This window comes from Rattus norvegicus, chromosome 2, assembly GCF_021556685.1.
Source record: "Rattus norvegicus strain SHRSP/BbbUtx chromosome 2, alternate assembly SHRSP_T2T, whole genome shotgun sequence".
NCBI classification, from domain to species: Eukaryota; Metazoa; Chordata; class Mammalia; order Rodentia; family Muridae; genus Rattus; species Rattus norvegicus.
In genome coordinates, this window is record NC_141535.1 from 80,187,501 (window position 1) to 80,255,000 (window position 67,500).

At 48.0% G+C, this 67,500-nt stretch overlaps 1 protein-coding gene and 2 long non-coding RNA genes across 17 annotated transcripts in view; 1 reads left to right on the top strand and 2 right to left on the bottom strand.

The window, feature by feature from the left end:
• Otulinl (OTU deubiquitinase with linear linkage specificity like) overlaps nt 1–10,694 on the bottom strand; it is a 27,921-nt gene extending 17,227 nt beyond the window's left edge. For 14 of the 15 annotated variants that reach the window (XR_015662888.1, XR_015662887.1, XR_015662889.1 and 11 more), the window contains exon 1: nt 10,559–10,682. Coding sequence is in view for 2 of the 15 variants with exons in the window: in XM_087621823.1 (XP_087477949.1) it covers nt 10,559–10,613 (55 nt within the window). In the remaining 13 variants the exon portion in view is untranslated. 15 annotated transcript variants of the gene reach the window in all.
• A 16,434-nt stretch (nt 10,695–27,128) lies between these two features.
• LOC147996137 (uncharacterized) lies at nt 27,129–46,284 on the bottom strand. The gene is made up of 3 exons (XR_015671204.1): nt 46,089–46,284; nt 45,217–45,327; nt 27,129–28,599 (listed from the first exon to the last, which is right to left on the bottom strand). It is a non-coding gene; the product is annotated as an uncharacterized LOC147996137 (long non-coding RNA).
• Nucleotides 46,285–66,714: 20,430 nt separating this feature from the next.
• The window catches only part of LOC147996138 (uncharacterized), a 4,472-nt gene continuing 3,686 nt past the window's right edge, over nt 66,715–67,500 (top strand). The window contains exons 1-2 of the long non-coding RNA XR_015671205.1: nt 66,715–66,938; nt 67,336–67,397. This is a non-coding gene — a long non-coding RNA (uncharacterized LOC147996138). The remainder of the gene's footprint in view (nt 66,939–67,335; nt 67,398–67,500) is intronic.

Sequence of the window (67,500 nt, forward strand, 5' to 3'; positions counted from 1 at the left end):
TGAACTGAAATCACCCATAATGCACCTGGAAATTGCTTCCTGCCTGAGAAGGGAGGATTGTGCGTGTGCTTTAAGGACAGCCTAAGTCAGAACTGTCTCATTTCACTTGGTAAATCTTAAAAGTGACCCGTCCTCTTAAAGATAAGCTTAATTTTCTAATTATGGTAGGGTTCTGGCCGCCCACCAGTATTGAGAATGCAAAGGCTGTAGGTATAGACAGGCTTCCTTCAGAAAGCAAGCAATCGCTGCTTTCCTGTGAAACTGCAGAAGTCAGGGTCAGCTTTATCCAGCCAAGCGGCATGGTCTGAGAGACACAACTGATTTTATAGAATGAGGAGGAAATCACACAGCCTGGATGGCCCTAAAGCAGTCTGTGGATCACGACCCCTTTAAGAGTCAAACGACCCTTTCCAGAGGGCCTCCTATCAGACATCCTGCATATAAGATATTTACATTGCCAGTCATAAAAAGAGCAAAATTACGGTGATGAGGTAACAACAAAAATAAGTTTATGGTTGGGGGTCACCGCAACATGAGGAACTGTATTAAAGGGTCACAGCATTACGAAGGTCCAGAACCACTGCCTTAAACCATGATCTAATGGTTGGCACAGGGTGATGAGGCAGGCAAGGGTGTATTAAAATGAAAGGAAGCGGCAGCATCCCACCATGAACTGCTCGGCCAAGTCTCTGCTACAATCTTCCCAGCACTGTCTGTCATGTAACCAGGGCTAGGCCACCTCAGCTGCGAACACACTCCCTTTTGTAAGCGTCTCCTTCCCCTTTCTGATCATTTTCCTATTGATACGTCTGCCCTTCTTCTATCAGCACGGGTTAGGCTGCTCCTGCAGATAAGCCTCTGTCCCAATCACTAGTCTGCATTGGTTGAGGCTCCCAGGTAACCTCAGATGGAACTCACCTGAGGCAACCTCTGGAGGCAGGAAAGGGGCAGCATAGCACAGGACTGAGGTGGGGCTGGAGAAAGCTTCCCTGGGCTGGGCATATGACCTAAGGTCACTGGATGGGGGAGCTAGGCAAGGCAGGGAAACCACACCCCACTGAAGCCAGGCCTCTGTCTGGCTCTCACTACTCTCTCTCTCTCTCTCTGGCTTCACTCCTTCCTGACAGTAAGGAATCTCGAAGAGTCTCCGGGGTTGCTCAGCTCTGGCCCTCCTCTCTGCAGAACTGAACATCCTATAGAAAGGAAGTCTAGGCCTACTCTCTAAGAGAAATGCCTGGCACTCAGGAAGTGATTTTAGCTAAGGAACAGTGTGAAAGTCCATCCAGCCTCACAACTCAGGCACAGGAATTCTATCTGCCTCTGATCTTCCCTCAACTCTCCAACACTGGTGCCTAACTTTCCAGTCAGTGCATGGGATGGGCTGTCTGCATCATGTGTGCAAGTTCTGTGCCCTCAGAGCCAAGCAGGTCCCACTGCTCATCCCTGTGAGGTCTCGAGTGATTTACTTGCCCGTGTAGGTCCACTCTCGGGCCTTCATAATAGACTGCTATGTTCTAATGCACTCATTTGTGAGAACCGCTACTGAAGTTACACTCTCTCATGGTGGCCATCTCCTCAGTGATCAAAATCACTGGGGTCTGTTGCTAATGGCAACTAATCCTTCTGATTAGCTGTCCTTCCCAAAGGCTGCTGTTTATTCTGGAACTAGTGTGGGCTGACATTTAAAAAAAAATAATTGATAGGTGTACCATCTATTTTGAAACTACTTCATGGCTTGTCTTATTGGGAGGGAATATCTGTCCTGACAGTCGCTGGGTGAGAATTACGGGCCCATAGACAGGGAGTGGAACAGGAAAAGAAGGGCATGTCCTCTATGGAAAAGAAGGGCGTGTCCTCTATGGAACATTCCTAAGCAAAGGCCTCAGGAACAGGTTCAGTAACCAAGAATACTTTTGTACCAGTCAGTGTGACAGCTAAGCATCTCCCTGGAACACCCAACCACACCCTAGGACTTGACTGAGAAGTCAAGACCTGTCCCATGTGGGGCTCAATGTGACCCTACACGCAGACGAGCCATTAGCAGACGAGCCACTGGTCATCTCTTCCACCTTTACCTCTCCTTCACCATGCATTCATCCACGAATATACACCCATGTTCCTGCCCTCCAGAAAGAAGGCTAAGGCTTCAAGGGCCATTTTGTCTATGAGGCAGCACATACTCTGTAGTAGGACCACCTCCGGGGTTTTCCAGAAGCAGACTCTTGAGTCCCTCTGAAGTCAAATCTGTGTCCTGTCAAGATGATCGGGGACTTGCATGCACACGGATGTGTCAGGCCACAGTTAGGAGACAGTGTCAGGTTGGCTTTTCCCTGGGGCTGATTTACTGGGCTGTGCCTGTCCTTCATTTGACATTTCAATGTGATTTTAACAAACTGGCAGTGTTGGGAAACAGAGCACGAGGGCTTCCTCCATCCGTGGCCACTTCGGTCCTCTCAAACATACCAGACACCGGTTAAATGTCAAAGTTACTACGAGGAGAAATAAACCCAGACTAAGAGAAATGCCAGTGCCCGAGAGCTTCAACCATAGCTGAATGCTCTTCTGTTTTGCGCTCCTTCCCTTTGGGCATGCGAGGGGCTCAGTCAGCTTACAAGTAGAATGTTCTCTACAGCAGGAGCTATTCCTAACTGAAAAGGAACTTTTCTGAAATGGGGGGGAGGGATGCACCACTGTTTGTGAAGCCTCTTGGCAGGACACGACTCACCCCAATATTCTTGGGACTCTCCCAGAATTGGTCCTCAGAGTCCCATATCTGAGACATACATGAGTTCCAAGCATGTCAGAATGGCTGGTCCCCAAGGGTCCCTTCAGTCCACCCTGGCTCCCTCTGTCCTGCACAACTCCTACCCCCACCACATCCCTACTCCTACTTTGCTCATGTTCTTCCCTCAGTCTGGGACATTCTTCCATGACCTAGGTCACACTTTCTTCCAGCTCTCAACTCAAATGTCACTTGTCTGGCCCATTCCCAACCCCAGGCTCAGTAAGCCCACTCTCTGCAGGGCACATGATGTCCTTTCCCGGCTCTTGTCAGTTTGTGTTTGTGTCTGATGGCCTCTCTCCCTCCACTGCGAACATCTTAAGGACTAAGAGTGTATGTTCTCTTCCTGCCACCGGCCCAGGAGAGATGGCTAATAAATGCTGGCTGAAAGAGCCCACGCATCTGTCTGTCACCTCAGGATCCCGTACTTTGGTCTCCATGGTACAGACCACCAGCTTGCTCTGAATCTGTTCTCCCTCCCTTCACAGACGGAACACTGAAACTCAACTGGGACCATGGCTTCTCTCTCAGAGAAAAGGCTCATTGCGTCCTCTCCGGATGCTGGTGTAGCTGTACTCAGTGGACTCTGTGTGGGAGAGAATGTTCAACTTTCAAACAGAGTCATCCAGCCAGGCATAGTGGAGAGCACTTGAGAGGCGGAGGCAGGAGGGTCAGGAGTTGAAGGCCACTTTCAGCCACATAAAGAGACTGACATTAGCCTGAATTAAACAAAGACCCATCTCAAAACAGAGAGAGACAGAGAGACAGAGACACCAGAAAGGGCTCCTCAAAAGTGGCCGATTTCTTCTCACTCTTCTTCCTCTCTGGTAAGTGGAAGGGAGATGACTGAAGCTTCACAAAGTGACTATGGGCATGGAAGCCATGCTCCGTGTAGACACACAGTAGAAACAGAAGAAACAAACGGAAAGAAAAGGCCCTGGATTCCAGACACCATGGGACCCAGCCTAGCCCTGGGAGCTCCCTCTGTGCTCCAACAGAGAAAACAAACATACTCCTTCATTTGATACTCTCCTGCCACTCCAGGATAGGGGAATCTGGCCTGGTGGCCCCTTCTAGTTATGAACGCACACACGAAAAGCATGAGGCACCGTATGCCTCTCTTCCTTTAATTAGATGCCCCACCTAAATCCAGAGCAGAAGCGAGAGTATGGAGTGGTCACCTCACCAGCAGGAAGATTTTAACACAGTGGGACGAAGCGGGAACTTGGAGTACGGGCTGAGGGAGCTGAGTGTCCTGGACCTCAGCTTCCTCCCCATGAGGAGGTGTCGGGAGGCCAGTCTGTCACCTGAGGTCCCTTCCTTTCAGTAGGTTTGTGTGTTGTACAGCAGGGACAATCCTGTTGGCGCTCAGGGCACAGGATTTTAAACAGCTGTGAACTGACAGCCAAGCTCAAAACATCATTCAAAGAGAGCCCCACAGCATGGATACCCTGGGTGTGGACACGAGACCCATCCAATCTGGATAAATGTCAGCACAGCCTCGATCCTTGGAGGGGCAAGCACGGTTCTGCAGATCTGACTGACCATCCGTTGTGCTGAATGCATTAGTTCTGGTAAAGAGCCTCGTGCACAGAGAGAGGAGAGAGGGAAAGAAGAACTAAACGAGGGGTTCTGGTGAGGGCAGAGAAGAGGAACTGTCCTCGGTGACGTTTGTCTGGAAGGAGACACTGGGGTGTGAGAACACGAAGAGCAGGGGAGGGTAGGCAACTGTCTGCTATGGCAGACGTCAGCCAAATGCCCACACTTGAGTAAAACACAAAGTGGATGAACGTACCACGGATAAATGATGGTGGGAGAGCCTTTCGGGTGAACTGATGCTTACGTTCACACACAGCAGAACGGATTCCTGTGCCCAAGCTCCCACACAGACTCAGGTCCAAGACTGCACTGTTAAGTCCACTCATTCTATTTCCATGTCATTGTGAGCCTCCCACCCAACCCTCATCTACATTTGCAAACAACAAGCAGAAGGGCAGGGGCACCGAGCTGACACCACAGCCGGCCCGCAGGTGCTGTCTGCTCCTCCTCACTCTGTACCTCGTTTGGAGCTTGTGGCTGATGCAGTCAGCACTGGCTCCATCCACAGTTCTTCCACTTCCTCCTTCCTCCCTGCATCCTGCTCACTGCAGAGCATAACTCATCCAAGTGGCTGGTTCAGGGGCACTGTTTTCCTGTAACTTTACATAGCCTGAAGGCAAGCCGAGGTCTTCCTGTCACAGATCGTAAAAAAAGTTCTCTCAATGTAGCAGGTACTATCCTAAGATAGAGGAATGGGTTCTCTCAGCACCAGGCAGGAAGGGGTTTAGTTCACTTCTGCTAAACTTGGGAGACTAGGTACGAGGAGAGACCTAGCACTGACCTAGATGGCAAACCTAGTAAGCTTTCAACGGCCACCCACAGTCCCATGCCATTCAGAAACAGGCTTGTATACAAGAAGGTTGTCCTTCCTCTACAGAGGGCAATGAGCTCATCTCTGCAGTGATGGGACAGGGGAGGCTAGTTCCCCCCGCTCTTCCCCTCTCCAAGCACATGCGCTCGCACGTGTGTGTGTGTGTGTGTGTGTGTGTGTGTGTGTGTGTGTGTGTGAGAGAGAGAGAGAGAGAGTGTATGTGTGAGAGAGAGTGTGTTTGTGTGTGTGGGTGAAAGAGGCAGAGAGAGAGTGTGTGTGTTGTATGTAAAAGAGAGAGTGTGTGTGTGTGTGAGAGAGAGTGTATGTGTGAGAGAGAGTGTGTTTGTGTGTGTGTGTGAAAGAGGCAGATAGAGAAAGAGTGTGTGTGTTGTATGTAAAAGAGAGAGTGTGTGTGTGTGTGTGAGAGAGAGTGTGTGTGTTTGTGTGTGTGTGTCTGTGAAAGAGGCAGAAAGAGTGTGTGTGTTGTAAAAGAGAGAGAGTGTGTGAGAGAGAGTATATGTGTGTATGTGTGTGTGTGTGTGTGAGAGAGAGAGAGAGAGAGAGAGAGGAGAGAGAAAGCAAGAGAGTGCGAGAGAGAGAGAGAGAGCAAGAGAGAGTGTGTGAGAGTGTGTGGGTGTGAGTGTGTGTGTGTGTGTGAGAGAGAGAGAGAGAGAGGGTGTGTGTGTGAGAGAGAGACTGTGTATTTGAGTGAGAGAGAGTGTGTGTATGTATGTGTGTGTGTGTGTGAAAGAGAGAGAGAGTTCGTGTGTGGTGGGGGGGGGGGTGAGTGCAGGCCATAGGTTGACATCAGGTTCCTTTCTCAATCAAGCTCAGGGACTGGCTAGCCTGCATGCCTAGCAGGCTCCAGGGATCTTCCCACCTGTGCCTCCTCAGACAACACAGAACTGCCCCCAGCTTTTTAATGTGGGTGCATGGCAGCAGTCATCAACTGAGATTTCTTCCAGCTCCCTCAGCCCTTGACTTTCGATGAAACTCCTCTCTGTCCAAGCTTGGAGAGGGGTGTTTCCAGAGAAAATGCTGTGGTTAAAGACAACAACAAAAGACCTACTATGAAATGCATAATTTAGAAACATGTCGGCTATAATATTTTATGTCCTGCACTTCCTGGGATTTTTATTTCCTAGGGATCCTGGCAACAGTAACGACAGATGGTGTTTCTCCATCTCTCAGAGATAAACGTAAATTTTTACCATCTTTTTAATTTAAACACGATGCCACCTGTCTGTTGTTCCTCTGATCAAACTGGAAAGTTGTTTGTTATTTTTTTAAAATAGACTATATCTAGAACAGAGGAGTACTAGAAAAACAAGAACACACACACACACACACACACACACACACAGACACACACACACACAACTTTCCTGCTGATGTGTTAGAAACATCAGTCTTCCATGAAATCAATTGCAGTCAACTAAATGGACACGAGGATTCACTATATAGACCAGGCTGGCCTTGAACTCACAGAGATCCACCTGCCTCTGACTCCCCATGCTAGGATTAAAGGCACGCTATTATGCCAGGCATAGCTTCAATTTTGGAAAACAGATTATCTAAGTACCTGTCCATTCATTAGATGGGTCAAAGGGACAGGGGAGAAAGGAGAGCCTCTGGGTGAACACATTCGTCTGATAACTCCTGAAAGTTGGTGCTCTCAGGAGTTACACGGAAAGAATCATAGAGCTATGAGAAGTTGAGAAGAAAAAAAAAGTTTTATAGTTTCACTTTTCTTGAACACACAGCCTGTAAGTCACCCCAGTCAACACAACGGTATAAAAATGGCAGTCCAGGCTTTTCCCTGAGAACAGTTCCAGTGGCTGGAGAAGCCGTCGCTAGGAACTGAAGGGCCTGCTTAGGTAGATGCCAGGGCTGTTTCAGAAGACGACCAGGCAGATGAATGGTAAGAATCCGCCATAAGTAAAGACCAATGTTTGCCTCCTGGAGCTACATAGAACTGGAAGCCCTCCACACACCCACAATGGCCGCAGAATGAGAGCTGGAAGAATCACACAGAACTCTTCTGCCTCTGCTGCCAGCGTCTCCCTACGTAGCACCTAGAGAACACGAGTAAGTTCCCACCACTAGTGGGAAGAGACAGGCACTATTCTAGATGAGCCAGTCAGGACGCTCAACCCACCTGAGAGCCAGAGAAGTTCTCTCTGGTGAACCAAAGTCTATCAGGTAACCAAAAAGGACAGTTTCCATTAAGAACTACACCCGTAAAGAATCTCTACCTAGATAAAAACATAAGCTTAAAAAAATGCATGCCATTGGCTTATCATCCCATAGAAATAAGAGAAGTCTAAAAGCAAACAAATAGCAAAGCATGTCAACTATAGATCCTCAGTTTAAATGTGTGTGTGTGTGTGTGTGTGTGTGTGTGTGTGTGTGTGGTATATGTGGTGTGTCTGTGTATGTGGTGTGTGTATGTATGTATATGTGTGTGTATGTATTTGTATGTATATGTATGTGTGTGTGGTGTGTGTGTGTGTATGGTATGTGTGTATATGTGTGTTCGGTATGTGTATGTGTAGTGTGTGTGTATATGTGTGTTTGGTATGTGTATGTGGTATGTGTGTGTATGTGTGGTGTGTGTGTATATGTGTGTTTGGTATGTGTATGTGGTGTGTGTGTGTGTGTGTGTGTGTGTGTGTGTGTGTGTGTGTGTGAAATGCAGTCATGTTCCCTCCTAAGTCCTTAAACCATCTTTTTTCAAAGAGGGAAAACACTTCTCTCTCCATTAGAACCAGGACTTGGGACGCCCCCCAGTTAGTTATACTCCTCTGGACAGTTACTAACTGCCTGAGCACCCTGTTTACCAAGCAGCTCCCTGAGGCCAGAGACTTTGCAGGCACAAGTTCCAGTTTAAAAGCCCAGCCCCCATGGTCCCCGTGGAGGTAAAGTGTGCGCCCAGCCTGGGCATCACTCCATTCTCGGTTGATGTGTGTGGTTCACATCTGCCTCTCTCCATGAGCACAGACATGCTCACCTTCTGAGCTCGCCTACCTGCCCACAGACTGCTATGCTCACCATGGACACAGGGTGCCTAGCGTGGGCATGACACACCTGCTCCACACACAAGGTCAGTGACTGGTGAAGGGCTTGGGCATAAGGGGACCCAGGATATTCGGAATGCAGCTTTTAACTGGCAGAATAGTCTAGGTATGGGGTTGGGATCTAGGCTGGACAAGTTCACATTTAAAGCAGTTTTGTAGCCTAGGGATAAACGATATGCGGCTTCGTACCAGAAGGCAGGGATGGTAGTAATTACAGTAGCACTGAGCTCATGGAGCTCACCATGGGCCGTGAACAACCAGAGCAACTCTCTATATAATAAGTGCTCTAAGCCACGACGGAGACTAAAAAATATTGTCTTCATTTTCTATATTTTGGTTTAGCTTTAGAACATATTCCCTAGACAAAAACCTTATCCACAGCCACAACATCAGATAACGGAAAGCAAGGAAAGCAGGGCAGCTTCGGGTGTGGCTGCAATGCCAGACCTCATACTACTCCCCCCCTTCCACACTGGGCACTCTGTCTCTCAATCCCAACCCGGAGGGTCCACCGAGGAGCTGAGTAGCTCCTCAGAACACAGCTCAGGATGTGCACACCTCTATCAGACTTAGGGACAGTGTGGATGACAGCACAGCCATGCCTCAACCTTCCAACAGTTAAGGACCATGAAGCAAGGGAGCTGGAGGTGACTGTAGGGAAAACACAGTCGCCCTCAAACACAGAGGTCTGCCAAAGACAGCCAAAGGCCAGCCGATTTCACAGCACCATCATATCCTCACCATAGGTGATGGTGCATGCCTTCTCGGAGGTTTGGAGCACTGGATGAAACCACCCTCTAGATGGCTCAGCCCTGCCCAGTATTCTGACAGGGTCTGTCTAGTAATGCTGTGCACGGAGGTGTGTCCTGTGACTTTTTTTTCAACACTGGAACACATTTAATAGTTAAAAAGACTACCCCAACCCCTTCTCCACCCCCAACAGCTCTCTGGGGTTTTTTCTGTTTCTCTCTGGTTTCTGACAAGGCTTACTTATTATCTTAAAAGTGAATCTATGTCTCTCTTTTAGCAAAGAGTTAAGAGGTAGATGAAAAGGTGTCTCCATTTCAGCTTGAACAAGCAACTCAAAGACCACTGGGTCTACTTTGTTTTGTTGTTGTTGTTGTTGTTGTTGTTGTTGTTATTGTTGTTATTGTTGTTATTGTTTTGCTGTCTCCTTTTGTTTTGGCAAATAGAACCAGCAAAGACGGTCTTCCATGTTCCTAGGTCCTCAGCAGTAATTTCTGGAAGGGAAATGTTTCCCACAAGCTGATCCTTGAATCTCACTTTGTCCTGCAAATCTACAGCAGACCCTACAGATGGAAACAAACGAAAGGGCCCTCTCTCTCCCTGGGCTCAGAGCACTGACATGCCTTGGGCTTCGTGAGGAGAAAGGCAACTTTCTTGGTGGCGCTAATGTTAAGCCAAAGTAGTCATTCTCTGCAGTCTCCCAAACCAGCTCTTTCCAGCCTTGTCCTTACCTCTGTTTCCAACTTTCTTTTCTCTGCCAAACTCAGGGAAGAAAGGAACGAAATAAAAAATCTTCGACTGGATACACCCAAAGGAAATATTTGGCTAATTCTATAATAACCCGAGGTGCATAAAGGTTAAACAAATGAGTTCATTCTCTAAACTTCTGAGACTAGAGTAATTCAGTCACATACTGCTAGGCTGGGAGAGGCCTTTGGTATTAACTTGTCCAGCACTCATTTCACGAATGGCTGATGTCTCAAGTAGTTGATAACTCCTACCCAGATGCCAGAGCTCTTGTCCTGACTCCTAGAACGGTGTTGCTTCCACTACACTCGACACATTGCTGTGTCAGAAGCTCCTGCTAGGGCCGAGAATAACAATTCAGACACATTCCTGATGCCCAACGACCCTACTTACACACCCAAAGTGAAAACACACTCTGCTCAGATTCACTACTTGAGCTTTCTTTCTTTCCTTCTTTCTTTCTTTTTTTTTTTAAAGTCAAGAGTGTTCTCTGCGGTTTCCAACTCTGGTTGCTGAAAAGGTGTGGGCCACATCCTTTGCAAGGCGCGAACCCCGGTAACTTAGCTTACAACCTAGTTGGTTCTCTCCCCGAGGACACGGGCCGGCCGGCAGGTCCACGCGCCCGGGTGCTCGTGGACAGACCCGCCTCTCTCCGTTTGCCCGAGGCTCAAGTGCAACCCACTCACAGCCACCGGTGAGGTGTAGCCGTCCCCGCGCCACAAGCACCCCTCGCAGCTCTCGCCCTCTCTCGCCGCCACGACACCCTCCGGAGACTGTGCCCATCCCCGCACACACCTGAGGTGGTCCGAGAGCGCTCCCGCTCCCGCGGCGCGCTCCTCGTCGCCTTCATGCGGGCTGCGCACCTTCACCGCGCGCACCCTCTGCTACAGCCCGTTGCCCGGCTCGCTTCCCCGCAGCCGCAGTCCCGAACTCAGCTACCGTGACAGCCGTCTGTGCTCCCGCCCCGAGCGCAGACTGACGCGCTGCGTAGCCACTCAGAAGCTGGGGCGTGGTCTGGGGCGGCCCCTCGGCGCTAGGTTTTGGTGAAGGGAGCCAGGCGCAGGGGCGTGGAGAGCTCGGAAGTCTAGTGGACTGCTGCGGAGGCGGCGGTTTTACCCGGAGGGCTGCTCCTTCATGCTCACCCGGGGCGTTCCATCTTGTTCGGATCGGGAGTCTTCTCCGGAGCTCTGCACCAGAGCCAGTGAACTTGGTGAAGAGGCTGATGGGCCGAGGGACCGATGTCCCTTACCGTGACAGCTTGGTGCTTCGATTTCCTATTCACCACGGGACAAACCCACTCTCTCTGTGCCTGAGAGCGGGAGACTAGAATCCAGGAGCAGCTGAGCTCCAGGACCTGTTCCACTACGTGGAGCAGGGCTTCCTGGTCTTTCTCCGTGGGTCAGCACAACCGGCTAGTGCGTGCTTGGAACTGTTAATGGATGGAACAAAAGCATTCTTGACCAAGAGTGGTTCCATAAAGCAATTTAATTGTAAAACAACAACAACAACAAAACAAAAACACAAAAAACAGCTAACAGGAAAAGTCAACGACCCAACAAGAAAAATACAAGATTTCTTTGCTCCTGATTTCCTAATTTGACGGACCCCCCTTTTTTTTTCCAGGAGGAAGAGGAGGGGGGACGAAGAGGAGGAAGAGAAAGAAGAAGGAGAAGGAGAAGAAGAAAGAAGATTAAAAATATTGATGAGTACTTCCTTTTTTCTCCCGTGTAGAGTTTCCAGACACAGAAAGAGTAGCATGGGTAATATCCTGGCAGACACCGGAAAAATAAGCGCCATAACTGAAGGAAGATGTGGAAACATTTAGCCTGGAATTTCAAGTGAGTTCAATAGCTTTAGGGCAATGTCAACAAGTCATTGAAACATTGCAAGCTTTTCTGGACCTCAGAACAAAGGATCAAAGGATCGTAGACCTTTAGTCATGCCTCTGAAATCCCTGTCAGACCAAGAGCCTGAGACAGCACCAGACAGCGGACATGTGGTCCGCATGTGCATTTTACTCGTTAGTGTCTTTCACGAATCCCTGCGTTTGCTCACGAGACTGGTAGTGTAACCCGGGTTCACTGAGGCCTATCTGGTGCTAGTACAGAATTCAAACTAAGGTCTGACTTCAGTCACTCAAACATTTTTTTCAGCACAAGATTCACAGAAGGCAATATAAATGTCCCCAAGTTTACTGTGTTTAAAAATCTCTTGTCCAATTCAGATATTTAACATTGAGGGGGAGTGGTTTTCTACAGGCAAAAACCATTCCTTTCATGTTTAGGGGCACAGTACTCCCACAAAATTAATGACTGAAGTCTGTTGGGCCTTAATGTAAACAAGGCTATGAGCAGTGACCAGAACAAATGGCCTGTTCTAGAAACTGAAAGAACCGACTCTAATTTCTTGTGGTAATGATAAAATTTACTGGAGTTCCTCAACTACAAAACAAATTAGCCACCCAGTATCCCTCCCCACCTCATACAAAATAATATTTATGAACACTGCTATTTAGACTGGCCTAAAATCCCTTCGGTTAATACACATTTAAGATTTCATGGTTATCTCTAAAGTTCCATTCTGTTCCCCAAGCTGAGTAGGCAGCCTCTTAGGGCAATATATGAAGACCTGAACCTTGAGTCAGACCACCATACTCACCTGGACACCAGCCGTGGGGTTTTCATAAATGAACATGCTTCTTGCCTCGCTCTCCTCACCTGTAAAATGAGGCCCTTACAACTGTTTTCTCTTTCTCATGGGAATTGAATGTGTCCAGCCCTCTTGGAATGATGCTTTGCATAGAACCTCACATTAACATTAGTTAAAATGCACACATAGAGCTGGACTGATTAGCTTTCTGGTCTACCCTTGTGTGATTTACCATGCCTTAACAACAGTGAGATTGGATCCTTTGTTTGTTTTTAAGAAGAGATGGTGCACCCTTTGCAGGACAAACATTGGTCAAGAATCCTTAGTGCTGAGCTCAGAACCCAAGAATTTAGGAATCTGCACGCTGAGGCTGAAGACTAAGCTCAAGCAAAAACTTCACATCCACAGCCCCCACTCAGATCTTCTCACAAATCCAGTCACCAAAATATCCACCTGAGAATGCCCACAAGCAGAGATGCGCCGAGAACTATGCTCTGAGATCCTAACTGTTTCACTAGAGCCGTCAGAGTGAATAGCTAGGACAAGAAGGGGAGGAGGAGGGGGGATGTTGTTGTAAAAATATAAAAAATAAAAAAAGTATGGTTGTCCTTTATCCCGACTAGGTCCGGCACCCCAGTGCCCCAAGATACCTGCTGGATATCTTGCCAGGAGCACACATTCCTATTCTGTGGTGGCCCAGACCAGCTGCCCCAACACTCCATTACACTTAAATCTACACATGAAAGAACACACAACACAATAACCTTCGATCCAATTGATAAGATATAATTGCCCACCTAAACATACAAAGCCCGGTACCATCCATCCCTTAAGAACATTAATAACAACCTGTAAATTCACAGAGCAGAATCTTAACATCACCTGCCATGGCTTCTCCTGCCACAGCTTCTCTTCCTCTCCTTCCTGTCTCTTCCTCCTTTCCATTCCAGTCTCCTCCTCTTCCTTCAAACTTTTCTCCCACCCATCCTTCCTTCTTGTCCAATGACAGGTGTCCTTCTATCCTGTACCTGCCTCACCTGTGACATCATCACCTGTGACAAAGGGAGAAGAGGACAAGAGAGAGAGAGGATGAGAGAACAAACAAGGGATCCTGGACAGTACTTCCCTACAACTTGCTCATTGAAGAGTTTTGTTTTCATGACCATTTGAACTCTGAAAATGGACTGTGAGTGTCCAGGACCATTGAAGATGTGACCTTATTTTCCATTGCTGTTAAACCATGCATTTTACTCATATACGGGCCAGCCCCAGGCTAGAACAGTGTGATTTTTTTTTTCATGAGAGAAGTGAAACCCGTTGTACTTTGTTCCTGTAATCATTACAAATCATTTCTACTCAAAGTTTCCTTGGTAGACTTGTTAGCCGATAAGTGAGACAGGTACCTTTAAGGACCAACTCCTACATGAACACAGTTTCCAAGAGTCCTTTTATTATTAGAACATTATAAGGTAAGCTTCATACACACAAAGGCATTGATGTCCATTTCAGCCTTTCAATCATGTGTGCTTTGGCCTCGAATCAAGCATGTCCCTGAATGTATCTACTACAATTTCTTCTTAAGTTGTGATCTTAAACAGAGCGTGTTCACATAGGTATCCCTAAGTGAGAACATTCAGGCATGCTCCCACTGCTACGTGCTTTCCTTTATGGATATGTAAAGGCTCCTGAAATAAAATATCCCACACTCCCTTTGTTGGAGGAGGGCATGACTTTGGAAATAGCTCCCAGGTGTTCCTGGCTTGTTCCGGGGCTAAGCCATTCTCCACTCTTCTTGGCTGTTTCATCCTGGAAGTCACTAACACGTGAACTCAGGGCATTTGGTTACAGACCGGCTTCTCCTTCAACATCTTCCTTGGATAGGAAATTTGCAAAGGGAGATGCAAGGTTTCTTGTTATGATTTGCATACTGAGAACCCAACGTACAGTGGACTTCTTCAGTATTCAGGGAATGGATTTCCTTCAGTGAACTTGTGAGTACAGGCAATCTCAGGCTTCCAGCCAAGAAACAGTGAAAAGTTCTATCTTAACCTCACTTCCAACTGTCTCAGCCCTAATTGCTGCCTTACAGATGTGGCAAGACAGGCAAACATAGAATATATTATTTTAATGGGCCTCCAGGATGACTCAACAGATAAAGGCATTTGCTACTGGGCCTATGATCTGAGCTCGATCCCTCAGACCCAAGTGGTAGGAGAGAACCTACTCCTTCAAGCTGTCCTCTTCCTTGCACACATAGGCACATGCATGAATACACACAAAATAATCAAATAAATATATTAGAAACCTTTAAAAAGTATCTATTTGACTGCCAGTAGGTACTGGCACTCACTCAATTGCATGCAGAACATTCACATTGCCCAAGTGTGGTGCAAGCCTTCATCCTAACACTAGGAGAGATAGGCAGTGTTAGCATACTGTAGAAGCTCCACCCCACAGTTACCTGGCAACAGCCAGGTATGCCTGACACTATAAAAGGGGCTGCTTGCCCCCTCCTTCCTCTCTTGCTCTCACTCTCTTGCACTTGCACTCTCTCCCCATCATTCCCTTCCCCACCCCTGTCTCCACGTGCTCATGACCAGCCTCTACTCCTCTACTTCTCTCCTCCTCCTCCTCCCCCCCTCTTTGCCTTCCTCCTCTTCTACTGCCCTCTTGACTTCCCTCTCCATGCTCTGAAAAAAACTCTATTCTATGTTCCTTCCGGGGGAAGGGATGTCTCAGCATGGACCCGCAGAGGCATTCCCTTCCTCCACACCTCGCCACACCTCCATAGAGCATATCCCCTCCTCTCTTTATCTTTTTATAAACACATCAGGCAGATTTCTGTGAGTTCAAGACCAGCCTGGTCTACATAGCAAGTTCTAGGATAGCTGAGGCTACAGGGTGAGACCCTTACTCAGAAAATGAAAAACAACATTCACACTGAGATGCATCCATCACCAACCATCTACTTGTAGAATTGTTTTCATCTTCTTGCATGGAAAGCTGGCACCTACTGAGCACAGATTTTCCATTGTCCCACCTTCAGTCCTGGCAGTCACCATTGTATTTCCTGTCCTGATGAGTTTGATAAGGTAGATCCCTCGTGGAAGTGGAATCTTACAGAATCTGTCATTTTGTGACTGGATTCGCCTTTCCAGCATATCTCCTAACATTATCCACATGACGGTATGCCTAAGAGCTTCCTCCTGGGATGGATGAGATTTCATTCTAAGCAAATGCCACAACTTATTCATTCATTATCCATCGACAGACACTCTTTGGCCATTACACAGTATACTGTCGTGAACAGTGGTGGACACGCACCTCTCTGGGTCTGCATTTTCACTCTTCCAGAATGGGATTATCAGAAAATATGACATTTCTACGCAGAAATTCTTGAGAAATCACCATATAGTGTTCCATGGTGAAGCTGGGACTGCCTGCTGGCTTGGAGATTCAGAAGAGCCAGAGGACCTGGAAGCCCTGCTGTAAGAGGTTGCTGTGGGCAGAAAGTACCAGTGGTCCCCACATCCCACTCCACCCGAGTCCTTCAATCTCTTCCAATTCCCTGGGAGGTGCCTGTCAGCAGCGGAGCCTGTGGAGCTTGGGCTCCAACAAAGGATGAAGATTCTCATTGCTGTTTATCCTTTCCTGCACTCATCATCATCATCATCATCATCATCATCATCATCATCATCACCATCATCATCATCACCATCACCATCACCATCATCACCACCACCACTGTTGTTCCAATCATTGTCGTCATCAACATCTTCCTCATTTTCCTCATCATCATCTCTGTACTGAGCTATCCCAGGGCCTTGATTTTAGCAGTCAAATGCTGTGCTTCTGGGCTACAATGGCTCCTTGGATTTATCATTATTTCCTTAATGATAGTCAATATATCAAATGTTAGGTAATGCTTCTTTATGTTTGGGACTGTGGTTTCTCTAATGATATATATATATATACATATACATATATATATATATATATATATCCAAATAATAGAAAGCAGAAGCACAAACAATTTACTGTATAATACCCTAGGTCATCTCGTTAGCGAGAACAGTCCAGAACTTGAACCATGCTTCAAGGCCGCATGGAAAGCATTTCAAAAAATGTAAGTCCATTCCCAGGAACAATCTCCAAAAGCCACATATGATCTGTTTTCCAAGATGATCAGTAACTAGAACACTAGAACACCCAGGAAACTGCCAGTCCAAGATTGGTGATGTGCAGTGTCACAGCTTCAAGATGGACAGATGCTGGGAGCAGGGTGAAGCCAAGATCCAGCAGGGAGAAGCAGAAACAGGAACGCCAAGGCCTGGCCTGTGGAAGCAGAGTCAAGGCATGGCCTTCGGTGGCTGAAAAAGCAGGGGTGTCCTGGAAAAACCGCAAGGCAGGGCTGCTCAATGGGGATGGTCAGCTGCTGTGATGGTGGCCTTTCACCTCTTTCAGCTGGACTCTCCAGCTACCACTCAAGGTGGGGTTTTGAATTTAAAACAAATAGTAATCCTTAACAACACACCAATTGTAAAATGTGTTCTGAATGCTGAAAATCACGAGTCAAGTAAGTTACAACACTGCCGTATTAGCCATGTATACCTTAGCATCCATAAGCCTTGGCTCTTGGAGCAGCTGTTGCTAGGAACAAAAGCTTAAAAAGGCTCTTTTTATGAAATTGGATTTTTTTTGTTCTTCTTCAAATTCTTGGTACCTGTGCTGACTTGGTGTCTCTGAATTTTGATTCTGGTGTTGGCAGCCCCTGGCTCTGGACCTTCCTAGTTGACCCCGCCAGTCCCACCAGTCTCAGATATCCTTAGGGGAGGCATTTAGAACCACTGAAGATGAATGCCTCCTCTCTCTTCCCCACCCCACCCCCTGCCTCAGGTCATCTTACTACCTGGTCACATTTACCTGGACCCCTACTTTCATAGGTACTTGTCCAAACCTTGCTCTAGAGAGCAGGAACAGAGGGTGTGTGTTGCCTTGGGTCTCCTTCGTGGTGTCTGCTGGCCCCTCCCTAAGCATTCTCCACTCCCTGTCTTCCTCACTGCACTCACAGGGGTGCAGATGTGTTCCTTCCCGCCCTCTGCCAACAGGCTCAATTCTCAGATGTTCTGGTCAACAGTGTCACCTCCCAATGGATGACACTTCCTCTTTCATGCCTGGCAGGGACAGCAGGTGTCCGTCCACAAGAAACATGGAAAGGAAAAGAGAGTGTTGCTAAATGCTCTGACAAATGAAACAATTTGGAGAGAGGCAAGATCTAAAGTCTTGAAGAAACTTTATTGGGCTCAAACACTGATCAAACAAAAAGTGTATTTTTTTTTTAATATTGAGTCAAAGAGGAACAAGTGAGTGCAGCTGTTGTGGTTGTCTGCTCCACCCCACCCCAGTTTCCAAGTAAATCCCGAGACAGAAACCAGATTATACTTCTTCTCTGGCCTGCTTACTTGGAGACCCCTTGAGCTGGCAAACCCTATTCATTGTCCTGCTTTGCTGACAGCGCACATTCTGCTTCAGGGTTGATGATTAAGAGAGAGAGGATGCCAAGCAGTGATAGGAGATTGCAGTCTGGAATCTTGTAGTTCGTCTTCCTACAACCAGTTACTTGAATGACAATGGAAAACCATCATCCTTCATGGGCCTTAGATTTTTGACAGATTAGATGGATAGATAGATAGATAGATAGATAGATAGATAGATAGATAGATGATAGATAGATAGATAGGATAAATATGATAGATGATAGATTAGATGGATAGATTAGATACATAGATATAAATCATAGATGGTATATGATAAATAGATTAGATAGATTATAGATGAGAGAGAGAGATGACAGGATAGGATTTCTTAGGCCCTATTTGATCCAACAACTATAATTTCCTCAGACACTTGGTTTAAATACTACTATATTTAAAAGATTAAGCACCAGGCAGCAAAGGAAAATCAGTATCAGAATAAATGACACAGTGCTGTGGGCTGAACACTAGTGTGCCCCGGTCCTAGATTAACAAGTCATCTGCAGTGCAATTGTATTAAGAGGTGAGGCCTTCAGGAGGTGACTCCATCGTGAGGGATCTGAATTTGTGAGTAAGATGTGACCTCATAAAAGAGATGGAAAGGGGTGTTTTAACCCCTTGGCCTGCTCTGTCACGTGAGCACACAGCAGAAGAGGACCATCTGTGAGGCAAAGAGTAAGACTTTACCAGACATGGAATTTTCTGGCACTTTGACCGTGGACTTGCCTCCAGATGTGTGGGCAACTCATTGATATTGTTTATAAATTCCATGTCTACTTGTTCTATTATAATAGCCAAACACACTTAAGACACGCTGGAAAGACTCTTTTATTTGTTTCCTTTGAGGAAGATGCCTCTCTTTCTAGGGTTGTTCTATGTCAGTTAGATGTGCAGTGGGGAGTCCGCGGTGGGGACTTCTGCAGCCTTTAGGCACTAAGAAGAAAGTGTCTCCCTGACAATGAAATGATTGTGGAAAAGCAGATCCAAGACTTAGCCACATCTGAAGCAGTAGTCCTGTTGTGTCTGCAGATACAGAAAGTCCCAAATGCTTCTCCTCCCACGATTCTTTAGTATAAGCCTGTTTATAACATGTTTCCTAAAATTACTACTAAAATGACAGTAGCGTCTGGAGAGTACACTGTTCCTGTAGTTTCCATTGCTGTGACAAATAACTGAAGCCATTCACCTTCACACTGTAAAGGAAAGAGCTGTGTTTGGTTTGTGAGGCTTGGAGGCAGAAAGTTCATAGTGTATGCAGGCTGTGATGGGAGCTTTGTTGCCAAGTGTGTGAGTGTGCGTGTGCGTGTGCGTGTGCGTGTTGTTGACAATGAAGTGCAGGGTGTCACACATGAGTTCTCTCCCACAGTACTTCACAGCCCAAGGTCAGTTTTTTTACAATGACTAATTCGAGGTGCCAGTAAGGATGCGCTCAAGCCCGACCCCACCTCTAGCACATTTCACAGAAAAGGTTACGTACAGAAAAATCTTGAAAGAATAACTCCCCAAATTATCTAGCATGTGTGAGTAAGAAGATTAAAGTTAATTTTTACTTTTCATTGTGCATCTTTGAGTATTTTTCCAAACAGTGTGCAATTATTATAACTGGTCTAATTTTTAATTATTATTTTAGCACAGTGTCTTCTGAGGAACTCGCTGTATCATAGAGAACCCCCCTTTAGTGGTTGGCATTCGAACCAGTAGTAGTTGGGATTTGATGCATTACTGATGGAATGTGTGAGGTAGCCTGCCATTTGTGCTCTCAGTTCTAGAATGACAGTGACAGTGCACTTTTTGTTTTAAAGGACGAGAGAGTCAACGTCTGAGGATTTGCAGGCCACATTCTCTCTGTGTCAACCACTGATCTCTGCTGCTGTGGCACCAACATGAGTGGAGATACTTTCTAAAAGAACATGGTGGGGGCGGGGCGGGGCAAAAAAAAAACAAAACATGGCTGTGTTCCAATAATACTTTATTCAGGGATGCTGAAATTCAAATATAAAACGATCTCACCCCACCCCACTGGAGTGGAACATTTGTAGAAACAACCTTCCTCTGTCTTAGTCACTTTGTATTTCACCTCTTCAAACATTGCAGGTGTTAAACGAGAACTAGCAAAAACAGAGAGTGGATGAACGCGTGAGCCTATGACAGGTCTCCTAGGAACTCCCTTTGGGGAGATGGCAGATCCTTATGTGGTCAAGTGGTAACACATCAAAAGAGTCCTTTGCTTTACTTACTCTGCACCGCCTTCAGCCATTGCTGAGCGCTGTGTCATGTAATCGGAAGCCTTCTGCGCAGCTAAGCCAACCCAGAAGCCTCTCTGATGGATTTCTACTTGTTCAACATTGTGAGCTGTCTTAACAAAAGACATTGCTAAAAGCTGGTGGGTAATGGCTAACAGGGATGGATTGCCTGAGTACATTTGTTATCTTTTTTCCTAACCGAAGAGCAGTTTACAAAGGAAGAATTCAAGTAAAGCAAAAATTACAACAATTTTCTTTTGACAGAGTGGTATTGTTTGTATCTTGAAGCAATGTGTCCAGGCTCATGTGTTTGAATGCTATGTCATGTGTTCTGTCATGTGTGTGTTCGTGTGTTCCAGACACTGTTCTGCAAGGCTGAAAACCCAAGTCCCAAAGGAACTGTAGCTTGGCAGGTGGTGTTGGTCCCTGGGGTGGGCTTTTGAAAGTTCTAACTCCTTCCTGATTCTGGTCTCTATACCTTGGTCGTCTGCAGGATATAACCAACTACTTCACACTCTTGATGACACCAACTGAGTCTTATTGCCACCCTGACCTGTCATGACTGAAATCCTCCAAAACTGTGAGTTGAAATAAATCCTTACCCCCTTAACACTCACCTGTGAGGGCCTTTATTTGTTTCTTTTTGTCTTTGTTTGAGCAACAGGAAAAGTAACCCACACAGGAGGGGAGGAAGGCTGATGCAGAAGGGGCACTGAGAAGAGAGAACAAGCTTCCTCTAAAAGCTCACACTGTGGAGAAAACCGAGAGGAGGGACAAAGAATGACCCTCGTAAGGTTTGCTGGATGTTAATTATATATATTGCATATCTCATTGCTTACCAATCACCTCTTTATTTAATCTTCACAAAGCAGGGAAGATTACAAGCCCATTATACAGATGAAACAGAGGCATGTGGATGAAATGGAGTGTTTGGAAATGGATCATCCAGAGAACATGAGAGAGTTCTGGGATGTTGAAGGTGTGCTAATCCAAGTAAGCATTCAACAATGCCTGATGAATCACAGTAAAAGCTTAACCAGCGGAACTATTGTTTTCCACCACCAACTTTTGAGTTACACATTTATCTTCTTTTATTATTTGGTGAACCATGTCCAAGTCAGACCATCCTTTATAATCAGAGATCTTTAAAATATTTATTTTATTATTTTTAATTATGTGGATATATACACATGAGTGCAGGCACTCTTGGGGGTCAGAGGCATTGGCTCTCGGGAGCTGGAGTTATAGATGGTTGTGAGCCACCCAACATGGGTTCTGGGAACCAAAGTCAGGTCTTCTGGAAGAACAAGCTGCAAGTATGACCATTCCTAGACTTTAACCTGAGAACTTGTTGCCATGGGAGAAACTCAGAATCTTGGTCATCCTGTAAAATCTGATTTTGATCTTGTCATTGAAATGAATGAACACTGAAGTAGGTGACACCAATCAGTTCTAAGGCCTGGCAACTACTTACTAGAAAGAACCCCGATCAGCTCCCAGGGTTCTGCCACTCCATCTTTGGTTGGTTCAGCCCAGCAGCGGACACGTAAGTTAGCCTGTCAGATCCCTCTTGATGCCTTCCTGCATTCCTGTCTTCCCGAGGAAGACGCCAAGCACAGGGACTCTTTGGTCAATTAAAGACAATGACCAACAGTGACTGGGACCTACTATGGGATCAGAACATGGACATTTAGAGGGACAACAAGCTTTTGCTAGAGTTGACGGTTAGCAAGGCTCTTTGGCAGAGCCGGGTGATGGAAAGAGAGATTCAGGAACTTGATAACACCACATCCAGATTTCTGCTGTGAACATGCTGTAAAAGCAATCATCCCAGACTGAGTCGGGAAGCCTGATGCTTCTAGGAGGGAGGATCCCAGAGAGAAGCATAGAGTTGGTTACTTATGCATTAGTTTCTGACCATGAGGAAAGCAACACTCTGAACACTCGCTAGTCTGGTCATCGCATCTGGGAAAAAGCTGAATGACAGTAGAGAGAAAACCCAGCCAGGCAACAGAGTGAGACAGTGACCGCCCAGGAAGAACAGTTGTCGGAGGAGGGAAACATTACACCACACCCCTTAGCCCATCAGTGAGTGATACTGATGATACTCAGAAGAAAGCTAAAACTGTTGTGACACACTATCTTGGCAGGACGTGTGAAGATAAAAACACGGGAGGGGGAGAGCAAGTCAAAGATAATGTCTAAAGTGATAAAGACTAGAAAAGCCACATTATTCAGATATAGGAAAGGAAGCTGGGTGTGATGGCGCTTGCAGCAGTCCCAGCTACTTGGGAAACTGAGGCAGGAGGATCAGCTGAGTCCAGGCACTCTGGGCTGTATGTCAATTGGGTGTTCAGTATAATATGGTGATCTCTTGGGAAGCATACGGTCACCAGGTCACTTAAAAGGAAGATGACCCTGCCAGGTCAGAAGCAGAAAAGATTAGAAATATGAATAGAAGAAGAAGAAGAAGAAGAAGAAGAAGAAGAAGAAGAAGAAGAAGAAGAAGAAGAAGAAGAGGAGGAGGAGGAGGAGGAGGAGGAGGAGGAGGAGGAGGAGGAGGAGGAGGAGGAGGAGGAGGAGGAGGAGGAGGAAGAAGAAGAAGAAGAAGAAGAAGAAGAAGAAGAAGAAGAAGAAGAAGAAGAAGAAGAAGAAGAAGAAGAAGGAGAAGAAGAAGGAGGAGGAGGAGGAGAAGGAGGAGGAGGAGGAGGAGGAGGAGGAGGAGGAGGAGGAGGAGGAGGAGGAGGAGGAGAAGGAGAATTCAGTTAAAATGGCTGAAAGTATAGAGAAAAAAATTCAAGAGTTATCTTGTTAAAAATTTTAAAACACAATGCTCTCAGTCGTAGGCATTATTTTATACCAAATATTACACATCATTTATACCTCTAAACTTTTAAAGTAATTTAACTATGTTTATCAGATAATATTCTCAGAGAAGCCATTGATGTTAGTTATGTCCACTGCCTCAGGCTTAAAATTGAATGATTGTCTTAGTCTATTAAAATGAGCCAGGAAATGAATACAAGGACCAAAATGCATAAGCCTACCTCAGAGATCTCCAAATACAGTGAAATGCAAGGATTCTGAGGGCATCAGGGGGTTGAAAGCAATCTACACAGCAGATTCGGAGGCTCAGAAATTCTGAGACACGGCTTTATCATAGTGGCAGGCATGGAATTTACAGCTAATAGACAGGGACCAGGTCCAGCTCCACCATTCATGTTCAAGGGCAAGGGTGAAATCTTAGAAAATCGAAGTTTAAACACATTCAAGCCAATAGCTGTGAGAATAAGACCACGAATCTACTCAGGAGGAAAATGAAGTTCCATTTAGGGAACCTTGTATTCTCAAGTCTTCCTTCCTGGCTGTCTCTAACCTTTGCACTATGGTTTTGGCACCTCACAGTCTTGCTAGCAATGGAAAAATGTTTGTCAATGTCACTTCATCCCCGAAGGCCAACTGTAGACTGTTGAGTGACATGAATCCCAGAGCAGCTCATTGCTGTCCTCTCTTCCCAGGACTAAGCTCCAGAACATGCATGTGTTAAGATTCAAGGATTTCCAAGGCTAGACCACCATCTCTAAGCCCAGGAGACACTACAAAAACAGCTCTGTAGTGTAAAAGTAACTTTTATTCATCTGCAAGAGGCTTACTGCCTCTGTCTGCTAACCTAGGCCTGGCCCTGGAAGCTTCTAGCCTCTGTACAATCTAATCTAGGCCTACCTAGAATGTTTTCAACCTCTAAGACTTAACTACTGAATAAGCTCACCCTTTCTAGTTCTTTCTGATCTCTAGCTGGATGATTCAACTTGGCTGTTCTAGTTCTAACTCCTCTCCAAGCTGACTGATTCAATCTGGATTCTCTCGGCTTCTCCTGAATTTCTCTGCCTGGTTTCATATCTTTGGCAATCAACCCTAATCTCCTGGCTCCTTCTCATTCTCTGGCTTATTCTGTCTTCACCGGTGTTTAACTTGTTCCCTCTCTTGTCTCTGAACAACTGTCCCAGTAATACCGCCCCCTTCTTCCTCTCTCTCTGCACTGCTATCTCTTAAGTAGCCTCTCTTTTCTCCCTGTTCTTGTGAAAATTGGGGCGTATCCTAGTTTGTCAAATCTTTCTCCGATTCATCACTTTGTCTGCCACTCAATTAGACATCATTTTCAAACAAAAGTGCTTCCTTCTACAAACTAACTTTACCTTCATTGTTGGGGTTAAGGGTGTGTACCGAGAGCAGGTCTGTATTCCAGCCAAGAGACTAAAGGTGTGTGCTAAGGCTGAGCCGCACCACAACTCGAACCAGGGTTTTCCAAGAAATAACACAATCTTGGGGTTCACACTGGGAATAGATATCCCAAAACGCTGTGGAGTGTTGCTTACACAGTAACATGTGAGTCAGGGCCTGAGTCACAAGTGACAAAATCTCACTTGGAATCATTGTAGTTTAAAAGGAAAATTCATCAACTTGATCAACTGGGAAGTCCAAGGGGTAGCCTAGCTCCAAACATAACTGCTCCCAATAAGTCACACGATGTTATGTCTTCCATCTCAGTTCCTGTTTCTTTTGGTTAATAGCTGTCTGTCTCACTACCAGCGCCTCCTTAACCATGTGGTCCTCATCATGCACAATCTCAGATTAAGTACTTTCTTTCAGCATATTAAACAACACACATACATATGTGTGCATATGCATATGGACACCACACTCACATACATACATGCACCATTCACAGTCTACATTGCTGCATACATTATTGTATGAAGCCAGCCTAGATCTCAACTCTATAGCCAGCATATCATAAGCCCCGTGTTAAACAGCCCTAGATAAGAAACCAAGAATTCTGAAAGTAGGCGGGCCTGTCTCTTGCCAAAGAAAGGAGAGGAGTTATGGGCAGGCAACTGCAGAGATCCTTCTACCCCTAACAAATGCAACTCAGGCCGAGCCTGCAGTTAGTAGGCTGTGACTGTTGTGATTAAACTCTCCTTACCAGGGAGCTGAAGCAGTCCACTGCCAGCCTCTCTCCTGAACCTGCTGACGTCATCTCCACCCCATCCTTTTCACCCGGTCTCAGTTGCTAGTTCTCTCTTCATTCTCATAAAACCACGTTCCCACCCCCCTACAGAGCTCTCATGTACTGACCAATAACACAGCTGGAGATGGGAGCCTCTCTGCCTGCATTTGACTGGGGTGCACACTGTAAGTCAGGTGCATACACTGTAGGGTCAGCACTAGCAGAATGTCTTGTTCTCTTGCTCTCTCTCTTTCTATGAGCACCAAAACTCTATGAAGGGACTGGAGATATGGCTCAGTAGTTATGAGGACTTACTGTTCTTGAAGAAGACCTTGCTCAGTTCCCAGCACTCACATGGCAGCTATCCCAAATTCCAGCTCAATGGGACCTGACCCCAGGCATGCATGTGGTGTATGTTCATAGAGTCGAACCCTCATACATACCAAAAACAATGTTTACAAAAGGAACTCTATGAAGACAAGAAGGTTTGAGTGAATTCTCTCTCACTGCACTCTCCTACCCCTCCTCCCTCTTCTGATGAAATCTTTCTAAGAAATCTCCCCCAACTTTCATGTCCTTTTGTGATGTATGTGCAACCCATTGATACTAAGGCTGATAGAGTCCATGATTTCTAGTCTGCTTTCTTTGTTTTACTTACATGGCAGATGTGCAGGGGTGGCCACAACACAGGTCCCATCCCAGTGCTGTTCTGTGGTCCTGCTTTTCCGTCTTCTGTGGCTTCTCTGTGATTTGTCTCCAAGAATTCACGTGCTGGATGCATGGGCCTTAGTGTGGTGGTGCTGAGGTGCTAGAACGCTGAAGAAAAGGTCGAGTGGGTAGTGATTCCATCACTTGACCATTATCCTCAGAAAGGATTGCTGCAGCTCGTGCAGATCCATGGCTGCCATGAAGCTGTGTCAAAAGAGGAGCGTCCTGTCTCACCAAGTGCTTCCGATGCTGTGATGGCATCCGTCATGAGGCCTTCACTGGAGGCTTCATAGATGAAGCCACCTTACCTTGGACCTTTAGAGTCCAAAATTGAGATAAATAAATCTCTTGTTTTTATAAATATCTCGGCCACAGGCATTTTGTAACAGCAATGGAAAATGGGCTAATATACCTTCCCATCAAAAAATGTACACTCTATTTTTAATTCTTGAGTCTGGACAGACCTGAGGTTATGGTATTATTTCAAAAGTGATTCTGGGATTTTTGATTAAAGGTCCCATCATGTGCTCTGAGGTACTGGGAGAAGACCAATTAGCTGACAGCGCTGCCATATTGGGAGGAGGATGAAGTGCTGTTTTGAGAGATTCCTATTAAGGTCTGGAGACTTAGCTATTGGGTTCACCCAACCCATGCCATGTACCAGGCAGAACTGTCCCTCTCAAATTCATATGTTGATGCTGAATTCCAACATGATCATATATGCAGTATGAAGAAGTGAGACTTTTGGGAGCTGACTAGTCATGGAGAACAGAGCCATCACTAATGATGTTAGTTTCCTTATCACAGAGGCTGATAGAGGTTTCATTGTTTGTTTGCTTGCTGGCTTGTTTTGTTTTGTTTTGTTTTGTTTTCTACCAGCATTGATGACACAACAAATAGTTGCTATCTTTGGAAAGGAATGAGTGCTTACCAGAGCTAGATGTTCTGATGCCTTGGTCTTGGACATGCCAAGTTTTCAGAGCAGTAAGCACTAAGTTTCTTTTGCTTGCAATTACCAGCCTTTGGACTAGAGATGAGATGACTGAATGGTTGTGGGTGTTTATCTGAGTTCTATTCTCTTTACCCACACAGGTGGCTCACAACCATCTAAAATTCCAGCTCCAGGCAATCTGACACCTTTTTCTGGCCTCTTTAGGCATGCTACACACACACACACACACACACACACACACACACACACACACACACACAGACTAAAAAGAACTCTTCAGAAATTTACTTAGCCTAAAATGTTTTGTTATAGTACGACAAAGAGGGTTATACTATGAAGTAACACATCAGCCTCCAGCTACCTCCAAACCTAGACTTCCCAACAGAAGCTTCATGCTTCACATTCGGAAAAAAGAATGATTTCCTTCTGCCTTTTCCAAATTCCTGGCCCATGGCATCCCTGATGTCAATACTGAAATGGCAACAGGCAGGTAATTATAGGCACCTTGTGAACAAACCCTCTAAGAGGAGAGGAGGAATCCCACACAACACAGCTGTCCAGGGTCCTGTTACAGCCAGATGCACTGTTGCAGAATTGTGCATGAACAGTTCTAGAGGGGCAGAAGATTGGCGTGTACGGGCTTTAGAATTAGTCTCATTTATGCACACATGGGAGAACACATTGGCAGAAAGTAAGTCAAGCAGAGACAGACCTTGACTTTAGGGAGCAAGGGTACAGACTAGTACAGAAAATAAAATGTCAGCCCATGGCTAGGATATGAGCAATTGATACAGACATGATCCAAATCCTTGTGTTAAGATCCTTCAGGTCATGAGTTCTGCATGGGATCTACCTGGGCCAAAGGGATGTGTGGAAAGCCGCAATAACATTCGCCACCACAAGATGGCGCTGGCTTCCACTGGGCCCCACGTGGAAAGCTGGGATAGCATTCGCCATTACAAGATGGCGCTGGCTTCTGCCGCGCCAGCCCGACTTCCTTTCAGGAAGTTAACTGTGTGCGCATGTGCAAGAGTGTCTTCGTGCCAGGTCTTTGCCCACTCCGGGGCGTGCCTATGAGATCATGGGTAAGCGACCAATCAGGTGTGGATGCGCCGCGCTAGGGTGTATATAAGCCGTGCCATGCTGTGGTCACCCGTCCCCTCTTTAAGATGCAATAAACGCTTTGTTGCAGAAGGATTCGTGTGTCCGCGCGTGCATTCTTGCTGGCGAGATGATAGCACGGGACAGGGATGCATAGACCACCAGGGTTTTGTAGCCCAAGGCAAGAAATTTAATTTATATGCTCCAAGTTGACTGGAGTCACGCACCAATCCAAGCAAGGACTGAACACGAAGGTCTTAGCCAATCAGTGTGAGATGAGTTCTGTCATTAGGGGTTGGTCCTCCAGGGTTAGACTCTGATGACCACCCTGAAGTTAGCACTAATTTCTCTGCAGCCTTGGACAAGTTGCTCAGTCTTCTTGAGCCCCTGAGGTCTCACCCTGTAGCACTCCTCTGTCTGTGTGCCAGGAGGATCAAGTGAAGTCACCAAAATGAAGCCGTGCATATGAAGTCAGGTGGTGGCCTGAGACCCAGCAACATCCAAGAAGAAGGGGCTGATGAGAGATGTAGCAGGATAGGGTGGTGTTTCCCCACTATCATTGTTCTCTTGACAACAGCAAGAATACCATGGTCAGTAGAAGCAGGCGCAGTTTTTACATCCTGAGCAACTGGGTTCACAGCCTAGAGCCAGAGGACCTTGATCAATTCACTTAGAGCATCGATTTTGCATCTGTTTCTAACTGTTTCTAACTGTGCTCTCTATGTAGGACACTGTGTCTGTGCTCTGCATGTGGGACACTGTGTCTGTGCTCTCTGCATGTGGGACACTGAGTCTGTGCTCTGCATGTGGGACACTGTGTCTGTGCTCTGCATGTGGGACACTGAGTCTGTGCTCTGCATGTGGGACACTGAGTCTGTGCTCTCTGCATGTAGGACACTGAGTCTGTGCTCTGCATGTAGGACACTGTGTCTGTGCTCTCTGCATGTGGGACACTGTGTCTGTGCTCTGCATCTGGAACACTGTGTCTGTGCTCTCTGCATGTAGGACAATGTGTCTGTGCTCTCTGCATGTAGGACAATGTGTCTGTGCTCTCTGCATGTAGGACACTGTGTCTGTGCTCTGCATGTGGGACACTGAGTCTGTGCTCTGCATGTGGGACACTGTGTCTGTGCTCTGCATGTGGGACACTGAGTCTGTGCTCTGCATGTGGGACACTGTGTCTGTGCTCTCTGCATGTAGGACACTGAGTCTGTGCTCTGCATGTAGGACACTGAATCTGTGCTCTGCATGTGGGACACTGTGTCTGTGCTGTGCATTGGGATACTGTGTCTGTGCTCTCTGCGTGTGGGACACTGTGTCTGTGCTCTCTGCATGTGGGACACTGTGTCTGTGCTCTCTGCATGTGGGACACTGTGTCTGTGTTCTGCACGTAGGACACTGTGTCTGTGCTCTCTGCATGTGGGACATTGTGTCTGTGCTCTGCATGTGGGACACTGAGTCTGTGCTCTCTGCATGTGGGACACTGAGTCTGTGCTCTGTATGTAGGACACTGAGTCTGTGCTCTCGCATGTGGGACACTGCATCTGTGCTCTGTATGTGGGACATTGAGTCTGTGCTCTGCATGTGGGACACTGAGTCTGTGCTCTGCATGTGGGAAACTGTGTCTGTGCTCTGCATGTGGGACACTGTGTCTGTGCTCTCTGCATGTGGGACACTGTGTCTGTGTTCTCTGCATGTGGGACACTGTGTCTGTGCTCTGCATGTGGGACACTGAGTCTGTGCTCTCTGCATGTGGGACACTGTGTCTCTGCTCTCTGCATGTGGGACACTGTTTCTGTGCTCTGCATGTAGGACACTGTGTCTGTGCTCTGCATGTGGGACACTGTGTCTGTGCTCTGCATGTGGGACACTGAGTCTGTGCTCTGCGTGTGGGACAAGAGTCTGTGCTCTGCATGTGGGACACTGTGTCTGTGCTCTGCATGTGGGACACTGAGTCTGTGCTCTCTGCATGTGAGACACTGAGTCTGTGCTCTGTATGTAGGACACTGAGACTGTGCTCTCTGCATGTGGGACACTGCATCTGTGCTCTGCATGTGGGACACTGAGTCTGTGCTCTGCATGTGGGACACTGAGTCTGTGCTCTGCATGTGGGAAACTGTGTCTGTGCTCTGCATGTGGGACACTGTGTCTGTGCTCTCTGCATGTGGGACACTGTGTCTGTGCTGTGCATGTGGGACACTGTGTCTGTGCTCTCTGCATGTGGGACACTGTGTTTGTGCTCTGCATATGGGACACTGTGTCTGTGCTCTGCATGTAGGATTCTGTGTCTGTGCTCTCTGCAAATGGTACACTGTGTCTGTGCTCTGCATGTAGCACACTGTGTCTGTGCTCTCTGCATGTGGGACATTGTGTCTGTGTTCTCTGCATGTGGGACACTGTGTCTGTGATCTGCATGTGGGACACTGTGTCTGTGCTCTGCATGTGGGACACTGTGTTTGTGTTCTCTGCATGTGGGACACTGTGTCTACCCTCTTTGCATGTGGGACACTGTGTTTGTGTTCTCTGCATGTGGGACACTGTGTCTACCCTCTTTGCATGTGGGACACTGTGTCTGTGCTCTGCATGTGGGACACTCTGTCTGTTCTCTGCATGTGGGACACTGTGTCTGTGCTCTGCATGTGGGACACTGTGTCTGTGTTCTGCATGTGGGACACTGTGTCTGTGCTCTGTATGTAGGACAATGTGTTTGTGATCTGCATGTAGGACACTGTGTCTGTGCTCTCTGCATGTAGGACACTGTGTCTTTGCTCTGCATGTGAGACACTGAGTCTGTGCTCTGCATGTGGGACACTGTGTCTGTGCTCTGCATGTGGGACACTCTGTCTGTTCTCAGCATGTGGGACACTCTGTCTGTTCTCTGCATGTGGGACACTGTGTTTGTGATCTGCATGTAGGCCACTGATTCTGTGCTCTGCATGTGGGACACTGAGTCTGTGCTCTGCATGTGGGACAATGTGTTTGTGATCTGCATGTAGGACACTGTGTCTGTGCTCTGCATGTGGGACACTGAGTCTGTGCTGTGCATGTGGGACACTGTGTCTGTGCTCTGCATGTGGGACACTGAGTCTGTGCTCTGCATGTGGGACACTGAGTCTGTGCTCTCTGCATGTAGGACACTGAGTCTGTGCTCTGCATGTAGGACACTGTGTCTGTGCTCTCTGCATGTGGGACACTGTGTCTGTGCTCTGCATGTGGGACACTGTGTCTGTGCTCTCTGCATGTAGGACACTGTGTCTGTGCTCTCTGCATGTAGGACACTGTGTCTGTGCTCTGCATGTGGGACACTGAGTCTGTGCTCTGCATGTGGGACACTGTGTCTGCGCTCTGCATGTGGGACACTGAGTCTGTGCTCTGCATGTGGGACACTGAGTCTGTGCTCTGCATGTGGGACACTGAGTCTGTGCTCTCTGCATGTAGGACACTGAGTCTGTGCTCTGCATGTAGGACACTGAGTCTGTGCTCTGCATGTGGGACACTGTGTCTGTGCTCTGCATGTGGGACACTGTGTCTGTGCTGTGCATTGGGATACTGTGTCTGTGCTCTCTGCATGTGGGACACTGTGTCTGTGCTCTCTGCATGTGGGACACTGTGTCTGTGCTCTCTGCATGTGGGACACTGTGTCTGTGCTCTGTATGTGGGACACTGAGTCTGTGCTCTCTGCATGTGGGACACTGAGTCTGTGCTCTGTATGTAGGACACTGAGTCTGTGCTCTCGCATGTGGGACACTGCATCTGTGCTCTGTATGTGGGACACTGAGTCTGTGCTCTGCATGTGGGACACTGAGTCGGTGGTCTGCATGTGGGACACTGTGTCTGTGCTCTGCATGTGGGACACTGTGTCTGTGCTCTCTGCATGTGGGACACTGTGTCTGTGTTCTCTGCATGTGGGACACTGTGTCTGTGCTCTGCATGTGGGACACTGTGTCTGTGATCTGTATGTGGGACATTGTGTCTCTGCTCTCTGCATGTGGGACACTGAGTCTGTGCTCTCTGCATGTGGGACACTGTGTCTCTGCTCTCTGCATGTGGGACACTGTTTCTGTGCTCTGCATGTAGGACACTGTGTCTGTGCTCTGCATGTGGGATACTGTGTCTGTGCTCTGCATGTGGAACACTGAGTCTGTGCTCTGCATGTGGGACATGAGTCTGTGCTCTGCTGTGGGACACTGTGTCTGTGCTCTGCATGTGGGACACTGAGTCTGTGCTCTCTCCATGTGGGACACTGAGTCTGTGCTCTGTATGTAGGACACTGAGACTGTGCTCTCTGCATGTGGGACACTGCATCTGTGCTCTGCATGTGGGACACTGAGTGTGTGCTCTGCATGTGGGAAACTGTGTCTGTGCTCTGCATGTGGGACACTGTGTCTGTGCTGTGCATGTGGGACACTGTGTCTGTGCTCTCTGCATGTGGGACACTGTGTTTGTGCTCTGCATATGGGACACTGTGTCTGTGCTCTGCATGTAGGATACTGTGTCTGTGCTCTCTGCATATGGTACACTGTGTCTGTGCTCTGCATGTAGCACACTGTGTCTGTGCTCTCTGCATGTGGGACATTGGGTCTGTGTTCTCTGCATGTGGGACACTGTGTCTGTGCTCTGCTTGTGGGACACTATGTCTGTGCTCTGCATGTGGGACACTGTGTCTGTGCTCTCTGCATGGGGGACACTGTGTCTACCCTCTTTGCATGTGGGACATTGTGTCTGTGCTCGGCACGTAGGACACTGTGTCTGTGCTCTCTGCATGTGGGACACTGTGTCTGTGTTCTCTGCATGTGGGACACTGTGTCTGTGCTCTGCTTGTGGGACACTGTGTCAGTGCTCTGCATGTGGGACACTGAGTCTGTGCTCTGATTGTGGGACACTGTGTCTGTGCTCTGCATGTGGGACACTGAGTCTGTGCTCTCTGCATGTGGGACACTGTGTGTGTGCTCTGCATTAGGACACTGAGTCTGTGCTCTGCATGTGGGACACTGAGTCTGTGCTCTCTGCATGAGGGACACTGCATCTGTGCTCTCTGCATGTGGGACACTGTGTCTGTGCTCTCTGCATGTGGGACACTGTGTCTGTGCTCTGCATGTGGGATACTGTGTCTGTGCTCTCTGCATATAGGACACTGTGTCTGTGCTCTGCATGTAGCACACTGTGTCTGTGCTCTCTGCATGTGGGACATTGTGTCTGTGTTCTCTGCATGTGGGACACTGTGTCTGTGCTCTGCATGTGGGACACTGAGTCTGTGCTCCCTGCATGTGGGGACACTAAGTCTGTGCTCTCTGCATGTGGGACACTGTGTCTTTGCTCTGCATGTGGGACACTGTGTCTGTGCTGTCTGCATGTGGGACACTGTGTCTGTGCTCTCTGCACGTGGGACACTGTTTCTGTGCTCTGCATGTAGGACACTGTGTCTGTGCTCTGCATGTGGGACACTGTGTCTGTGCTCTGCATGTGGGACACTGTGTCTGTGCTCTGCATGTGGGACACTAAGTCTGTGCTCTCTGCATGTGGGACACTGTCTGTGCTCTGCATGTGGGACACTGAATCTGTGCTCTGATTGTGGGACACTGTGTCTGTGCTCTGCATGTGGGACACTGAGTCTGTGCTCTCTGCATGTGGGACACTGTGTCTGTGCTCTGAATGTGGGACACTGAGTCTGTGCTCTGCATGTGGGTCACTGTGTCTGTGCTCTGAATGTGGGACACTGAGTCTGTGCTCTCTGCATGTGGGACACTGTGTCTGTGCTCTGCATGTGGGACACTGAGTCTGTGCTCTGCATGTGGGACACTGAGTCTGTGCTCTCTGCATGAGGGACACTGCATCTGTGCTCTCTGCATGTGGGACACTGAGTCTGTGCTCTGCATGTGGGACACTGAGTCTGTGCTCTGCATGTGGGACACTGTGTCTGTGCTCTGCATGTGGGACACTGTCTGTGCTCTCTGCATATAGGACACGGTGTCTGTGCTCTGCATGTAGCACACTGTGTCTGTGCTCCCTGCATGTGGGACATTGTGTCTGTGTTCTCTGCATGTGGGACACTGTGTCTGTGCTCTGCATGTGGGACACTGAGTCTGTGCTCTCTGCATGTGGGACACTAAGTCTGTGCTCTCTGCATGTGGGACACTGTGTCTTTGCTCTGCATGTGGGACACTGTGTCTGTGCTGTCTGCATGTGGGACACTGTGTCTGTGCTCTCTGCATGTGGGACACTGTTTCTGTGCTCTGCATGTAGGACACTGTGTCTGTGTTCTGCATGTGGGACACTTTGCCTGTGCTCTGCATGTGGGACACTGTGTCTGTGCTCTGCATGTGGGACACTGTGTCTGTGCTCTCTGTATGTGGGACACTGTGTCTGTGCTCTGCATGTGGGACACTGTGTCTTTGCTCTGCATGTGGGACACTGTGTCTGTGCTGTCTGCATGTGGGACACTGTGTCTGTGCTCTCTGCATGTGGGACACTGTTTCTGTGCTCTGCATGTAGGACACTGTGTCTGTGCTCTGCATGTGGGACACTGTGTCTGTGCTCTGCATGTGGGACACTGTGTCTGTGCTCTGCATGTGGGACACTGTGTCTGTGCTCTCTGTATGTGGGACACTGTGTCTGTGCTCTGCCTGTGGGACATGTGTCTGTGCTCTCTGCATGTGGGACACTGTGTCTGTGCTCTGCATGTGGGAAACTGTGTCTGTGCTCTGCATGTGGGACACTGAGTCTGTGCTCTGCATGTGGGACCCTGAGTCTGTGCTCTCTGCATGTGGGACACTGAGACTGTGCTCTCTGCATGTGGGACACTGAGTCTGTGCTCTGTATGTAGGACACTGAGTCTGTGCTCTCTGCATGAGGGACACTGCATCTCTGCACTGCATGTGGGACACTGAGTCTGTGCTCTGCATGTGGGACACTGTGTCTGTGCTCTGCATGTAGGATACTGTGTCGGTGCTCTCTGCATATGGTACACTGTGTCTGTGCTCTGCATGTAGCACACTGTGTCTGTGCTCTGCTTGTGGGACACTGTGTCTGGGCTCTCTGCATGTGTGACACTGTGTCTACCCTCTTTGCATGTGGGACACTGTGTCTGTGCTCTGCATGTGGGACACTGAGTCTGTGCTCTGCATGTGGGACACAGTCTCTGTGCTCTGCATGTGGGACACTGTCTCTGTGCTCTGCATGTGGGACACTATGTTTGTATTCTGCATGTGGGACACTGTGTCTGTGCTCTGTATGTAGGACACTGTGTTTGTGATCTGCATGTAGGACACTGTGTCTATGCTCTGCATGTGGGACACTGTGTCTGTGCTCTGCATGTGGGACACTGTGTTTGTGATCTGAATGTAGGACACTGTGTCTGTGCTCTGCATGTGGGACACTGAGTCTGTGCTCTGCATGTGGGACACTGCATCTGTGCTCTGCATGTGGGACACTGAGTCTTTGCTCTCTGCATGTAGGCCACTGATTCTGTGCTCTACATGTAGTACACTGTGTCTGTGCTCTCTGCATGTGGGACACTGTGTCTGTGTTCTGCATGTGGGACACTGTGTCTGTGATCTCTGCATGTGGGACACTGTGTCTGTGGTCTTTGCATGTAGGACACTGTGTCTGTGCTCTCTGCATGTAGGACACTGTGTCTGTGCTGTGCATTGGGACACTGTGTCTGTGCTCTCTGCATGTGGGACACTGTGTCTGTGCTCTCTGCATGTTGGACATTGTGGCTGTGCTCTGCACGTAGGAGACTGTGTCTGTGCTCTGCACGTAGGACACTGTGTCTGTGCTCTCTGCCTGTGGGACACTGTGTCTGTGTTCTCTGAATGTGGGACACTGTGTCTGTGCTCTGCATGTGGGACACTGTGTCTGTGCTCTGCATGTGGGAAACTGTGTGTGTGTGCTCTGCATGTGGGACATTGAGTCTGTGCTCTCTGCATGTGGGACACTGTGCCTCTGCTCTCTGCATGTGGGACACTGTTTCTGTGCTCTGCATGTATGACACTGTGTCTGTGCTCTACATGTGGGACACTCTGTCTGTGCTCTGCTTGTGGGACACTGTGTGTGTGCTCTGCATGTGGGACACTGAGTCTGTGCTCTGCATGTGGGACACTGTGTCTGTGCTCTGCATGTGGGACACTGTGTCTGGGCTCTGCATGTGGGACACTGTGTCTGTGCTCTGCATGTGGGACACTGAGTCTGTGCTCTGCGTGTGGGACAAGAGTCTGTGCTCTGCATGTGGGACACTGTGTCTGTGCTCTGCATGTGGGACACTGAGTCTGTGCTCTCTGCATGTGAGACACTGAGTCTGTGCTCTGTATGTAGGACACTGAGACTGTGCTCTCTGCATGTGGGACACTGCATCTGTGCTCTGCATGTGGGACACTGAGTCTGTGCTCTGCATGTGGGACACTGAGTCTGTGCTCTGCATGTGGGAAACTGTGTCTGTGCTCTGCATGTGGGACACTGTGTCTGTGCTCTCTGCATGTGGGACACTGTGTCTGTGCTGTGCATGTGGGACACTGTGTCTGTGCTCTCTGCATGTGGGACACTGTGTTTGTGCTCTGCATATGGGACACTGTGTCTGTGCTCTGCATGTAGGATTCTGTGTCTGTGCTCTCTGCAAATGGTACACTGTGTCTGTGCTCTGCATGTAGCACACTGTGTCTGTGCTCTCTGCATGTGGGACATTGTGTCTGTGTTCTCTGCATGTGGGACACTGTGTGTGTGATTTGCATGTGGGACACTGTGTCTGTGCTCTGCATGTGGGACACTGTGTTTGTGTTCTCTGCATGTGGGACACTGTGTCTACCCTCTTTGCATGTGGGACACTGTGTTTGTGTTCTCTGCATGTGGGACACTGTGTCTATCCTCTTTGCATGTGGGACACTGTGTCTGTGCTCTGCATGTGGGACACTCTGTCTGTTCTCTGCATGTGGGACACTGTGTCTGTGCTCTGCATGTGGGACACTGTGTCTGTGTTCTGCATGTGGGACACTGTGTCTGTGCTCTGTATGAGGGACAATGTGTTTGTGATAAGCATGTAGGACACTGTGTCTGTGCTCTCTGCATGTAGGACACTGTGTCTGTGCTCTGCATGTGAGACACTGAGTCTGTGCTCTGCATGTGGGACACTGTGTCTGTGCTCTGCATGTGGGACACTCTGTCTGTTCTCAGCATGTGGGACACTCTGTCTGTTCTCTGCATGTGGGACACTGTGTTTGTGATCTGCATGTAGGACACTGTGTCTGTGCTCTGCATGTGGGACACTGAGTCTGTGCTCTGCATGTGGGACAATGTGTTTGTGATCTGCATGTAGGACACTGTGTCTGTGCTCTGCATGTGGGACACTGAGTCTGTGCTGTGCATGTGGGACACTGTGTCTGTGCTCTGCATGTGGGACACTGAGTCTGTGCTCTGCATGTGGGACACTGAGTCTGTGCTCTCTGCATGTAGGACACTGAGTCTGTGCTATGCATGTAGGACACTGTGTCTGTGCTTTCTGCATGTGGGACACTGTGTCTGTGCTCTGCATGTGGGACACTGTGTCTGTGCTCTCTGCATGTAAGACACTGTGTCTGTGCTCTCTGCATGTAGGACACTGTGTCTGTGCTCTGCATGTGGGACACTGAGTCTGTGCTCTGCATGTGGGACACTGTGTCTGCGCTCTGCATGTGGGACACTGAGTCTGTGCTCTGCATGTGGGACACTGAGTCTGTGCTCTCTGCATGTAGGACACTGAGTCTGTGCTCTGCATGTAGGACACTGAGTCTGTGCTCTGCATGTGGGACACTGTGTCTGTGCTCTACATGTGGGACACTGTGTCTGTGCTGTGCATTGGGATACTGTGTCTGTGCTCTCTGCATGTGGGACACTGTGTCTGTGCTCTCTGCATGTGGGACACTGTGTCTGTGCTCTCTGCATGTGGGACACTGTGTCTGTGCTCTGCACGTAGGACACTGTGTCTGTGCTCTCTGCATGTGGGACACTGTGTCTGTGCTCTGTATGTGGGACACTGAGTTTGTGCTCTCTGCATGTGGGACACTGAGTCTGTGCTCTGTATGTAGGACACTGAGTCTGTGCTCTCGCATGTGGGACACTGCATCTGTGCTCTGTATGTGAGACACTGAGTCTGTGCTCTGCATGTGGGACACTGAATCGGTGGTCTGCATGTGGGACACTGTGTCTGTGCTCTGCATGTGGGACACTGTGTCTGTGCTCTCTGCATGTGGGACACTGTGTCTGTGTTCTCTGCATGTGGGACACTGTGTCTATGCTCTGCATGTGGGACACTGTGTCTGTGATCTGTATGTGGGACATTGTGTCTCTGCTCTCTGCATGTGGGACACTGAGTCTGTGCTCTCTGCATGTGGGACACTGTGTCTCTGCTCTCTGCATGTGGGACACTGTTTCTGTGCTCTGCATGTAGGACACTGTGTCTGTGCTCTGCATGTGGGACACTGTGTCTGTGCTCTGCATGTGGAACACTGAGTCTGTGCTCTGCATGTGGGACATGAGTCTGTGCTCTACTGTGGGACACTGTGTCTGTGCTCTGCATGTGGGACACTGAGTCTGTGCTCTCTCCATGTGGGACACTGAGTCTGTGCTCTGTATGTAGGACACTGAGACTGTGCTCTCTGCATGTGGGACACTGCATCTGTGCTCTGCATGTGGGACACTGAGTGTGTGCTCTGCATGTGGGAAACTGTGTCTGTGCTCTGCATGTGGGACACTGTGTCTGTGCTGTGCATGTGGGACACTGTGTCTGTGCTCTCTGCATGTGGGACACTGTGTTTGTGCTCTGCATATGGGACACTGTGTCTGTGCTCTGCATGTAGGATACTGTGTCTGTGCTCTCTGCATATGGTACACTGTGTCTGTGCTCTGCACGTAGCACACTGTGTCTGTGCTCTCTGCATGTGGGACATTGGGTCTGTGTTCTCTGCATGTGGGACACTGTGTCTGTGCTCTGCTTGTGGGACACTATGTCTGGCTCTGCATGTGGGACACTGTGTCTGTGCTCTCTGCATGGGGGACACTGTGTCTACCCTCTTTGCATGTGGGACACTGTGTCTGTGCTCGGCACGTAGGACACTGTGTCTGTGCTCTCTGCATGTGGGACACTGTGTCTGTGTTCTCTGCATGTGGGACACTGTGTCTGTGCTCTGCTTGTGGGACACTGTGTCAGTGCTCTGCATGTGGGACACTGAGTCTGTGCTCTGATTGTGGGACACTCTGTCTGTGCTCTGCATGTGGGACACTGAGTCTGTGCTCTGATTGTGGGACACTGTGTCTGTGCTATGCATGTGGCACACTGAGTCTGTGCTCTCTGCATGTGGGACACTGTGTGTGTGCTCTGCATTAGGACACTGAGTCTGTGCTCTGCATGTGGGACACTGAGTCTGTGCTCTCTGCATGAGGGACACTGCATCTGTGCTCTCTGCATGTGGGACACTGTGTCTGTGCTCTCTGCATGTGGGACACTGTGTCTGTGCTCTGCATTTGGGACACTGTGTCTGTGCTCTCTGCATATAGGACAATGTGTCTGTGCTCTGCATGTAGCACACTGTGTCTGTGCTCTCTGCATGTGGGACATTGTGTCTGTGTTCTCTGCATGTGGGACACTGTGTCTGTGCTCTACATGTGGGACACTGAGTCTGTGCTCCCTGCATGTGGGGACACTAAATCTGTGCTCTCTGCATGTGGGACACTGTGTCTTTGCTCTGCATGTGGGACACTGTGTCTGTGCTGTCTGCATGTGGGACACTGTGTCTGTGCTCTCTGCACGTGGGACACTGTTTCTGTGCTCTGCATTTAGGACACTGTGTCTGTGCTCTGCATGTGGGACACTGTGTCTGTGCTCTGCATGTGGGACACTGTGTCTGTGCTCTGCATGTGGGACACTAAGTCTGTGCTCTCTGCATGTGGGACACTGTCTGTGCTCTGCATGTGGGACACTGAATCTGTGCTCTGATTGTGGGACACCGTGTCTGTGCTCTGCATGTGGGACACTGAGTCTGTGCTCTCTGCATGTGGGACACTGTGTCTGTGCTCTGAATGTGGGACACTGAGTCTGTGCTCTGCATGTGGGTCACTGTGTCTGTGCTCTGAATGTGGGACACTGAGTCTGTGCTCTCTGCATGTGGGACACTAAGTCTGTGCTCTCTGCATGTGGGACACTGTGTCTTTGCTCTGCATGTGGGACACTGTGTCTGTGCTGTCTGCATGTGGGACACTGTGTCTGTGCTCTCTGCATGTGGGACACTGTTTCTGTGCTCTGCATGTAGGACACTGTGTCTGTGCTCTGCATGTAGCACACTGTGTCTGTGCTCTCTGCATGTGGGACACTGTGTCTGTGCTCTCTGCATGGGGGACACTGTGTCTTTGCTCTGCATGTGGGACACTGTGTCTGTGCCCTCTGCATGTGGGACACTGTTTCTGTGCTCTGCATGTAGGACACTGTGTCTGTGCTCTGCATGTGGGACACTGAATCTGTGCTCTGCATGTGGGACACTGTGTCTGTGCTCTGCATGTGGGACACTGAGTCTGTGCTCTCTGCATGTGGGACACTGAGTCTCTGCTCTGTATGTAGGACGCTGAGTCTGTGCTCTCTGCATGTGGGACACTGTGTCTGTGCTCTGCATGTGGGACACTGAGTCTGTGCTCTCTGCATGTGGGACACTGCATCTGTGCTCTGCATGTGGGACAATGAGTCTGTGTTCTGCATGTGGGACACTGAGTCTGTGCTCTGCATTTGGGACACTGTGTCTGTGCTCTGCATGTGGGACACTGTGTCTGTGAAGCATGTGGGACACTGTGTCTGTGCTCTGCCTGTGGGACACTCTGTCTGTGCTCTCTGTATGTGGGACACTGTGTCTGTGCTCTGCATAGGGGACACTGTGTCTGTGCTCTGCATGTAGGATACTGTGTCTGTGCTCTCTGCATATAGGACACTGTGTCTGTGCTCTGCATGTAGCACACTGTGTCTGCTCTCTCTGCATGTGGGACATTGTGTCTGTGTTCTCTGCATGTGGGACACTGTGTCTGTGCTCTGCATGTGGGACACTGAGTCTGTGCTCTGCATGTGGGACACTGTGTCTGTGCTCTCTGCATGTGGGACACTGTGTCTTTGCTCTGCATGTGGGACACTGAGTCCTTGATCTCTGCATGTAGGCCACTGATTATGTGCTCTGCATGTAGTACACTGTGTCTGTGCTCTCTGCATGTGGGACACTGTGTCTGTGCTCTGCATGTGGGACACTGTGTCTGTGATCTCGGCATGTAGGACACTGTGTCTGTGCTCTCTTCATGTAGGACACTGTGTCTGTGCTGTGCATTGGGACACTGTGTCTGTGCTCTCTGCATGTGGGACACTGTGTCTGTGCTCTCTGCATGTGGGACACTGTGGCTGTGCTCTGCACGTAGGACACTGTGTCTGTGCTCTGCACGTAGGACACAGTGTCTGTGCTCTCTCCATGTTGGACACTGTGTCTGTGTTCTCTGCATGTGGGACACTGTGTCTGTGCTCTGCATGTGGGACACTGTGTATGTGCTCTGCATGTGGGACACTGTGTCTGTGTGCTCTGCATGTAGGACACTGAGTCTGTGCTCTGCATGTAGGACACTGAGTCTGTGCTCTGCATGTGGGACACTGTGTATGTGCTCTGCATGTGGGACACTGTGTCTGTGCTCTCTTCATGTAGGACACTGTGTCTGTGCTGTGCATTGGGACACTGTGTCTGTGCTCTCTGCATGTGGGACACTGTGTCTGTGCTCTCTGCATGTGGGACACTGTGGCTGTGCTCTGCACGTAGGACACTGTGTCTGTGCTCTGCACGTAGGACACAGTGTCTGTGCTCTCTGCATGTTGGACACTGTGTCTGTGTTCTCTGCATGTGGGACACTGTGTCTGTGCTCTGCATGTGGGACACTGTGTCTGTGCTCTGCATGTGGGACACTGTGTATGTGCTCTGCATGTGGGACACTGTGTCTGTGCTGTGCATTGGGATACTGTGTCTGTGCTCTCTGCATGTGGGACACTGTGTCTGTGGTCTCTGCTGTGGGACACTGTGTCTGTGCTCTGCACGTAGGGCACTGTGTCTGTGCACTCTGCATGTGGGACACTGCATCTGTGCTCTGTATGTGGGACACTGAGTCTGTGCTCTGCATGTGGGACACTGAGTCGGTGGTCTGCATGTGGGACACTGTGTCTGTGCTCTGCATGTGGGACACTGTGTCTGTGCTCTCTGCATGTGGGACACTGTGTCTGTGTTCTCTGCATGTGGGACACTGTGTCTGTGCTCTGCATGTGGGACACTGTGTCTGTGATCTGTATGTGGGACATTGTGTCTCTGCTCTCTGCATGTGGGACACTGAGTCTGTGCTCCCTGCATGTGGGACACTGTGTCTCTGCTCTCTGCATGTATGACACTGTTTCTGTGCTCTGCATGTAGGACACTGTGTCTGTGCTCTGCATGTGGGACACTGTGTCTGTGCTCTGCATGTGGAACACTGAGTCTGTGCTCTGCATGTGGGACATGAGTCTGTGCTCTGCATGTGGGACACTGTGTCTGTGCTCTGCATGTGGGACACTGAGTCTGTGCTCTCTCCATGTGGGACACTGAGTCTGTGCTCTGTATGTAGGACACTGAGACTGTGCTCTCCGCATGTGGGACACTGCATCTGTGCTCTGCATGTGGGACACTGAGTCTGTGCTCTGCATGTGGGAAACTGTGTCTGTGCTCTGCATGTGGGACACTGTGTCTGTGCTGTGCATGTGGGACACTGTGTCTGTGCTCTCTGCATGTGGGACACTGTGTTTGTGCTCTGCATATGGGACACTGTGTCTGTGCTCTGCATGTAGGATACTGTGTCTGTGCTCTCTGCATATGGTACACTGTGTCTGTGCTCTGCACGTAGCACACTGTGTCTGTGCTCTCTGCATGTGGGACATTGGGTCTGTGTTTTCTGCATGTGGGACACTGTGTCTGTGCTCTGCTTGTGGGACACTATGTCTGTGCTCTGCATGTGGGACACTGTGTCTGTGCTCTCTGCATGGGGGACACTGTGTCTACCCTCTTTGCATGTGGGACACTGTGTCTGTGCTCGGCACGTAGGACACTGTGTCTGTGCTCTCTGCATGTGGGACACTGTGTCTGTGTTCTCTGCATGTGGGACACTGTGTCTGTGCTCTGCTTGTGGGACACTGTGTCAGTGCTCTGCATGTGGGACACTGAGTCTGTGCTCTGATTGTGGGACACTGTGTGTGCTCTGCATGTGGGACACTGAGTCTGTGCTCTGATTGTGGGACACTGTGTCTGTGCTCTGCATGTGGGACACTGAGTCTGTGCTCTCTGCATGTGGGACACTGTGTGTGTGCTCTGCATTAGGACACTGAGTCTGTGCTCTGCATGTGGGACACTGAGTCTTTGCTCTCTGCATGAGGGACACTGCATCTGTGCTCTCTGCATGTGGGACACTGGGTCTGTGCTCTCTGCATGTGGGACACTGTGTCTGTGCTCTGCATGTGGGACACTGTGTCTGTGCTCTCTGCATATAGGACACTGTGTCTGTGCTCTGCATGTAGCACACTGTGTCTGTGCTCTCTGCATGTGGGACATTGTGTCTGTGTTCTCTGCATGTGGGACACTGTGTCTGTGCTCTGCATGTGGGACACTGAGTCTGTGCTCCCTGCATGTGGGGACACTACGTCTGTGCTCTCTGCATGTGGGACACTGTGTCTTTGCTCTGCATATGGGACACTGCGTCTGTGCTGTCTGCATGTGGGACACTGTTTCTGTACTCTGCATGTAGGACACTGTGTCTGTGCTCTGCATGTGGGACACTGTGTCTGTGCTCTGCATGTGGGACACTGTGTCTGTGCTCTGCATGTGGGACACTAAGTCTGTGCTCTCTGCATGTGGGACACTGTCTGTGCTCTGCATGTGGGACACTGAATCTGTGCTCTGATTGTGGGACACTGTGTCTGTGCTCTGCATGTGGGACACTGAGTCTGTGCTCTCTGCATGTGGGACACTGTGTCTGTGCTCTGAATGTGGGACACTGAGTCTGTGCTCTGCATGTGGGTCACTGTGTCTGTGCTGTGAATGTGGGACACTGAGTCTGTGCTCTCTGCATGTGGGACACTGTGTCTGTGCTCTGCATGTGGGACACTGAATCTGTGCTCTGCATGTGGGACACTGTGTCTGGTGCTCTGCATGTGGTAGACTGAGTCTGTGCTCTGCTTGTGGGACACTGTGTCTGTGCTCTGCATGTGGGGCACTGAGTCTGTGCTCTGCATGTGGGACACTGTGTCTGGTGCTCTGCATGTTGTAGACTGAGTCTGTGTTCTCTGCATGTGGGACACTGAGTCTGTGCTCTGTATGTAGGACACTGAGTCTGTGCTCTCTGCATGTGGGACACTGTGTCTGTGCTCTCTGCATGTGGGACACTGTGTCTGTGCTCTCTGCATTGGGACACTGTGTCTGTGCTCTGCATGTGGGACACTGTGTCTGTGCTCTCTGCATGTGGGACACCGTGTCTGTGCTCTGCATATGGGACACTGTGTCTGTGCTCTGCATGTAGGATACTGTGTCTGTGCTCTCTGCATATAGGACACTGTGTCTGTGCTCTGCATGTAGCACACTGTGTCTGTGCTCTCTGCATTTGGGACATTGTGTCTGTTGTCTCTGCATGTGGGACACTGTGTCTGTGCTCTGCATGTTGTACACTGAGTCTGTGCTCTGCATGTGGGACACTGTGTCTGTGCTCTCTGCATGTGGGACCCTGTGTCTGTGCTCTGCATGTGGGACACTGTGTCTGGGCTCTCTGCATGTGGGACACTGTGTCTGTGCTCTCGGCATGTGGGACACTGTGTCTGTGCTCTGCATGTGGGACACTGTGTCTGTGCTCCGCATGTGGTACACTGAGTCTGTGCTCCAGCATGTAGGACACTGTGTCTGTGCTCTCTTTATGTGGGACACTGTGTCTGTGCTCCGCATGTGGGACACTGTGTCTGTGCTCTGCATGTGGGACACTGTGTCTGTTCTCTGCATGTGGGACACTGTGTCTGTGCTCTGCATGTGGGACACTATTCCTGTGGTTTGGGTCAACTGTGTCTACAAGCAGATGTGCTTGGGCAAACATCCCTAGTCCAGTAAGGTGTGACAGAAGCTGATTACTGTAACCAGAACTTATTAAGCAAGGATGATGGCGCACAGGCCAGGTCATGTGGGTAAGAAACTGGTGACCAATGCAGAGGAGAATGTCACCACGAAAGGCCAACAGGAAACCAGAGAGGAACTGCCCTAACCTCGCCGTTCATTTTGCTCCAACTGGTTTGCTTTGAAGCAGAGACTTACAGGAGGTCATTTCCACAGGGTCTAGAAGAGAAGAATGTGTCAACATGTGGAATAAATACTTGGATGTCCTCTTTTGGACCATCCTTATAACTGGGCATGCGATTTTGTTCTGGTTTTCTTTTCTTCCTCAAGCAGCTACTGGTGGTCATAGAACTCTCAGCTCAGGGCTTGGTACTACCTTCAGGCTTTGGTTGGCAGAAGGCAATGCTTGCCAGTCACTCCTCACTGCATCTCCTTCAGAGCCTCCTACAGTCACCAAGCCTGCACAGAGAGGAACCCCTGTGGGCCTCTGCAGCAGAGGAAGCACATTCAGACACAGCCTTCCTGTTTCAGATCCTTCCTCCCAAAGCCTGTCGGCCACAGGGTTCCCAGAGAGCCTCACATGACTAGGCTCGGCTTGAAAATTGCAGTTTGAGGATTTTGGAGGGAGAAATCTACTTGTGGGTGGCTTATCAGAGGCAAACGGGCAACTTCTGTAATTTATTGTTTGTGGTGTTACAGGAGCTGGAGAAGCACAAAACTTCTCTGTGTTTAGAATGTCTGCCAGTGTCACAGGGTTCTGCCACTCACCCACGCAGGCAGAGAGGGAAAGAGAAGGAACTCAAGACCAACCCCCACCACCACCTTGAGTTCTCATCCTCTTTCTCCTCCCTTCTCTCCTTCTCCTTCTTCCCTACCTCCCTCCTCCTTTCTTCTGCTCACCCATCCTTCCTCTTCCTCCTCCTCCTCCTCCTCCTCCTCCTCCTCTTCCTCCTCCTCCTCTTCCCCTCCTCTTTGCTTACCTTTTCCAGCAACAATGTTTGCATGGTTCTACTTTAGACCACGCTGCTTTTATAGAAGACAGAAGACTGGATGATTTAAAAAATCCATTTCCCACTGTTCTGGAAGCTGGGAAACCTGAGATCAAGGTGCCAGCAGGCTCAGTGTGTAAGTTGCTTCCGAGCGCTCTTACACACTGAGTCATGTCCCGGAGCCAGTAATTAGCCCAGATCAGCACAGTTTCCGTTCAGGTTTTGCTAGCTAAGCAGTATCCCCCGGCTTCACCAGCGACCCGGCAGCAATGACAGTTTCTACTTCAACTCATTCTTGTGAAACACAGTGAGGTGACCCAAGTGAAGTATGGACCAGTTTCCGAGAAGTGACTAAAGAGATGAGGCATCAGTCAGACTGATAGCAGACTCGTGGTTACCTTTAGCAACATGGTCATCAGTATTATAGATTTAGTGACCTACGAGGGTTCACAGTCACAATCACTACTTAATTCTACTAGTCATTCTTTAGATTATACACATAATGTGATGGTTAGTTTTAATCGTGAACTTGGCAGCATCTGCAATTGTTTGGGAGATGGGTCTCTGGACATGCCTGCAAGGTTATCTTGATTACACTAGTTGATTGTGAAGACTCACCCACTGTGAGGGGCGCATTTCCTGGATGGAGAGGTACAAAAAGTTAGCTGAGCAGAAACATAAATTCATCATTCTGCTTCCTGATTATGAACACAGTGTAACCAGACACTTCAAGATCCTGCCTTGATTTTCCTGCAGTGATGGACTACATCCTTGAATGATGAGCCGAAGAAAACCTTTCTCCCTTAAGTTGTGTTTCTCAGTGTATTTTATCCTAGGAGCCAGACAATTAAAACATACAAATGCATCTGCATGTCAGGAACTACAGAGTCTGAGATTTGATGCTGCTTCCAAACCAATGAGCTGGTTGCCATGGTTTCAGAGATGCTGGTAGAAGACATGATTAGGCTCTGCTGCTCACTTCAGGAGAGGTAAGTGTAATGTTCACATCAGCTTGTTCCTGTCTTGTAGGACGGCGTTGTGTTGCACTATGGGAACATAATCACACCTACGACACAACTGAGAAGCCTAGAGTTTAGGGAGCTCCATCTTAAACCAACTTTAAGAGGTATTAATTTATCTTTTGTGTCTGAGTTCTTTGTATAGCACCTGTGTGCATGGTGTCCTCAGGGGTCAGAGGAAGGTTGAGAGCCACCAAGTGAGTACAAGGAATCAAATCTCGTTCATCTACAAGAGTAGCAACTGCTCTTAAACATGGAGCCATCTCTCCAGCCCCAAGAACATTCATTTTTATGTGGGTACCATAGCTACATCTGCCCAACATTTGTCAAAGAGGGAAATGTAGGTTCACCCATCCTCAAGAACAACTTAATTACAGAATTATCATATAAAGTAATGGGTTTCATGCTAGCATACTTCACTCTTGCTGTTCATCCCATCCTGCCCCTTTGGCTCCCGCCTGTGGGTTCCCTTCCTTCCCAAAGAGAACCCTTTTGCTTAATTTCACTTGTATCCTATTACCTTCTAGTTCCTCTCTCCCCAAGATCTTTCTTCTTCTCATGGACCCCTTTTTAGATGCCTCCATGTGTATATACATACATGTAAAAGATTTAAATGTGGCATATACACACAATGGAATTTTGTTGAGCCACAAAACAAAATTGAATTATAGCATTGTCGCGAAAAACAGATGGAATTAGAAGTTACTATGTTAAGTGAAGTAAAACCTCACCTGAGGAAGACGAATGCTATGTATTCTCTCCTGTGCAGAGGTGGTCTCTTTGAAGTCCGGCTCACAAAGCAAACCTTCTCCTGGACATGAGGAGGGACACAAGGATGTTTACTGTGCAAACAGCCTCAAAAAAAAAAAGATTATTCTGAATAAAAGCTGCTGCAAGGTGCCAGGGAGATGACTCACGAGTAAAGGTGCCTCTGACAACCTGAGTTCAATCACCATGACCCACACGGTAGGAGAGAAATGACTCCCACAGGATGTCCTCGGCCTCCACAAGAGCACGCCCTCCCACTCCTTCCCTTGCCCCCTCTTCCCCTCCCTCTTACCTCCTCACACCCATAGGCACACACACATACACACATATACACACACACACATACACACAGAACTACACACACACATGCACACTCGAACTCACACATGCACATTATTAATAAATGACAAAATAACTTTAGAACTGTCAAAGTGAAATAAAACACTGTGCCAACAATGTACCTATCACTTTGGCTGCCTGATCTCCAAGGCACTGTCCAAAGCCCTGGTGCTGTGAAGGCTGTCTCAGCATCCACTCTAAGCAAAGTTTTCCTTATGCTATTTGCAGGGCTCCGTCTCCCCAAGACACACCTTTTGGTTCTGTCTCACATAGCTGAAGTCAGTGGCCCAAGAAGAGAACTTAAGGGTTTTCCTTGCTGACCACCCAGGGATACCCAGTCTCTTCACCTAGAGGTTCATTTCTTGCTTACCCATCCCTCCAACCTACTGAAGAGCTTAAAGTGACTCCTCCTGCTCCCTTAGACTACTGCCTAATGGGTACTATCCCAGCATTTGACTGCCCAGATCCATTCTTGCTTCTTCATGACCTGGGGTACAGCCTTGCCTCTGGACTCTTTGTCCAGGTTCAGTAAATATCAAAAAACATTCTTTTCACATGACACTGTGATGATAGCGCATTAGCCTTTTACCATCCACCTAAAGACCCAGGCACACTTGTGAGAAGAAGGCTGGGACCCAGCACCAGAATGATGCCGAAGCAGGCATGTACTGGACTCCAGTCAGATAAGAACCACTTCCTAGTGAGGAGTGACTCATGGGTGAGTGGACAATGGCCCATGAGTTTGTCAGGAATGCCAAAGAAGCATCAGAGCAGTGCGCTCCAGGCATCCCTGTCCAGTAAACCCTTCACATTCCAGGAGGGCGGAGTCGCCTACTGCTCTGGCACTGGAATGACAGCTTAGCTGGTGTCTCTCAGAACACGGGCAGGTGCCAGACGTTGTGCACAGTAGTGACTAATGAGTAACTGAGACCTAGAGTCTTTGTCAAGCACTCAAGGTGTACCTGAACCAGCCTCTTCCTAAGTGTCCGTCTGGAAAGCATGGCCTATTTCTCAGTCCCCCTTTCTCATAAAGCTTTCTGTGCCTTCACCTGCACATGCATCTGACCTCCAGAGATTCTCCACATCACTTTGACCCCTTCTTAGGACTCTCTCCTACACTGCAGTGCAGTTACTGGCCTTGTGGAATGTCTATGCTCCACTCGAAGGGTAACAGTGCTTAGCTGCTTGTTCTCAGGTTTTGTCCTCAGACTCCCCAGGATCAGGGTGTTCTCTGGAATGGTAGCTGGAATTCTTTTGCCTGCAGCTTCCAGGACACCATGGATCAAAGCTCCCCGCAAGCCCCAGGCAGCTGGGAGGATGAAGAGGGAAATCGGTCCTTCTCCCAACATTTCTGTACTGCATCGGTGACTTTCTCAGGGACTCTGCTTTGAGGTGCTCACCCATCTGCCACTCACCTTTTCAATTTTTGTTGTGCTCAGGATATTGTACACAATATCCCTGGGGCCAGAAAGTGACCAACCTCCTTGCCATGCAAATGAGGAGTAAGGACAATGAAGTATGAACACACACACACACACACACACACACACACACACACACACACACACACACACACACACACAGTGAACCAAGCCTGTCCTAGACCACAGCTCCAACAGCCAACACTTGGAGCTAACAATCTTCCTTTCCTTGTGAAAGTCATAGACTTACGAAACATGGAGAACTGAGTTATTGCTGCCATGCTCTGTCTGGGAGGAAGGAAGCAGTTTTAGGAGATGTCTTGAAAGCAGGGGTCATGGAAGAGAGCTGCTCATTCCAGAGGCTGGAAAAGGATACCTCCAAATTCAATGCTATTTTTATGCAATTTTGATAGAGCAAGCTATCTGGAGATGAAACCCATATATATGGTTTGAGACAGGGTTTCCTCTGTGTATCCTGGAACTTGCTCTGTAGACCAGGCTGGCCTCAAACTCAGAGAACCTGCCTTTAACTATGGGGTGCTCGGATTAAAAATGCACATCATCTCTGACCAGATGTATTTATATCTTATATCCATCACCTGTATGCAAACATTTCAAATATGTATATATTATATATTCATATTCAGACCATTGATTTCTGTTCTTCTCCATTCACAACAGCAGCATAAGGAAGGGTTTATTTTGGCTCACTGTCAGGGTTTAGTCATCCATGATAGGGGAGCCATGATGGCCAAGGAAGAGAAGACAGGAGGAGTGATGAGGGAGGAGGAAGAGGAAGGGTAGGAAGAGGAAGATGGAGAAGGGAGGAGCATCCGCTTACGATGCACAGGAGGAAAACTCACTAGTCGGCATCTCGCCAGCCTCCCTATCATAGTGCACCACGGGAATAGGAGCCATCCTAGCTGGGAGGAGGATTAGCAAGAGTGACTGGATCCCTGAACCACTATGTTTCTGCATTCCTCTCTCGTGGCAACAGGACAGCTTTGTGTGAGGTTCAGATAGAAGGATCAATAGAAGCAGTCATTCCAAACCCCACCCCCAGCCAGAATCCTGATAACTCCAGAGCCCTCACTCTCTGTAAGGAGTAGCCACCAGCACCATATGACCCTCGGTCACCTGGCTTCTCCCAGCCAAGAGGGGGATTCCGACATGTGCCATGTATGCTTAGGCAAGGACAGGTGGCCCATAGATCCAGATCCTTCTTTGAGCAGCTGTCACCATTCTGAATCAACAGGCTCTGGACTCCTGCCCCATTAAAAGTTCAACCAGCACAATATGCTCTCCAGACTTTCCAGAATATTCTCTACCTCAGAAGGCAAGTAGCAGGAACTGGGCAATAATCATTTGAGGCTGTCTGCTGGGTTTTGTCTTTGAGAGTCTGGGTGAGGCATTCCTAGGTGCTTTCTACACCTTCCTGGCTTAACATCTAGCATAGAGAACAAGTCCCAGGGATTGGGAAGGCTGGTCTTCTCAGAGGGACATTGATCTCATGATCTGAAGAAGTCTGCAAATGGGGACACCTAGCTACACAAGGGCAGCTGACACTCTTGCACAGCTTAGCAGTTTGCAAGTTACAGGAGAGATAGCGCACATGGTTTCCCGTGCCATTTAGCCTACAGAGTACAGGGATGAAGCCAAGAGCATTGACATCTAAGGCCGCGCCCTTTGTCCCTGTTGTTGAGCAAGTGCTTGAGGATGTTACTCAGAATATGATATAAGACAGGGCAATTGGGGATTCATTTTCTGTACAAACATCACAGAGGCAGGGTCCCACATGGTGTGGAAAGCACAGAAGAGGGTCCTGATGGGACCTACAGTGGCCTTTGTCACATCTGTTGTTGTCAGAACTCTAGTCTACTCTATGACAGAACCCACTGAAAAAAAAACAGTAAGTGGGTGGGTGGGTGGATGAACATGTAACGCACGCTGCCATGAATGGAAAAAGGAGCCATTGGCTCATGGGAAAAGGAGCCATTGGCTCATGGGAAAAGGAGCCATTGGCTCACATGACTAACACCTCTAGCCAGCATGGCTTTAGATGTGACTTGATCTAATGTTTAAACTACCACGGGTAATCTCCATTTCTCTCTCCCTTTCCCTCCTGTCCTCCTCTCTGTATGTCTGCCTCTGTCTCTCACCCCACCCCCTGCTGTGATGGAAGGAGGGGTCCTAGAACACACTGAGGCTAAAGATGCTTTGTTTGGTGTCCATGCTCACGGACAGCTTATTATTAAACAGAAAAAAAACCCCAACAACTGGGAAAAAGAAATTCCTATCCTCTTAGATTGACAGGAGGAATGTGCCCAAGGTAGCGTGGTACAGGTTGTGACAATGGACGTTTCAGCTGAATGAAAAAGGATGGTGGGGAGAGGGTTCTTCAGATTTTCCTCTCATAACCCTTTCTTCAGAGCAGGTAACCTCAAGAGACTGAGGTTGGGGTGTTAGGAAGGAGCAGACAAGATGTGTGTATCAGGAGTGAGGCACCACCATATAGAAGAAAAAAATCACTTTATGGACAAGAACTGCCTACGCAGACAGAGAGGGGCTCCTCGAATTACAGACACACCGAAGCCTCACGGGCAAGGTCATCTGCAGGTCTGAACACTGAGACTCTAGGGTTCCACGTAGCTTCTGGTTCCCATCTCTGCAGGTTGTTAAGGTTCCTGTGGTTTTAAGTCCCCATTGCCTTTGTTCCTCATCTGAGGGCCAGTGACTCACTATATCCTGGGTGGTTTTTGCTGAGACTAGGAGGAACCATTGGCCAGTGGCTTAAGAAGTGGGACATGGGGTTGGGGATTTAGCTCAGTGGTAGAGTGCTTGCCTAGCAAGTGCAAGGCCCTGGGTTCGGTGGCGGGGGTGGGGGGACAGCAAAAAGAAAATGAAGTGGGACACATGCTCCGGTCATTCCTAACTAAATGACCCTTGACCTAAACTGATGAGTACTACTTGCGGGGTATATGTGGGCATGTGTTGGGTTTGCATTCTGTGTTAGCCAGATATGAGGAGAAAGGAACATAATTTCATGGCCCATCTTCCACTGAACACCTGCATCAAAACCAGCAGATATTTCCAAGGATGTTTTCATGAAAACTTCTTCCAAAGAAGAGCAGGGTTTCAAAACCCACCACTCTCAGTGAAGAGCTTCTACCAGAACCAGTGCCTGTGTTTTAGAAGTGAACACTGACCCAACCCTACCCTTTTCTTTCTCAACATGTCCTTCAGACAGTGCTGGCTAAGCATGATTGACTTTCAGTCCCCGGAACCAGGAGTACAGCCCAGTGCTGTTCTGTGTGCCAGCCACCCATTTCTCTGGTGCAGATTAAGAGGAGGAAAGGTTGTCTAGGCTTACCCTATATGGAAGGAATTACCAGGACATTAAAATATGGGGATGTTGGGCCAGGGGAGGTGGCTGAGTTAGAAAAGTGTTTGCTGTGCAAATATCAGAACCTGAGTCAGATCCCCAGTAAGCATGTAAAAGTTGGGCACACTGGCGTATGTCTGCATTCCTAGTGCCAGGACTGAAGACATGGTCAGATCTCTGGAGTTCACCAGCTCACCAGTCTTACTGAAGTCAGTAAGCTCCAGGTCAGCATCAAACTCAGTCATCCACAGTCTAACACACACATGCACGCACTCACATGATGGACACACACACACGAACACACACACACACACACACACACACACACACACACACTTTAAGGGTAACAAAACAGAAATGTCTCAGTACAACAGGAATGCAAAGTTTGCCTTGACATGAAGCTCAAACATATGTCACGTACCCATTTACCTATATTTACCCCGTCCCTTGGAACCACTTGTTGACACTAACAAGAAGACTGATGTCGCCTCTGCCTTGCCCCTGCCCATCTGGTAGTGCTGTGAACAGAAACCCTGATCTCCATATGTGCTAAGTATTACTCTACCACAGAACGACTGCTTCAGCCCTGGTTCTCCACTGGCTTCCCAGTCTCTCTGTTCCTCTCTCTGTTCCCTGTGTACCTTAACTCTTAACTTCCTCTGAACGCACTCTACTGGTAGAAGTTCTCACTAAATAAGAGCACAAAGCTCAAATTCTCATTCTATTCTTCTTAGAGGCAGGGATGGACCCTGAAAATACAAATTAGTGAGTCGGGGAAATAAATGTCAAACGTCCTGATTTGATTATACGCCGGGGCTTTCATGGCAGATTTATCATCAGTTCAGTCAAGAATGGACACAGCTGTGTTTGGGGGCACAGAGGCCAGCATCTGCCTTTTTACTGCCAAGGCCTTGGCTGCTGTACATTCTATGCCTGGCCTAAGGCCTCCGTTTTGCTTCCAAGTCGCTGTTGTAATCTGCAGACTACAAATGCTTTGCTCTTGGAAAACATTGTTTGATGTGTGTGCACAAAAGTTCTGCTGTGTTTATCACTGAAAACTAACAAGCATGGCGTGTTTACCTCCTTCCAAGAGATCTGGCTTCCAGGGACAGTACAAAGAGAAAGGGGCTGTGTGTCCTTGTGGGTCTGACTCACGGCTGCTTCCAAGAAACTCTGATTTTATTCCCAATCTGTTTCCAAAATCCCTGCTAGCAATCTCAGGACATGTATTTGGGGATGCTTGGTGCACCCCCCCCCCATTAACTGTCCACTCTTGACTTTGTCAATGTAAAACCTGGCACTGCGAAGTTAAAGTATTTCATATTTGTGTCTATGTTTTTGATGACAATGACCTGACCCTTGGAGCTAAGGGAGTATAGCAGGTTACAGGCACGAATGACTTTGCCTTCAACCTAGTCTGTGCCTTTCTCAGACTTTAATGAGCATACACACAGCCTGGGAGATCTTGTTAAAATATGGCGTCTGAGCCAGTGGGTCTGGGATGCAGCCTGACCCTCTGGAGTTTTGGTCCTTTTATTTCAGATTGAAATGTGTTTTATTGAGGCCAATGAGATGGATCAGACAGCAGGATATTTGTCTCAAAGGCATGATGACCCAAGTTCTGTACTGGAAACTCATATTTTTTTTAAAAAACACGTTGGATGTACTGGCAAGTATTTCTTATCATAGCACTGACCCCATGGAGGCAGGATGATCTCTGGGGCTCCCTGGCTGGTTGGCATGACCTAACCAGGGAGCCGCCAGCCAATTAGAGACCCTGTGTCCAAGGAGCTGATAGGGTTCCTAAGGACGACTCCTGGGGTTGCCTTCCAGCCTCCACAGGGCATGTGAACCTTCACATACGTAAAAAATCCAAGATTTTTTTTATTAACGAGTATTTCTTATTTACATTTTGAGTGTTATTCCCTTTCCCGGTTTACGGGCCAACATCCCCCTAGCCCCTCCCCTTCCCCTTCCTTATGGGTGTTCCCCTCCCCATCCTCCCCCCATTGCCGCCCTCCCCCAAACAATCACGTTCACTGGGGGCTCAGTCTTAGCAGGACCCAGGGCTTCCCCTTACACTGGTGATCTTACTAGGATATTCATTGCTACTTATGAGGTCAGAGTCCAGGGTCAGTCCATGTATAGTCTTTAGGTAGTGGCTTAGTCCCTGGAAGCTCTGGTTGCTTGGCATTGTTGTTCATATGGGGTCTCGAGCCCCTTCAAGCTCTTCCAGTTCTTTCTCTGATTCCTTCAACGGGGGTTCTGTTCTCAGTTCAGTGGTTTGCTGCTGGCATTCGCCTCTGTATTTGCTGTATTCTGGCTGTGTCTCTCAGGAGAGATCTACATCCGGCTCCTGTCGGCCTGCACTTCTTTGCTTCATCCATCTTGTCTAATTGGGTGGCTGTATATGTATGGGCCACATGTGGGGCAGGCTCTGAATGGGTGTTCCTTCTGTCTCTGAAAAACCAAGATTTTAAAATTTCTTTATCCGTCATAGCTATGTATGAACAGAAATACTAAGCCAGAAATGAAACAAGATGGCTTTCTCTTGAGTATAACCCTGTCGTTGTCTACTCTCTCTACAGGTGTGTGTGTGTGTGTGTGTGTGTGTGTGTGTGTGTGTGTGTGCGCGCGCTTTTGTGCAGCACACTGGAGGTCTCAGGTAATTTTCTAAACTCATTCTTACTGTTTTGGTTTCCCTATTGATTACTAAGATCCTACAGTCATCTCTGGGCTAGAAACACTGGTCTCTACTGTCTTAAAAGGGACAAAGTGGCCAGAATGAATAAGGCAGCTAGGAAACCAGGTCCCCAGCAAGGCAGAGCCTACAAGCTGGGATTGTATTTTAAGCAGAAAGAGAGGACAAGGCAGGTGGCAGGGGTTATGGGATGGGAGTGAAGGTAGCAATCAAATTTTCCATAAGACTCCATGGTATGAAATACATGTTATCAGTCCTTAGAGAACAGATCCCACAACTCCATGAGCTTCTGAATGTTCCCCAATTAGTCAGAAGGATCAATAACTTTGCAATTTTAAAATGTAACATTTCAGTTCCTTTTCTGTATCCCAGGTTTATACACAGTTCCTGAATTAAATATGTATACACACACACAAACACAACTTCTGAGGATTTTGATTGGAGGTGCATTGAATCTGTAACAGCCTTGACATTTTACAACATTGAGCTGTCCAATTCCATAATCGTATCTTTTGAGTATAACCACTTACTTAGTACCTCTAAGAGTTCTCCATAGCATTTTATAGTTTTCAGTGAAGGAGTCTTTTGAATCTTTTGTTCTATCTTTTTTTTCTGAAGTGTTACAAATTAGCTGGTCTACTCTTATCAGGTACATTGGGAACTACTCACCCAACTGTTACCACCATAACTGTAATTGGATTAAAAATGTATCAGTTAATGTGAGCCATGTGTTTCTTACTTTTAGCCCATTGTCTTATTTGACATGTAGACATCTTGGGAACAGGGAACTATGGGCAGTGATGACAGCATTGCATGATAGCTCCCATAAAGATGATTAAGTGTCCCAAGGAGTCAGAGATTCTAGGAGGCAAAGGACACAGAGCTCTGGAAAAGATCTATTTTGGAAAGGAGATCAAATCCCAGGGAGTTCTCATGAAAGTGCACAATCCTTGACCCTCTCAACTTCTGAAATCCTTCTTAGGACCCACGCTAACATTGTTAGGTTGGTCTGATAAAGCTATGGAGAACTTCAGGAATAGCTAAAACTTATAGGAGAGGCCACTGACTGAGACTGAGCTTTCTTACCTGGCCAGTGGAGAAAACCAAAATGGAGGTCATCAGAACGAAGGTTGGCATCACCAATGTGAGGGATGTTGTTCTGATCTGAGAACTGAGAAATCAAGAGTGAGAGAAAAAAAAAAAAACAAAACAAAATACAAGAACAAATGAACACCAACCCCAACTATGCTCTAATTTTTTTTATAACTCAATAAAGCTTCCTTTACTTTTAATTCTTACAAGAAAATAATGTGAAGTAGCCTGGTCCTCCCCCCCCCCCCAAGCTTTTTATTCTGTGTTTGTCTTCCTTAAGTGTTCCTGCCTACAGAGTCAGAATCATATTGTCAGAACATTACTTCTAAATTTCAGAGCAGATCCTACATCTGATTGATGAATTCAGACAAGAGCTACTCGGCTCCCTGAACATCAATTCTTGCAATTTTGTCACTTGACAGACTTGAAAAGTGGATGGGTAACCAACAATTCTATACAGCTGGACAATCTTGCCCAGAGTGATGAGTTAAGACCACATTGTTCTGCAGCAAATGGGGGAAATCTGCCCAGTTTAGTCATGGGGCAAAGCTGATCATAGTCACTGCTGGGTGAAGTGAGTCAAGATGGTCATGATGAGAGACGGACTAAAAGATGGGCAGATGCCACCGAACTTCTCACGGATGAGACCAAGTCTATTGTTGAAGCATCTTTTCAGGTAAGTGTCTTACTTGTTTCCAATACATTATCTTCATTCCTGGATTGGATAGTGATAGTCATTCTATTTAAATGCCAACCGGCTTTTCCTATAAATGACCAGCTGCCAACCAGAATTAACCTCAGCTTCACTTCTCTGTCTGCTGCTGGAAAACAGAGAGGGTAGTGACAGGTATCAAAATATGCATGGAACCCAGCACCAGAGGATGGACTTTCCCATTTAAAAGTATGAATCTGTTTTATTGTTAATAAACCATACATTTATGTTTTCTGGCACTTTTAAAAGGAGACCTGCGTCTATGGAAAGTCATTTTGCGGATATGTGATTTTATTTTAAGCAAACATTTAGAAAGGTTGATTTAATCAGAGTGGCAAGTAATACACACAATGCAAACAGTTATAAAAATTGATGTTAGTAGTAACCTTATTAAAAATGACCTGCGGATGGCTGACTCTCACAGTAAAGGTGCTATGCAGGATGCAGGGGTTGGGGGTGGAGTCATCAATGCACATGCTACGATACTGACCTGCCAGGCGAGATAAGTGCACTTGTGCAATAACGGCAGGACTGTTATAGGGTTAACCAACAGTCCCGTGCTTGGATTTGAGGCTTGTATCACAGGAAGAAACCCATGGCTGGTACTATAAACTTGGCTTAAAGAACATAGCTGGTGCCGTCATAGGCCCTACAAGGGAACTTGCAATTATTGTTTTGCTAAACAGTCATGCTATCAAGCTGCCCTATAATTATTTATATTTATAACCTATGGATTGATGCTATGAACCTGGGGGCTCACCACTGGTCAAAGAGGTAAGAGTAAATGGTCGTTAAGTGTCTATCCTATGTGGGATATCTATAGCATACCTCTCTCAAGGCTCAGGGAGTGTCACACAAGAGAGAAAGGAACGAATGGAAAAGGTGCATGATGGGAAGTGGGAGATGCTGTGCGGCTGATGTACTCATGGACTCACAGCAGCTGAAGTGATGCGTACCAAACCTGCCCAAATCCACATCCATCAACATTGCAGCATGGCTTGAGAAGGGCCTCCTGAGGTTCCACCCTTACAATTACCTCTTAGTGATGGGGGACTTCCGGAGAAGAGGGAGTCATGTTTCCTTAGGAGGTGTGGCCATTGGTGGGTTGCCCATGCGCACTCAAGAGGCAGTGCTAATTGAATTCTGGGTGATTTTTAAAAGAGAGATGGGGTAGGGTTGGGATCGTGAAGGTGGGAGGAGGCTAGCTGCATATGCATATGCAGTTCCTTCCTAAGCACCGTGGGGAAGGCAGTGGGTCTCGATATGGCTCTCCAGAGATGTCCATTCAGCACGGCTTTGCAAGAGTTGGGCCTAGAGAATCTGGGAGATATGAATCCGGGAGAGAGTACAGTATTACACCAGCAGAAAGGGACCTTGTTCTGGGCTTGCACTGCCCTCTCCAGGGGAAGAAGGAAGAAGCAGGAGTACACTCAGATTAGAGAGATGGCTGGGGGTGAGGAGGGGTTAAAAGGAGCTCCTACAAAGGACTGCCCAGTTACAGAACTGGGAGAGAAAGTCACTATTTGGACTCTGGTCCTGGCAGCTGTTTGTCCATAGGACATTTGACAATGAGGGGATCAGAAGTTACTCTCAGAGTCAGGAGCTGCCTGCTCAAGAACAGACCCCGGGTGAGAACTACAAACCAGAAGGTTCGCCCAGTTATAGATGTGGCTGTGAATCCCAGGATTCCTGCTAGGGTTCACTGCTTTGTTCACTGTATGTGTCCCAGATTTCCAGTCTTTCTCTACAACTGTCTTCATACATTAATCTTTAAACAATATCTTTGTATTGGGGTGGTGGTGATGCATGCCCTTACTCCTAGCACTCAGGAGGCAGAGGCAGGCAGATCTCTTGAGTTAGAGGCTAACCTTTCAACAGAGGAGCTCCAGGACAGTCAGGAAAACACAAAGAAACCCTGTCTCAAAAAAAAAAATCAACAAAACACAAAACAAGCAAACAAAAAAACCCTTTGTATTATTTTTTTTAATTCAAACATTTCATACAGTGTATCCTGGGCGTAGTCTTTGTCCTCTCCCAGCTTCTCCCCACCTCCTCACTTTATTCAGCTTCAACTCTCCTGTCACTCCATTGAATACCCCGAGCTTGAAGCACTCACAGAAATTTGGCTCTGGATTACAGTCTGCCTCTTCCAGGAGCCGTGGCTTCATGCTGCCCTTTTTTTTTTTTTTAAAGTAGACTTTTAAAAAAAGGTTCAGGCTAATAGTAAAATTGAGCAGGGAGTATAGAGTGTTAATCTGTCCCCTACATGTGCAGCCTCCCCCATTGTCAACATCTTGTCCCAACGCCTTCCGTTTGTCAGAGTCAGTGGACATACACGAACACGCCGTTTCCACCCATAGTGATGGACTTCAGGGTTTACTGTCAGGGGTGGATATCCAATGGCTTTTGATAAACATATGATATAAAATGGGTCTGTTGTTATAGTATCATAGTTCATACAGAATAACATCCTAACCCTCAAAGCCCTGTGCTTGGCCTATGTACCGCTCACTCCCCACATCCCAGGAAGCCCTGATCTTTTTACTGGGTCTAAAACTTTGCCATTCCCAGTATTATATAGCTCATAGTTATTTCAGATTGGCTCCTCTCTGTTAAAATGTGCATTTAAATTTCTTCCATGTCATTTATGGTTCGATAGTGTGCTTATTTAATATTTACCTTTCAAGCTGAGGAGTGTTCTGGTTTTGGATATTTCCCAATTTGTTCATTTGTCACCAATTATTTGGTCCTTTAGCTCTACCCAGACAGAAATCATGGCCAGGAAAGATCTTCAGGAGCTAGTCTTTGGCTCCATGCCTTGTGAAAGATGGGCACATTCTAACTCCTCTGTACAGCAGGTTAGCCTTGAACTCAGAGATCTGCCTGCCTCTGCCTCCTGAGTGCTGGGATTAAAGGCGTGTATCACTACCCCCCACTACAAGGATATTTCTAAAAGATTAATGTCTCACGTTTACCTATTGGAGGATATCTTGGCTGGTTGAAACTTGGGCAATTATGAATAAAGCTGCCATCAGTGTTCCTGTAGATTAAAGCCGCTGTCTACATCAAGTGCTGAAGAGAGTGCTTGCTGAACTCTGGCCAGTGCTTACTTAGCTTTGTAGAAAGCTGTCAGTTCAGACTGTGTTCTACAGAGGCTGAAGCACTTTGCATTCCCATCTGAATTGACACTTCCTGTTGCTCCACATGCGCCCATACCGCTCTGGATCCTGGCCATTCAAACAAGTGGTATATTTGTGCATATTTACCTGTTCCTCAAGTGCCCCTTACGTGGTCTCTCTACCCTCTCTATGCCGTGCAGGTTCAAATCCAGGGACTGTTATCAATGAACTCTCTTGCCTTCTGGCTAAGTTTGCTGACCGGGGAATAGCCAGAAGGCTAAGGGAAGGAAGATGCTAGGACTGACTGACTTAGCTTCCTTCCTCCAATGGGTTAGCCTCAGTGGTTCTTCCTCTCTTCAACAGAACTCATGCTGTATACAGGGCCTAGAACACATAAGAGACTCAGTCCTGATGTCCTCACCCACAGTTCAACAGCACTGTGTTAAACGCTCAACATCTACAACTTGGGTGGGTCATATTCCCCACCACCGCCACAAGACCTTAGCTAGGATATTGCATGCAGCCCACAACATTCTCCTAAAAGGATCTGATCAGTCCCTAGGCTTTGATGTTTGACCGCTCATCCACTGGCTCATTTGAAAACCTCATTTCTAATTGTGGGGTCACCCCCTAAACAGAATAAAACACAGAGCTGGGTCTATCCAGGTTGTGTGTTAGGGACTGGCTATCCTGGGCATAGCAGTGAGTATTGTTTGGGGGTAGTAGAGTATTTCCTCTGCCCCTGATGGGCTCAGGATAGCCCTTTGCTGCTGCATCCCCCCAAATGCTGTACAGGGTGAGTAACTCTGCTCTCCAGGACATTCTTCATTCTATACCTTGCCCTTCTCAAGACCCAGGACTAGCTTCCCTGGGGAGCTTAGCAGCTTCCCTTTCCACCTGGACTCCAGATGTTCTGTCCTCTGATCCCACCCAGGGCAGAACCTGGTCATCAGTCATCTCTCTGCACACCAGCGGGCTTCTCTCTAATTAGGGAAAGTTCCACTCTCCTGGGTCACACCCAAGTGAGGGCAATTTGGGCCTGCTCTTCTCAGACCACAGGACCCTCCCTTTGGTTTCTAGGGCACTGCTGTCCCAGCTACAGTTCTTGAAGAAAGTGAGGCAGATTAAGGAAGATTCAATATTCCTCCAGAGGTTGAATTATCCTGTAAGGGCAATGGCGAGGGCTGAAGTACTGTGTAGATGCTACTTGGAGAAGGATGTTAACTTTATGGTCAGATCTTGGCTACTTGGTTCTTACTCTTTGATATTCTGAAGCTGTCAGGCATGAGAGTGAGCTTCTTAGTTGCTTGAATGGCCCTCACACACAGTCACCATAGAAACTCCCTTGCAGCTCAAACAGGTGATTAACCTCAGGCAGGCAGTGACAGAGACCAGATCCATCCTGGCTGTGATAGGCTCAGCCTCAGCTCCTGAAGTTCCACCAGAGAAGAGGCAATGTTGACTTCAGCCTCCCTGTCAATCAAACGGCCATTCTCTCAGCGTCCTCTTCCTGTAAATCAACCAGCCACTTCTCCTGCAGTCCAGCAGACTGACAGCACAACTACTTTCAAATGTCTGCTAGGTCCTGCTTCAGCCCTTGTGGGTCTGAGTTCCACCCGCCTCAGGGCACCTCTTCTTGGGAGACTAAATGAGGGAAATTTGACTGAGCTTATCCCACGGAGCTGTGAACTGGTTCTGGGCTGTAGGGAAGCACTGAGGCACTGCTCTGGGGCTGGGGGTGCTCAGTCTGAGATGTGGGAAGCCAGAGCTGGTTTGAGAGTCCCGGGGCCATGGTGGAAAATGAATGTATACCTTACTGTGCCCACTTCTCAGGGTGTATCCAAGATTAAATATCTTTGCAGGGAGGAATGTCTGGGAAGGGAAGCTTATTGGCTAAGCCCCGAGGGCCTCTAGATGCCTCACTAGCATGAAGAACTCTGTTCTGGGATTCTGAGTCTATGTGAGCACAAGTCACATTTCCTTATGTGGGGAGTGTGGCAAGTGTTCCAGGCCAGGAATCCGGCAGGGAGCAGGGAGTTGCCTAAGTCTCAGGTGTGTGCCCACAGGGTCTCCGGGTCTCAACCAGCTCTACCTTAACAAGCGTCCTGGCATGGACTGTTCTACAAGTTGTGGCTGCCCCAGGTGATTTTGAGCTCTGACCATCCCTGGAGACTTCTCTCTCACCACAAAAACCACAGCAGCTGTCACAGCTGTGGCAGAACCCACGGCTTCACTCCCAGAGACCACTAGGCTAACAGCTGCAGTCACTTCAGATGCCCTTCGATGGGGGTGGGTTTGCTGCCACAGTCACAGCTTCAGCTGTCCCTGTTGCACAGCTGTTCTGAATGTCTCACTTTGGAAGTGTCCCCTATCTAGTTAGAGAGGAACATTTTCTACCTTATGACAGTGAAGGTAAGTAAGCCCAGGGTCCCGGCTCAGACTGTAGACTAAGCTAATAAAGAGTAGATTATACGCAGATGTGGTTCACCTTTCACTGGTAAAGAAGCATCCTTCCACTCTCACAGGGTGATTCTGAGAGATGGCCCCACCCGCAGTGCAGACAATCTGCTAAAATCTGTTTTTGGGGTTGCTTTGGTGCCTAGTGGTGACACTCATCAGAGCGGTGGGCTGATCTGGTTACACCAAGAACAGAGAGTATCAGGGACTGCTGGCCTTTAGTACACCTAATGAAAGACCCCAGCTTAGCAGCAGTAACGCCATTTTGCAAGGCTGTACTTAAGATGACTGGTTCAGGGAAAGGTTAGAACACTGAGTACACAGCGGCTGCCAAGCAGGATGTGTTTGGTTGAAGGCCTGGCAACAGGACGACTTCGGTTGAGCACCTGACAATGAGAAAAGCCCCGGGAGAGGTCCCACCCGAGTCAGTCGTTATGTTCCAAGAAGGTAGCTAGGAAACTTGCCCCCGGGCTGAACCCTTGGGGGGCCGAGTCAGCCGTTATGTTTCAGGAAGGTAGCTAGGAAACTTGCCCCCGGGCTAAACCCTTGCCATATTAGAATCCACCAATTATATCCCTGTAACCATGCATCTGCTTCTGTATGCTTGCTTCTGCTCCCCAAAATCCTATAAAAGCCCATCCTTGGTTCCGTGGGGCGCGCCAGTCCCCCGAGTGACTGAAGCGCCCGCAGGTGCCTGTGCCTGTGTATCCCGACAATAAACCAAATCCTCTTGCTGATTGCATCCTGTGGTGTCTCGGTCTGGTCTTTGGAGTTGGAGGGTCTCCATCCCGAGGGAAAGTTCTCCCTGAGAGCTTTTCACTAAGAGCTACCAAGTGGTTGAAGAGTTTCTGATAGGGGTCAAGAGTGAACTGCAGAGGTGAAGCGCTGTGGGGAGCTGACTATTGAAGGGTGAAACTGCAGAAATCTGAGGAAGGTGAAGCTCTGTGGAAAGCTGAAGGAGTACAGGAGAGAAAAACATAAGGAAAAACTGATTTGTGCCACTGTCCCAGAGGGCTGCTGTGAGCCACCAGTTCTAGCTGTCAAGGAACCACCGTGAGTGGTTGACAAGAGCTGTGGACATCAGCTGCACAGAGGTGAGGTCACTGTTCTCAAGGCATAGCTCTAAGGGACTGTGACACTAAGAGCCAAGGGCTACTGATGCTCAAAGCTCAGTGCTGTGTAAGTAAAGAAGCTGTGCCCAGCCTATTTGCAAGTATTACCTAAGCAGAATAAGAGCCTTCACTTGCTTAGTAACACGGGGAAGCACAGGGCTCACTCAAAGGCCTCCGGAGCTTAACCTGCAACAGGTAAGAAGACTCCTCTATGCTGTCTGATACAGGAAGTATTTACATTTAATATAATCCTGTGAAATACAAGTTACTTAGTTACTTTTCTATTGATGTGATAAAGCACCTTGGTCAAAGCAACTTGTAAAAGGAAGAGTTTAATTAGGCTTACTGTTTCGGAGGCTTAGAACCCATGATGGCAGAGTGAACACTATTTGGGAGCTCGCATCTTGAGCAACAACCAAGAGCTAGAGCTAGAGATAGAGATTGAGATAGAGCTAGAACTAGAGATGGAGCTAGAGATAGAGATAGAGATAGAGATAGAGATAGAGATAGAGATAGAGATAGATGGAGCTAGAGGTAGAGCTAGAACTAGAGATGGAGCTAGAGCTAGAGCTAGAGATGGAGCTAGAGATAGAGCTAGAGCTAGAGATAGAGCTAGAGGTGGAGCTAGAGATAGAGATAGAGATAGAGATAGAGCTAGAGATGGAGCTAGAGATGGAGCTAGAGATAGAGATAGAGCTAGAGATGGAGCTAGAGCTAGAGATTGAGATAGAGCTAGAGCTAGAGATGGAGCTAGAGCTAGAGATGGAGCTAGAGATAGAGATAGAGCTAGAGCTAGAGATTGAGATAGAGCTAGAGCTAGAGATGGAGCTAGAGCTAGAGCTAGAGCTAGAGATGGAGCTAGAGCTAGAGCTAGAGATGGAGCTAGAGCTAGAGCTAGAGATGGAGCTAGAGCTAGAGCTAGGGCTAGGGCTAGAGATAGAGATAGAGATAGAGATAGAGATAGAGATAGATGAATGGCTGGATGGACAGATAGATAGATAGGTAGGTGGATGGATAGATAGATAGGTAGATGGATAGATAGATAGATAGATAGATAGATAGATAGATAGATAGATAGATAACACTACATTTACATTAGGACTCTCACAAGTCTTTTGAAACCTCAAAACCCACCCCCAATGAGATACCTCCTCCAACCTCCTAATCCTTCCTAGTCTCACCATCTAGGGATCAAATGTTGAAGTATATGAGCCTCTCGGGGCCGTTCTCATAGAAACCACCACAGTTATATTTGAAGCCAAAAATAGAGTTCATAGCTGGCGGCTGCCGTCATTGACGGCACGTGGACATGACAGGCACATCTTTGTGGAAAGCTCTGACTAAGATAAAACTTGGCTAAGGATACATAGAACCTACAAGATTTGGGGACATGGAGATTGGGGAAACACATGCCCAGCCCCCTGTCCAGGTTTCCTGGGTTTATTCATGTGGCACCTCTGAATGTTCAGAGACGAATTTCACTAGAGTTAGCAGACTGTGGCCTTTGCCATTGGCTAACAATGAATGCCCTTGTCATAGGATCACCTAGGCATGGCATTCTTGGCTTCTGCACAGCTGAAGTAATTAAAGAGAAAAGAATCACCATGGTTATCATTAGATTTATTTCTATTATTTTATGTGCCTGAGTGTTTTGTCCACACATGTAGGTCTGTGCTCCACATGTGTGCCTGGTGCCCATGGAGAGGGTGGTTCTAGAAATCAAACCCAAGACCTTTGCAACCACAAGTGCTCTCGAGCACTGAGTCAACTCTCCAGTCTCCAAGGAAGGAAGGAATCTTAAGAAAATTCCCAAATAATTCCGCCTTCTGAATGCTGGTCTTTGAGTCTCTTCTCACCTTGGATCTCAAATAGCACAGCCTCTGTGAGAAGCAAAGGCTCCAGGAAGGATTCGAACAGCTGAATACTGTGAGGGACTGTGTATAGCACAGAAATTTCTAGCTTAGAGTGCTCCCTGCCCTTGTGGAACTTATAGTCTTAAAGGAGAGACAATTGTACCACAAGTAAACCGAGGGCCGAAGACACAGCTCAGCTGGGGAAACTACCTGTTGCTTTTGCAGAGGACTCGGGTTTGGCCATCTGTGACTCCAGTGTCAGGGCTTTCTAGACCTTTTCTTGTCTCCAAAGGCATTAGCCCTGCATACAGTGCAGGCAACACACACACACACACACACACACACACACACACACACACACACACACAAAACCACATAAAACCAGTAAACCACACATGGGCCTGTTAAGGTTCAGGAGGGGTGGTGTGTTAAGGTCTAGAGAAAATATTAACACCTAGATGGAATAATAAGGTCTAGGTAACTGTTACCTGGCTAACCTGCCATTAAATGGAAACTTTTTTCTATGTTTCTGCTGCTGTTACTAGGAAACGCTCTAGTGCCAAGATTGATTGCATAATCTACTATACTCTGTGCCCTTGGAAACCAATCATGATAGAAGTCAGTAGAACTCTTTCTGTAGTTACCCACAATAAGCTTGGACTCAAACCAACCACGCAGCAGTCCTTCCTGCACCTGCAGCTAAGCTTTTATGGTATCAACTGCCCCTTAGATGAACCACAATATAAGAGCGACATCTGGATCAATACAATATACTTCCATTCCGAGTAGTGGTCAGGTAAAGTTTAAGTTTCCAAGACCTCCCTGGAGACTGACATCCTACTTGGCAGAAAGAGACATATATGTGGGTAAGTGACATCCTGGTTAGCAACTTAAGACAAGTCCCATCCCTGTAGACAAATTAGGACATGAATCTCAGACAAGGTAAGTCCCCTGCCACAGTTGAATACCTCAGTCAATGGTTATATCCCCCATCCCTAATTCTTCATTGGTGGAATAACTTGGCACAGATGTATGCAGATTTCAAGCTTCAAATGCCCTTAACTCAGGGTTGTGGTTCAGTTCCCAAATCTGGACTGTGGCCTTGGTCAGTCAGTTCTGGGGCATATGATCAATGAACTATCCATGTCTGAGATTGGTGTTCGAGTAGTTTGTGAGGTGATTCCCGGACCCCAGCAAGGGCAACACTACAGTTTTGAATGTGATGCAGAGATGATGGAAGGACAACGATCTCTGCCTTCACAGAGCCCAGCAAAAGCCACACCTGAGGCTTGAGGTCACTCTACCTCAACCCCTTCACATAGAAGGTGAGAGAGATCACAGGAGACGCAAACCTTTCTGGGAGGTAAAGTAAGTCACTTTTGGGAAGCCATGAGGCCTTTGTTTCAAGGACATCTGGATGGGAGACAC